This window comes from Salvelinus sp. IW2-2015, unplaced genomic scaffold (genome assembly GCF_002910315.2).
Source record: "Salvelinus sp. IW2-2015 unplaced genomic scaffold, ASM291031v2 Un_scaffold1218, whole genome shotgun sequence".
In the NCBI taxonomy this organism is placed as follows: domain Eukaryota; kingdom Metazoa; phylum Chordata; class Actinopteri; order Salmoniformes; family Salmonidae; genus Salvelinus; species Salvelinus sp. IW2-2015.
In genome coordinates, this window is record NW_019942784.1 from 134,454 (window position 1) to 195,401 (window position 60,948).

Genomic DNA, 60,948 nt, shown 5'->3' on the forward strand with positions numbered 1-60,948 from the left:
TTCTTTTTTTTTCCATCGATGAAAGGATGGGAGATTATATCAACAAGCTGCGTTTAATACAATTCTGTCTCCATCCTGTTAGGGAAATCTGAGCATGATAAGCTGTGTGGGGTCACATGACTGTTTCTGGGGGAATTGAATATGTGTAAATGGTGTTTATTTCAGGGGGACTTGCTGGTGGAGGTGATTCCCTGTAGGAAAATCCCAGAGTCTGCCAGCCTCTATTAAATGAAGCCTGACAGAGAATAGGATTAACGGTTTTAATGAAAACCATCTTGAATCGTTCCCTGCCTCTAATTATCAGCACTTTTCTTGGTCCTGGTCGCCATGGGAGGACCAGATGCATGCAATCAAGGGGGCCGAACCAGGAGGATTCTGGAGACGTCAAGCAGAAACGACCCCTCCGCCTCACCTCCACATGCTCCTCCTTTCCAGGGAAAATGTCATCTCACCCTCCGTGAATGTGGTGGATCGTGGGGCATATTAGGGTTGAGAGTAGCCATGGTCACAATGTCCTCTGTGGATTAGAGGGTTAAAGGAGCCGTCTTATGTCATACTGCCCTGAGAGCTGACCTGGTTACAGACGCTCTGGCCTGTCTGGAAGGAAACTATGACTGTTTCCAGGGACGGAGAGGAAGCTTGTTCCATCTGCATTACAATGAATAAAGGCTACCACATGCATGTGCACTCTTGCTTTCCCCTTTTGTGTTATGGAATCGATCCCATATTGTCATTCATTCAGTAACGTAAGCTAAGACTCAATTAAGTGGATCTCACCAACTGTATTGCCCATAAGGGATGGTATCATTGGATTCATTGAGACCACTGACAGAGAGGACCGTGATAAGGCTTAATAGTCCTTTTCAGCTCCTCCCCAGCCCAAATACACATCACCTGATACACTGTGTTTGACATTCCCTTCAAAAGACTGTTTTCCATTGCTCGCTCCCCATTATCTAAATCCCCCGTATTGTACAATCTGGACACGCTGTCGTTTCCCCAGAGCTGATAAGTAAAAGGACAAATATTGAGCACCTGTCTGGAGCCTGCTGGGTTACACTGTTCCCAACATCGGAAACATATAGGGGATTTATTCACTGGTATTCAGGTCCGACGCTCGCAGGGTGTTTCATCAAATCTCCCCTGTGTATTCTATTCACACCTGCTGGGGCTTTACAATGTCCCTTCCTGAGGCACAGCTTTCATGTCGCCGGGAAAACATCAGTTTGAGACATGGAGGGTTGAATGTCCCTTCTGGTTTTTGTTTTGTGTGCCTTTTCGTTGAGGAAGGCATCGTGTGGCTTTCAAAGGCTCCAAAGCCCAACTGTCACGCTGATAAATGAGAGGGTGTGAGGGAAATGCACACCAGGCCAGGCCTCCCTAAATGAGTACTCAAGGCCATCCACAGCTTAAACTGGGCAGAGAATAGACTGTGGGAAGGGCCGTAAGTGCCGTTGACAACTAGTTTGCAGCTGATTTCAGATGATTTCTGTTCCATTGCTGATATATTGGACAGGACAGCTGTCTGTTCTCAGACAAATATGAGACCACGCTCAATAGACCCATCTGGTTTATTGGACCAGAATTTCCATTCAATTTGTGTACCTTTTATTTGTCATTTTCCCCTATGGAGAAATGGAGCAGGTTCAGCCATTGAAAATAGAGTCCAGCATTTTGAATAATGAGAGAGAACTAGCATCAGTATGTAAGGTATCTGTCCAACGCCACATGGAGCAAAATGATATACTGCTAGTCTGCACTGAAAAGAGGCTGCATATTTCATCACAAACCATGCCAACCTGTAAATCATTTTAATAATGAAAACAAATTACAACACTATCTTCATTAAATGGCATGTAAAGTACACCTACAAACATATTGGCTAAATTATGGATATTTGCCAAGCCTGACCCTTCCTTTCCTTTACCGGCTAGGCAGTGGAGGCTGCTGAGGGGAGGACGGCTCATAATAATGACTGAAATGGAATGGTATCAAACGCATGGTTTTCATCTGTTTAATACTATTCCATTCACTTCATTCCAGCCATTACACTTGATTCAGACATTATTATGAGCCGTCCTCCCCTCAGCAGCCTCCACTACTGCTGGGAGTTATGTGGGAGGCAGGTTTGGGGGTCAATTCCATTTAAATTCCAGTTGTCTTCAATGCTTTTCAATGAGGAACATTTGGAATTGAAATGGAGTTGACCCCAACCCTGGTGGGAGGAGTGAGGGTCTGCGGACCTCTGGGTGGTTGCTTCTCCTGGTTAGATCAGTGGCCTGAGAGAGAGAGGCCATGGGGCCAGAGAGGAGCTTTTCCCAGAGGCATGCCTGCTATGTGCCCTCCGCTCCTCTGCCCCCAACAGGAACTGGGATTCCACACACCACTGTTATTTCAGCAGAGTCGTCTTACGCAAACGGCAGCTTTTCTCACACCAACGCAGCGCTGCGACAGGACAGGATGTCAGAGAACAGCACAGATAAGCGCAGGGAGCAGGACATGACGTATGATCCAAACACGTCGTGCAAAACAACAAAACATAAATAAATGTCATTTTTGTTTACTGTCGGGCAGCTGTTTCTTCTGGTGGCTGATTTATTGTTGCTGGTTGGTAGAAGGTTTTTAAACAAATGTAGCTTTGTGTAATGAGTTTACTCACATAGAACATGTGAATGAGATCCCTCTAGTAAGCAGGCCAACTAGCAGGGTCAGTGTGTTCTCTCACTCTAATATTTGAGCAGTACAGTACGGGTGGTGTAAGCCAGAGATGCAGTGTGTACCGTACGGGTGGTGTAAGCCAGAGATGTAGTGTGGTACCGTACGGGTGGTGTAAGCCAGAGATGGAGTGTGTACCGTACGGGTGGTGTAAGCCAGAGATGGAGTGTGTACCGTACGGGTGGTGTAAGCCAGAGATGCAGTGTGTACCGTACGGGTGGTGTAAGCCAGAGATAGAGTGTGTGTGTTTCCAGTCAGTGGATGGTGTTAAGAATTGAAATGCGCGATGCAAAAAATACAAGACTTCTATGTTTAAAGGTTTAACAGACAGACGGATAGGAAGACATTACTCTGAGGTTCGCAGCAAATCTTTCCTCTTCGAGTGGAGGGCAGACCTAAATACTCTTGCCTTATCTGTTCGCTGTTTCACCCTTTCGTGCCTTGTTTCAAAACATTCAGTCAAGGCTGAGACCTTGGGGTTGAATAGACCTATACATTTGAAACGTCTTAATCGCTTAAGGACACCCATGGCTGATTTTATGGCTCAAGGGCTCAGATAGCAGTTACTAAGACCTGCTTTAAGGTGACCTCTGGTATTTGAGATGGTACCTAAAGGCCAAATTTCAATAGGGAATAATCATCAGAAAATAACAGGCCCACAGTGCCCTCATTTAAACCACAACACCCTCTGTACCCTGGACTGTTGTGTCCGGAGGCTGGCCCTGTGTTATGGCCCTCTCCATAACAGCCATGTTTACACTGGCCATCTAAACCAGCTTTTTACGATGCGCTGGAAAAAATAAGCCGTTATGCCTGAGGTCCTCTTTTTGGAAAGCTCCCCCTTTACAAATGAGGTAAATTCAATTAAAGAAAATACTTTGTTTTAATTCAATAACAAACAACAAAAAAACACAGCACAGTATCSCTCAGAGTGCCTGGCAGGTGTCGGCTCATTTCTCAGGGATGAAACTCAGTTAGGTTCTATTTTCGACTTGTGCCTATTATTCCATCTCCCCTCAGTCTAAATCGTGTACAATAATAAATAAACCCAACAGCTGCAGGATAACCTCCAGACCAAACTGTGAAACTTGTGGCTGTTTAGCGGCCTGAGTATTAAACATAATACCCTGCTCTTTTAACGTGGACTGTTTTCCTTTCCACTCTAACCCGGGCCCAGGAACCCTGCAGCACCCCTCCATGTCAGGTGCACTACAGTCACAAGACTTGTTAAAACAATGTTCAGAGCTACTCTCGTAAATGTTCGAATTCCTCCAAATGATCCTGTTTCATGGAAAATCCAGTAATGTCACCCCAGATTTCAGGTTTTAGTTGAGGTTTTACGACGCATACAGCACCAGGGTGAGTGGGGAAGGAGGGCGCACGCTGAAACCGTTTTTTTTAAAGACGTCACCAGAGCGAATTTCTGCCTGTCGCTGAAAATACAAACTAGGGAAAAAAGGTCCTGTGGTTCACTGAGTTAGGGTTTGATCTCCCTGTAGTGAACTACACTACCCAGTGGCCTCTGCTCACCTCTGGCTTTCACCAAGAACCCTGCTGCCTCCCCACTCAGATCCAAATCTAGACCTTCTCAGATAGTGAACTATCTGATGAGAGATGATGAGGCCATGACTGCAATGGTTGTCATTGGCTGTCATGTCATGCTGTCCCTGGTGTGAAGATGGATGTGATTTTAATGTCATGTTTGGTTTGTGTTATGTCTTGATAGTACTTAGACATAGTGATGGCAGGTCTCAGATGTCGTTTCCACATTGGTGGCTGTGCTGGTCTCTCCTCAGAGAGATCTCATACGAAACCTGCTCTGGAAAGAAGACTACATACCAAGCTCTGGTTCCCTATGAGGAGCTGGCTCCCTCTGGCCTTGTATTAAGACACTGGAATGCACCTCCACATTCCATTCCTACTTTATCTCTTGGAAGAGGAAACGATCCCAAAGCTTCGATTACGGTGCAGATGACTTAGTGGTGTGCAACAACAGTGTAAATACAGGTAAGTGGGTCTAGGCGTGCATATTTTCTTTAGATGTTTTAGAGGTCATGTCACTCCTAGCTGACGGTCCTGAGTAATGTAACGTAGGAATGTAGTAGATGGATATCTCCATGATGACCCTGCTAAGAACTATGATAGGTTATGCTGATAGACCTCCAGGTCCTACAGGAGAGGGAAGGACTCAATAGCCTCCAACTATACTGTGACACAGGACACATGCTGAAGAGTAGCAAGGTAGTTACAGAATTTGGAGTTGAGTATTAAAGAGACTATCCATGTAATGACAATGACATCATGATTTTCCAGGGGCAGGGGTAGAGAGCCGGGGGATTGAAGAGAGGGAAGACGGTGCAGTGAACTTAACTTAAACACACACACACACACACACACACACATACACACACTTGGAGACAGAGGAGCTTATGTGCAAGGGTTTGGGTTGCAGCAGTTGAGTAGAGCTGTTTGTAGTAAGTCAGGGTGAACTTGTCGTCAACAGGTGGTCTAGGTCGTGTACAACGTCTTCCATTACTATTTACTCCTCTTGGACAAGGTCTCTTCTTTTCCAAAACGTACACTGAGATGTTATTAGCGTGCGTGATGTGTGTCCGCTGGTTGTTACGGTAGGCAGGCTGTGTGTCTGACATTTATCAGCCCTGTCACGTCTCTTTTTTAAAATGATTTTCCATCTCATACATGAAAAGAAAAACATGTCCAACACAGAGAGTGTCTGTGATGGATCTTGATCCTGCACAATTGGAAAGGAGGGGGGGGGGCGAACAGTCTTAACCTTTTCACAAAGTTCACATTGCGTCACTGAGGGGTGCACACGAAATCAAATGTGAATGGTTCACTGCATGAAATTATTTAAAAGGATGATGCTCAGAAAGCAGGTCCATGAATAATCCTCTCTCACTGCTCTGGTGTGCTACCTCTAGCTAGCAATGTCACGTTGAATATTATTTCATCTTCAGGTCTAGTATTAGTCATAAATGTAAATTGGTGTTCGTGGAATAAACTTAAATCTGGGATCAGGGATATGCTTGTAAATGCAATACCTAACCTCCTGAATGCTGTAATTGAGGGGGAGGTAGAGCAGCACTGAGCAGTTAAACTGCCCTTCGCCCTGCAGGCCACAGAGAGAAAAAAGCTCCATAAAACACAATCAAAGCCCCAAGCTTGTCCCTTAACACTGACTTGTTGTAGCTGCTAATTTTCTTGATCCAGTCAACGCCTGTAAAGGAAAATCCCCCATGATTCCACAGGGACCTGCAGCGTTCGTTCACTACACTGGGAGTTTGTGCCCGTGTCTTTCCTGTGGCCCGTTTCACACCACCGATGGGAGCTGACAGCTTTATGGGGAGACCAATCAAAGCTGCCTCACACAAACATGTGGCGAGGAGGAGGGGCTTCAGGGCTAGAGCGGGCAGGGGGCCATTTTATGGTCAGCAGCACAGTTCGGCACGGTCCATGCCATCCACAGGCTTGTTCCCATTTTGTTTAAAAACGGGCAATTAACTGTTACAAGCAATTCCTTCTTAGACTATAAACGTACTGCTGTGATTAGTAGTGCCTCCATGGTCTCAGTATGTGTTCTGACTGGTGGAAAATGAAGCATCATTTGAAGGTGGGATGATGTTGAGGATGTTTAGTTCAGTCAGATCAGGACAGGTCCTTGGAAAACACTTTAACCCACACCCTCTAAAATGACCCGCTGTACTGTTCATGCTCGGTTAGTACTGTGCACCCTGCTATTTCCTGAACCTATTTTACCTGAGAGATGGGAGGTACTGATTATCCTCCCTTTTCATATTCTACATTGCCCCTGTCTCTTATACACATCTAGATGTGTATAAGAGACAGCCCCCATTCCCCTCTAACTCCATCTCTCTCTTTTCTCCAGGACATACTGGACGCTTCATCAAGGCTCTGTTCTGCACCAGTCTTCTCTTCCTGCTAGCCCATGTCTCCTTCCAGATCTGCCTGTACACTCTCCCTGACCTGGACCATGCACTGGGAAACAACTGTGAGTGAATATAGACGTCTTTGACACAGGCCGTTCCATTGCCATGTTTTCAGTCCGCATATCTAAACAATGGCCTGTGCCATACATAAGGGGCTTGTTTAGGTTCAGTCAATCACTTAGACCTCGTGTCAAACTCATCCCGCCGAGTGTCTGCGGGTTTTCGCTCCTCCCTTGAACTTTTGATTGATGAATTAAGGTCACTGATTAGTAAGGAGCTTTCCTCACCTGGTTGTCTAGGTCTTAATTGAAATGTAAAACCAAAAACCAGCAGACACTAGGCCCTCCATGGAATGAGTTGGACACCCCTGACTTAGACTTAAGAAACTCCATGAAATCATTGCTTCTCCCTCCCTGATTTTATTTTGCCACGTTAAGTCCAGCTGTCTTCACGCTCAGTCTACTGCTCTGTATTCCACGCTGGTGGCTAATGACAAGCAGTGAATGCTCCATGCTTACAACCGTCCGTCTGTAGAAAATGTGGATTTTGTTTTGCGGTCTGCACTTATTTTGGCCAGGCCATATAAATATGTCCTCAAGGAGCTTTTAATAGCTCAAGTAGTGTTCTTTGATGTCATATTATTTGCTTCTCTGGACCATGTGAGTTAGTCCACCATGCTGACTCCAGCTTCAGTCTGTCCATGCCTGGGCTCCTCACAAACCCGTTCAAGTAGCGACACGGTGGCTTACTCCCAGACTTACTGGGGGCTCATGGGAACATCTATGGTAGCTGCAGCGGGACGCTATGTTGTAGTTGTTCTCTACAGTTTTTTGCCTTGTATGACATGTCCCGCCCCTAAACGACACTCCATGTCAGAGACAGAGTGTTCTGGGGAGAGCTGGTAATCCTAACACTCTCTGTCTTTACAGGTAGTTTGTGGGAGACACTATCGAGGCATGTCGGTGTATCCAGGTATGTGAGGAATGTTTGGAAACTGTGTAGCTTGTCACTGAGGATCATTTCTCCCTGAACTGTGTGTGGAGATAATATACTGTTATTTTCAGAATTCAACCAATGTTCACTCTTACATCTCTTTTCGTTCTTTCTGTTCTTTGACCTTATGACTCACTGGTAGTGGTACATGTTATCATTTATGTACCCTCTTTACTGTCTTTGTGTAAGTGTGTGAGAATGTACACGTTGTAGTTCCTCGTTAGGTCTTTGACCCCTGCATATGGCTCTGTCTTCTAGGCTGCCCCTGGATGACCCGTGGAGTGTGGTGCGTCTGCTGACCCCTGACCTGGGGGTGTTTGTGATCTCCCTGGTTACCCTGGTGGTGTGTAACCGGCTGGTCAAGAAGAGAGATGACGTCACTTTCCTGCCGGTAGCCTCCGACTCCACACAGGGGGTGAGTGGTTATCTACTCTATAGACACAAACTGGGCCTCACCGCTATGCTGCTATTAATACGTGGAACATGCACGCTCACACACATTTCTCCTGCAAGTGCTAGGTAAAATACCCCAGAAACACTTATATGCAGTGCTTAATTTGAGCCGGATCCTGCCGGAACAGGATCCGGCACCTCGACGTTTTGGACTGTTTTGTTCCGGAAACCTATTTGGCTGGATCTGGTACCTCTCGTGTCATGAAAAATAATTGTCACTTTTTCCAATGTAAAAAATTGGAATAAAAGCCATCACAGTTCATTTGAGTTGCCTATTTGTTCATTCTCCTGCGCCCACAAAAAAACGTCATGTGAAAAAGTCGATTTTAAGAGTTGATTTGGGTTGGGCCGGCCCGAGTCTATGGTTCACGCAACATTGTAACCTATGTTTGAGACCAACCCGTGGCTGTGTGAGAAGAGCGCCAGTATCTCTCACATAGCTAGAATGAGATTCACTTTCTATGATCTCTCTGCTCTGATAGACAGGAGCCTGCAACTGTTATCTCTCCAGCGTTGCCCTTCATTGTGTATTTCCTTTATAGAATCATAGCCGCGCCAAGGGTTCTGAAGGAACTGCAGCACCCCTGATGACTTGAAATACATTTGCCAAAGTTATAGAATTACTGCTGTCTGTTCAGAAATAAATTTAATAATTCAGAATAGCCTACTACACAATGAGAAGGCCTATAATTTAGCAATGAGAAAGTCTATACTTTAGCCACAGAGCTTCTTCTTTTTTAATAGCCTAGCTGTGGATTGTAGTCCAATAGCATAACAAGGAATAGCCTACAGTCAGGAATGCGCGGCTAATCTGTCAGTGATAAACCAGCACGTACATGTAGACAAAACAGGCCTTTCGCAATATTTCAAATACAATCGAGGGAAAATACAGGTTTGAAAGCAAATGGCTCCTGCTGAAAAGGAGCCATTTCCAAAAATTGTTTTACAAAAGAGAGAGAGAGAGAGGCTTTTGGCACGAGTGCATCGGCCATCACCAGCAAGTGAGCTGCGCGTCATTGGSTGAGTCAGTGAAACTGGAAAGCATGTTTAGGACTATGACTTCCTCCTCAATATGTCTCCACACACCAAGGCCTAGGGTATTGATGGATTCAAGACAATGTCGTTTTCATTGATCTCAGTTTGTCAGTGTCAAAGTAGCCTGCCATTTCGATAATTTGTGCGGTATTAAAAAAGATTCTGCCAAAGTCTTCAGTCATGTAAAATGACGTATGAAATGCGTTTATAAAAGTACCCCAAAAATTGGACCCGAAGCTACTATAAATGTTCCCCATGTGTGCATCTTCTGTAAGTGCCTCTACTCTACTGCGCTATGCCACTACACAAATGCGATGATTATGCATGCAATGCTTTATTCATGCGTTCCGGTACCTCAGAACCCCCCAGGAAACACCTCTCTCGCGCTCACTTTTTTTTCCGGCACCTCCCGATCTTACAAATTTAAGCACTGCTTATATGGTAATACTCCGAACCATATATAGTAATGGTCTTGCCCTGCGAATCAGTGAGTCACAAATAATAAGCAGTGTCTCTGGCTTCCACCACTCAGGAAATGGAAGTGGTTGAGTCATTGCTGCATGGGCTGCTATATATATATATATATTTATAGAAAAAGGAACTTTGTAATGATGCATTCTTATGGAACGTTATGGCACCCAATGTCTTGTGTCTGATTAAAGAGGAGGGTTATGGCTGAGGTGTTAGAATGAATATCTGAGCTGGGCTGGCCCTGTCCGCCTCACCCACTCGCTTGCCTCAAGCCCTTCCACACTTCATATTAACTTCATGTTTTGTACACAACCATTTCTMAAATTTAAATAATTATTTTGTAACAAACATTTGTGCATAATTACTTCGCTATAATCATATTCCAAAATTGCAGAGTATAAATAGGACATCGCATTCAGAATATTCACAGAATTTAAGCTCACAAAGACGCACAACCGAATGCTTCCGTGAAAGGCCATCTTCCTTTTGTTGCAGCCAGATACTGCTGATAGCACTGTTGTGCAATCACTGCTGATAAGAACAGATTCACCTACTGTCAGCCTATGAGCAAGAGAACATACATGTACTGGAGGGCAGCATTATTCTCTGTGGAACTGTATCTTGTGGTGAAACGGTGTTGTGGTATGCTACAGTAGTTTAGTGTTACTGCTCTCTGGTGTGTTGGTGTTTGTTGTGGTGTTACTGGGGCAGAGAGAGAGTCACTGTGAGGTAATGGGGAGGTTCCCTCAGACCTGGTGCTGGTGACAGTGGTAGCTATTGTTTCACCAGCTGAGTTGGTTTCCCGCTCTGCTCCGCAGTGTGGCAGGCTAACCCAGCCTCAGCCTGCCTGGGAGAGAGAGGGGCTGCCCAGACGTAATGCTGCCTCCTACCCATGAGCCTCTCATACATACACACAAACAGACACTGAGGTTTCACCAGACAGTCTATTAGTGGAAGATTTTTCTTCCATTTCCTTTGTCGCTGACAGTCTCGACTGCTCTTCACTCTCCAGACTAGTTGTACTTTCAATCTCATTTTTTTTCTCTCTCCCTAATTTCTTTTTTTCTGTTGCCTTGAGCAACAGCTTTCTACTTCTGTCGTAGCCAGGGCAACCACCCAAACAAACACAGCCTGCGCCGATCTGTGTCAGAAAAGGATAAAAGGACCATGACTTGATCAATGAACAAACACAACCAAACTGCTGTTGAGCCTCTTGTCCACTCTCTGACAAGAGCTTATTACATAGCTACAATTGGCAAAAAACTAAAAAATCAACAATTTCTCTAAAGTTTTGTTCTTCATTGGGAGAACAGWCTGTTCTCCTATCTGCTCTCTCTGTTAAATCTGTATATCAGTTAGAATGTTCCTGCATACTGTGTTCTTTGCTTCAGAAGTGCTGTGCTGATTGAGGAAGCACTCTGACAATTGATTGCCATGTGTTGACTGGGTGCCAGGGGTTGCCCCTCTGCTCTGCTCAGACAATACATCGTTCAGACAGACCGCCCACTAGTTCTGCCTGACTGTACAGTACACTCAACAGCAATTGAGCAGCTCTCTCCTCTCCCACACTCCCACTTTCAGACCTGCACACACATCAAAAACAACATTCTCACAACATCTCTGTGCCGCACCGCAACGTTCTGCGGCTGTTCCTGTGTTTGGGAATGAGCGGCTACCTCCAGCCAGAGAGGCTGGGACAATGGTCTTTGATGTGGCCGGGACTCAGSGGACTGGCTGTGGAGCCTGGGGATTTTCAGCTGGGGAAACGGGAGACTGTGTTTGTGAAGTAGGCAGTTTAGGCACATCCTTTAACACATACAGTATACCTCACCCCACCCTCTCATCACACTGCATTCACTTTCCCMCTGGCTCACATGGTTTCACTCAGAACTACATCTAAGGGAGGACAGGGGAGCCAGCAGTGGTTTGTCAGTAACATAAATGTTCCTGTCTTATTTTGAAGAGGAGGATTAGTCTTCTTGAAAACCCCAAGCATATTCCATGTGCAGGTCCAGAAACCGAATCACATTAGGTTGTGCACGTGGCTAACCCTTGACCCTGTCCCCCCTGTTGATCCAGGGTGTATGGGAGGGATGTTGTGTGGGTGACAGGTTGTGCATGTGTATGAGGGATGGTGTAGTTAAGGGATGATGTACTATATGTGTGAGGAATACCGCCCCTCTTAGCCCACCCTAAGTGGGATTCCTCAGTGATGAGACTCCCGTGGTCAGCGGTTGACTTCACACGCTGGGGGTGTCAACGACTCCCCTGGAACAGGTCACACTGAGAGGAGGCTGGAGTCATGAAGGCCAGGCAGTCATCAGAGCAGCACTATAGACCGCAGAGGAGCCACTGGACAGTCAGGAGAAGAGAGGGGACGTGATGGAGGGAAATAGGGAGGGAGTGTGATGGAAAGAGCGGGAATACATAACAGATGGATAGGGTGTATTAGGGAGATGGAGAGAGAGGTATGTGAGTGCCGGCGGCAGGAGAGTGATGTTGATGATGATCTCTTGGGAGGAACCCTAGATGAAGGAATGTTCTGGGTGCTTGATCTTTCTGCCTCTAGCAATACTTCTCCCAGACAATCATAAGACCTCGCTAGAAGGATAGAGAAGCGTCTGAAAGAAGGGAAAAGTTAGTGAGAGGCAAGCATCTGTCTAGAGAGATACTTCTGGTCATAGAATGAGATGGGAAAAGCGGRATTAATGAAACATGAGGGAGAGGGGGGAGAGAGAGGCCTACTTTCCTTTTATCTGTCTTTTGATAGTTCTACCACTGAGCAGTCAGCAGCACACAGACTAACCCGAACGCTCTAGGTTTAACAGAAGACGACAGGGTCTCCAGGTAATTGGACTCCCACACACACAGACACACGCACCACACACTCTGCCTCTTATGTACTGTATTCCATCATCGAGAATAATGTTGCTGATGCTTWAGATAATGCATTTTTGGTAATGGAAAGTTGCAGATAGCGCTTTTTTTTCTCCTAAGGGTGTACTATCTAGAACCTTAAACGATGTGATTAGGTGCAGGTGTTTGTCAGGGAGTTTCCCCTTTTGAACATAGTGGCCCAGTCAGAAAGTGATCTCTATGAGTGTGTGATGTACCATGTCAGTTTGACCTTTTACAGTGTTGACCTACTGTATGTACGTAACTGTAGATGACAAGAATAGTATCACGTGTGTATGTCTGATGCTTATGCTTTGTGCCAGGTTCTTGTCATGGAAGTTAAGTGCTCTTGATAACAGGGATACAGATAGCGTTGGATCTGAGATTTACCGTACTGTTGACATTACACTTTATTGAAGTATTTGTTCTCTTACGTTTTATTGTGCAGTTGCTGCTGGCCTTGTGCTACAGGGCTCCCTTGCAAAAGAGACCTTTGTCTCAATGGGACTCCCTGCTTAAGTAAATAATAAAAAATTATGAATTTCATTTATGAATATCGGTTTACATTTGCCTCATGCTTTGGTTCTTTCCAGACAGAGGATGGGTCAGKGACAAAGGAGGGTGAAGAGGAGGAGGAGGAAGAGGAGGGCGATGAGGAAGGCATTTCGTCGTCCAGTGAACCTGGGGATGACGTGGTTTCTGCAGCAACTCGTGCCAAGCAGCTGGCGGCCCGGCTAGAGCCCACCACCAGAAGGTCCTGAGGGACCTGGGCCGGATCCTGGCCATCACCCTGCTGGCTCTGGCTGGTGAGAACAAGAGGAAGGTGAGGGTAGAGTGGAGTGGAGTCAAGGGAATAACCCCTGTATTACTGCTTAATTATTAAAGGAAATTAATTAACAGAAGAAAATTAGCAGTTTCCGCTAGTTTCCTGCAATTCTACACATTTTGACATAGGGTGGAGAGAAATGTTTGCAGTTTTAAGGATATCTGAGTGAGACTAACAAAGTCAGTGCCCCCCCCCTCCAAACTCCACCTTGATGACTACAAGTTTGTAGCTGGCCACTAGACTAACTTACCAATCTAAAAACTGTTGCTGACATGGGCCAATTGAGTTACTAACGTGACTGACATACAGGAGAACATCTGTTGATGCACAACCAAATTTCTAAATGGCACCTTTTGTATTCTAGTATTCCGCTGGCAACACCCTGACTGAGTTCCCCAAAAATGTCATTTGTGGATTCCCGAGGGCCTTCAAAGGGGGGCGTCCCGTTGGCCGCCAGTTACCTCTCCTGCATTGAAGTATGGGGGAACTGCTTTAAGATACCATGTATGTTGTTGTATTTGAGACGACGTGCAGTATGTTGTATTGTTTTGATAAAGTCCCTCGCCTGTATCTCTGTTCCCCAGGCATCACGTTACCCTCGGCCTTCTCTGCAATCTACTTCGCTTTTCATCGGCGGTGTCACATGGTGGGCCTGCCACTTTCCATCAGCCACCTAGGCTTCACGTGCTGTGTGTGATGATGGGCTTTTTCACGGCGGGCCACCTGGTGTGTCTCCTACCTGTACCAGTGCCCCATTGCCCAGGGCATCTTCCCCCCTGCCAGCCTGTGGGCAGGTCAGTGCCCACCCCACCTCTACCACAATAAGTAATTCTATCGCTTTAGTCATTGTATTTCATGTCTCTAGTAGCTACCCAGCTTTACTTTCAAGGGACTGGCAGCAGCCATAGCGATGCCTGCTGTGCACACTAGCTCAAGATTGTGCAACATATTGATTCTGAAGTGATTTGTACACAATGACTCCTTGGCGACAAGGTTCTGATAAACTTCAACATATCTTTTTGGGTTTGTGATCTTTTTGAGAGGGTTCAGACTGCACTCTCAGCTAACAGCAGATGAGAGGAACTGAGACAGTTCTCAGTTTGTTCCTAGTTCTCAGTATCAATGGAGGGAAGGAGGGGGAAGAAGAGGAGTGGAGTGAATGAGGGGAGGAGTGGAGTGTGAAAGCTATGTGAGGATACTGGCAAGTTGTTTTGAATATTAACTAATCCCCCATCCATCTCCTTTCCTCTCTCTCGGATGTGAAACAGGGTGGAGGGTGGGGGTGATGAAGCCGTCCTGTAGCATTCCATCTCGGTGCCTCAGGGTTTTGGCAAGGATGCTGGAGAGAATAGAGGGAGAGATATGTACTGCTTTATCAGGCCCAGGTGGAAACACCTGGATCTTTCTATCTCTCCTTCTATCTTTGACCTCTACCTCTGGCTCTTAGCCACACTCCGCCATCACATGAGAAGTCAGTTCCAGCCACAAATCTAACCTGACATTTCCTCTGCCTTGAAACTATACTCAATAGGTCACGGCAGGGTGAACACAGGGCTAAACTTGGCGATGAAGTTGACATCATCTGATGACGTTTCACAGAGAAACCATGTTTCCACAACTTAACTCCATATACGAGCTTCTGTTACATCCCTCTCACCTCTTCCAACCCCCAGACTGTTTGGCCTCAAGGATATCATCAAACCTGGCAACTGCTCCGCCTCCTATGACCTCATCCTTAACACGGAGCATGATTGGCCGGTTTATGTCAACCCCGGGAATCCTGCTTCTCCTGTACATCACCGTGGCGACGGTCCTGAAGATCAGCAGCCACCATGGTCGCTCTACAAGGTACCGCATCAGCATTCAAAGGCATGAAACATACCTCTCTGTCTGTGCTGCTTTCTGAATCAGTACTTGCTTATATGACAGGGTGAGGAGGGGGCCCAGCTTGTCAAAGGACAGAGGCGGAGGAGGAGAGGTGAACTGAAGCCTGTGCCGCTCAGAGACGACCCAGCCAGGACGACACTGAGGTGGGCATGAGATGCCTGATAGCACCCCTGCCCTGCCCCATGCAGTCCAATGTACTACTGTGTGCCATTCTCTGACTGGTGTGGTGTTGTTGTTTATAAAGGTGTGTGTATGTGTTCCAGAACACGCTTCTGTCTATAGAGAGCACAGTAGACGGCGTCACCAATGGCCTCAGTCATCGGACTTGGGCCAGGGCTCAGTAGCGCCCCTGATGCCACAGCACGGGGACCACCCTCTGCACCTGCTGGTAGAGTGGTCATGCAGCAGAGCTACGTGTGTGTCTCATCGCCATGATGGAAACTCAGAAATTTAATTTGCATTCTAAGTATATCTCTCTATGAGCCCTAGGGGTATATTAGGCTATGTTCCAATATCCACATTAGAATACCACTAAAATGCATGGATATTGGAACCAAGCCTTAGTTCTGTGACAGCAGTTCTCAGTGAGGGTATGCCATGTCTTACCTGAACTCCATCTCCCATGATGCCCCTCTGCAGGTGTGGAGCATCACCTACCACAGCTGGCTGACGTTCGTGGCTGCTGCTGTGGGCGTGTCTGATCTGGATGCTGCGTGCGAGGCGCCACTTCGCCACGCTGTGCTCTCCCTTCATCCTGCTCTACGGCCTGGCCCTCTGCTTCCTGCAGTACGTCTGGGCATGGACCTGCAGCCGAGCTGCCCGCACCGTGGGCACCATGAGCCTGAGGCAGCTGGGCCTGGACCGAGCCAGTACCTCCTGCCTCGCCTGGGGGCCATGGTGAGGAAGAGGGGGTAGGGGTGGAGGGGACAGGGTCAGCAGTGGGACAGAGCCTCTGGGAAATGTCAATGAATGCAGTCTGTAAGTGCGTACAGAAATTGATAGTGCAGTAGTCTGTATTCTGAAGACTGAAGAGCTGTAGTAAACATGTCCACAGGTATCATTTAGTGAATATGAAAGTTCAACCACTCAATATTTTATGTGTAAAACATGCCTGCACATATGCTGAATAGGTTATTTAACTGTATATGCTCCTGCCTTTCTTAAAAGGTTTAGAACCACTTAAAAGTGCAGTCCTGCAGTCAATCTCCCAAACAGTGTCAGACTGTACTCAATGGTGGCTCATTTCACATCTCTCTCCTCCGCTCTCTCTCCTCTGTCTGTTTGTTGATCCTGTCAGCTGCTGTACACGCTGACGTTCTGGCTGCCTGCGCCAGTCAGTGAAGGACAACTTCAGCAGGAAGAAGGGCAGGTCTACCCTCTACAGGAGGTCACCACTGGAGGTGAGAGGGTACACTTCTGATTCGCACTCTCTCTACACAATAAGGTACTTCACCAAAGTTATGAAGTCCCAGGTGTGTGTGCTTTAGTATGGTCCAGTCACATTCTCTCCCGCTATCTACATTTGACGTTTTAGTCATTTAGCATATTCTCTCATCCAGAGCCACCTTTACAGTAGTGAGCGTGTCAATTTTCGCACTGACTGCGAATCATGTGCGCCGTGCAGTATGGCAGTGTCTGCAGTTTGGTTAGTAACAAGGTGCTCCTTCTCCCTTTGGGTCCACAGATGGGAGCGGGCAGAATGAGTCTGTTCTGAAAGTTGTGGGCAGACTGGTGATGAGCTGCTATGCCAAGTACTGGATCTACGTGTGTGGAGCATGTTCATCATGGTCAGCTTCGCTGGCAAGCTGGTGGGCTACAAGATATCTACATGCTGCTCTTCTTGCTTTGCCTCTGTCTCTACCAGGTAGGTAGACACCATCAGTCCAGGGGGTCACACTCTCAAGTCCTTTAAACTATGACCCCCATCGTCAACTCCTTGCGCCTTCCATATTACAATACTACTTTATTGGTCTGACTGCTACTTTGTACGTGTGTTTTATGCTTCTGCTCTCAACCCTCCACACACAAACAAACCATGAGTGATACGGGTCAGCCCACAGTGCAGCACACAACAAACTGGTTTCTTGTGGCAAATTGCCCCTGGTCGCACTGGGGGTAACTCCGTTACTTCGATTTGACCTGTGGTCAAACTGACTGGTCATTGACATGTTAGAATGTTGTTGTTGTTGTGACTGTAACTGTTACTGTAACCTATATCGTCAGGTGTACTACTCTCTGTGGAGGAGGCTGCTCAAGGTTTTCTGGTGGCTGGTGGTGGCCTACACCATGCTGGTCCTTATCACCATCTATACCTTCCAGTTTGAGGACTTCCCTGCCTACTGGAAGAACTTCACCGGCTTCACTGAAGAGCAGTATGTTCCCCCCACCTCACTGTGTGGTCAAGACTAATACACACTTTCTTATTAGGTTTGTCATAATGTTTGATGATGAAGTGGCCTATATTAACATCGATCTGGGTTCATGGATGTGGTTTTTCCTGATTTAATTGGGAATTTCGAATTATCATCCATTTCCGCTCCAGTTTTTCTAGATTTCCTATGTTGTCCTGATCACTCCAATCTGTGTTTGAGGTGCACTATGAGTATAGTAGAAACCTCTGGAAATTGAAGCGAGTCCCGCTCCTCTGTCTCCCTGCAGGTTGGCTGACATCGGCCTGGAGACCTTTAAGCTGACCGAGTTGTTCACCAGCATCCTGATCCCAGGCTTCTTCCTGCTGGCCTGCATCCTGCAGCTGCACTACTTCCACAAACCCTTTATGAGGATCACAGACCTGGACCACGTCACGCCCATACACAGGTACGCTCCTCTCGGGCTCCTCCCACACTGTATGACTCACTGCCAGACAGAGGATAATAGATAATATGCTCCTCAAAAGGCCACGTAATCAAGTCCATAGTAAATGAGAGCTCAGTCGTGTGCCGTCCATCTCATTTAATGTCACTGCCGGACAGAGCCATTGTCCACCTCTGCAGAAACAATATCCTATATGATGCCACTATTTTTATCCCACAGCAAGAGGAACAGGCACAGACCAGAGGTCCGCCGCTGTGATGATGGGGCTGTGTTTGAGGAGGAAGACCTGGTGACGGATCTGAGGGATGACGAATCGGAGGATGATGGTGAGCACTGATGTTGTTGGGCTGGATTTGAATAGTGCTTTTCTAGGACCCAAAGACTGCTTACAATTGTACAAACAAAAACAGTAGAAGGCAAGAGTTTCTGTATATGTGGCATGTCTATAATGATGTCTCGCTCTCTTTCTCTCTGTTGTACAGAGATGATGCCCAGTAAGTGGGGTTTGGTGATGAACAGGCTGATAGTTCTGTTCAGGAAGTTCTCTGACACGCTGACCCAGATCCAAGTGTTAATTTGGAGGGTCCTGGAGCTGCACATCCTCAAGATGGTGGCCTTTTTCGTGGTCTGGGTAGCTCTGGGAGAGGTCAGTAGTCCACAGCAGTCATCTGTTAAAGTCTATTATGCACCGTGTGAATTTGGAACCAAGCCCCAAGCCCACTTTTTCTAAACGGCCTCTCCCTTTGTCTGTCTCTCTTCTCTCTCTATCACTTTCTTTCTCGTTCTTTGTCTATCTCTTTCTTTCTCCTTTCTCTTCTCTCTCTCTCTCTCTCTCTCTCTGTCTCAGCCGTCTGTGATGAACCTGGTTCTGGTGGTGCTCTGGGCGTTTGCCATGCCCTACTCCCGCTTCCGTCACATGGCTTGCTGTCTGTCCACCGTCTGGGTCTGCATCATCATTGTCTGCAAGATGCTCTACCAGCTCAGCATCGTCGACCCTGTCGAGTACTCCAACAACTGCACTGTGGTGAGACACCAGTCTGGAAAGACACACACACACAGTGGAGTACAGATGGAAGTGTACAGAGCTATGCTCTCTGTTTATATTGACAGCATTCTCACACTCCTGCTGCCAGCGTTCTGCTGAGTGCACGCCATGCTAGTATTTACCCCTGGTGAGAAGCGAATACCTTGGTGCTAATTACAGGCAGTTTCATGTGTGAATTCTGTTGACGTGTTTAGTCTCCCTGCTTTATGGCCGTTTAGAGGAGAACAGCCTTTTGTTTATTTTTCTGTGATTTGCAGCGAGACGTTTTGGCTGCAGTTCCTCAGTCTCGTATACACTCGCTCCCTCCCTCCCTCTCTCCCTTTCTTTCTTTCTCTCTTGCTTTCTCTCTCTCTCTCTCTCTCTTTCTCTCTCACTCCATCTCCATTTCTCTTTCTTTCCATCATAGCCCTTGGCCAATGAAACCAATCTGAAAGATGCTGAGGTCCTGAACTCCACTCTGTACAGAGAGCCTGTAGACCCAGCCAACTGGTTTGGCTTCAGGAAGGATGCCACCGTGCTGGGCTATAGCAAGGTGAGATCAATGCTCTTCGGGACAGTTTTTTGACTGTGATTATAAGGTAATGTCATTGAGCTTTGTTCATCGTCATGATACATTTTTTTAAATATGTGTACTAGGCAGGGTTGGGGTCAATTTCAATTCCAGTCAATTCAGGAAGAACACTGAAAAAAAAATGAAAAAAAGATTAGAATTTTGTTTACCTTCTGAATTGAAATGGAATTGACCCCAACTTTGGTACTAGGTCAAATAACAAGTGGACTGGACCTAGCTCATGCTGTRGTGTTTGTGTCCTTCCAGAACCACCTGCTGGTGCTGATGTTGCTGGTGTTTGAGGCCACAGTGAACCGCCACCAGGACCACCACTACAGGCAGCAGCAGAGGTCCCCTCCCCTCATCCCAGCCATCTTCCCCCAGGCCACCAGAGACACCCTGGACCAGGGCCTGCTGGCCTGCATCAAGTACCTACTCAACTACAGCTTCTACAAGTTTGGCCTGGAGGTAGGCCTCTTGCTGCTGTTTGGAGTTACTATTCAAAAGCATGTTGGTGTATTTCTCTATGCTTTTGGGTTCCTCTCATATCTTCCATGTCTTTTTCTGTCCATGTGTCATTCCAAGATCTGCTTTCTGATGACGGTGAATGTGATTGGCCAGCGGATGAACTTCCTAGTTATAATCCATAGCTGTTGGTTGGTGGCCATCATGGTACGGCGTCGCCGGGCGGCCATCGCTCAGATCTGGCCCAAGTACTGCCTGTTCCTCAGCATCTTCATGATCTACCAGTACATACTGTGTGTGGGCATTCCCCCTGCACTCTGTATAGGTGAGTGGGGTTCATTAATCTCCACGTATCACCATTGTTGCCAGCTTCCCAGTAGCTGTACAAGAACATCACCTTCTTTACATACAGTACCTGGCAGTGTATCTCCCTCCCTCTATAGACTACCCCTGGTACCTACAGTATCTGACAGTGTATGTCCCTCCCTCTATAGACTACCCCTGGTACCTACAGTATCTGACAGTGTATGTCCCTCCCTCTATAGACTACCCCTGGCGATGGAACACCCCCGTCATAATCAACTCAGCACTCATCAAATGGATCTACCTCCCAGACTTCTACACCATTCCCAACTCCAAGAACCTCATTGGTCAGTCTCTTGCCTCATCTGACCTCAGTGATATTGTGGCCTACTAACGCTATGACCTGTGTTTGACCTCAAAATATCCTGGTCATAGATYCATAATATAAAAAATTGTTCATTAGTAATTTGATGATGTTCTACTGTAGTGTTCCTCCTGTTTGATGCTGATGGTTGTGTCTGTATCTGGTCCCTCCAGCGGACTTTGTCCTCCTGATGTGTGCCTCCCAGCAGTGGAAGGTGTTTGAGGATGAGAAGAGGGAGGAGTGGATGGTTCTGGCTGGGGAGAACACAGACGACCCTAACCCCATGGACGGGCGACCTTTCAACCCTGCCCCCAACTTCATCAACTGCAGGTACTGTATGACCAGACACCGAGAACAACTGACCTAACAGCAGCTATAACCACACTCCTCATCTTCATACCCTTCGGGCKTTATTATGAGGGGCGGGAGTTTTTCCTGACCATGTGACCTGACCAGGAAACACTCTGGGCACTAATTATTATACATCCTCAACTACACCTACCAGTATACAGTATCAACATTAACTCTCATCTCTCTCTCCCCCCTCTCCTCCAGGTGTTACCTGGACATGGCCAAGGTTCTGGTGTTCCGTCACATGTTCTGGTTTGTCTTGTCGGTGGTGTTTGTGACTGGGGCCACCAGGATCAGTGTGTTCGGCCTGGGTTACCTGCTGGCCTGCTTCTTCTTCCTGCTCTTCGGCACCAAGCTGCTCAGGAAGCCCTCCCGCACGCGCCTGGTCATGTGGGACTGCCTCATCATCTACAACGTGGCCGTAATCATCTCCAAGAACATGTTGTCTGTGAGTGGCTATGCACCTCGCTGTGACAAACCACATACTGTAACCATAAGCCTATACAGGGTGGAAATAAACCTTGTCAGGTGAACTGTTATGCTTGCGTACCTTTAAGTGAGAGTGTGTTGTGTCCCCAGATTTTGGCCTGTGTGTTTGTGGTAGAGATGCAGAAAAGTTTCTGCTGGGTGATCAACTCTTCAGTCTGGTCTGCACAGTCAAGGGTTACTATGACCGTGAGTACTCAGCACATACAGATGGATACAGTTATTTTATCTCTATGAGTGAACACACATGTCACCCTCCAAATGGCAGGAAAACAATGATGTTATAGAATAACCAAAGCGGACTTTGTATGCTTGTGTGTGTGTCCTACAGCTAAGAGTGTGAGCGATAAGGCGTGTACTCTGCCTGTAGAGGAGGCAGGGATCATCTGGGACAGTATCTGCTTCTTCTTCCTCCTGCTGCAGAGGAGAGTGTTCCTCAGCTGCTACTTCCTGCACGTGACAGCCGACCTGCAGGCCTCTGCCCGCCAAGCCTCCCGGTGAGCACTGGTCTCCACAGCACCCCCTGGAGGGCACCCTAAAAGCCACGACATTCCCCTGCAACTGCCACAGAGTTTTGTATGTACTGTATGGAAACGTTATGTTGACCTGATGTTTGATTGTGACAGGGGCTTTGAGCTGTTCAGGGCCAGCATTGTGAAGAACATGCGCTTCCACCAGGAAGTAGAGAAGAAGTCCCTCTCGCAGCTCAAGAGATCGTGAGTAACCATAGAAGTGACCACTTTCCATGTTCTCAACACATTGAGCCATTCCTCATGTATCAAGCTAAAACGGGCTAATGAGAGAGCCAGATCTCATAACTAGCCCATAGCCAAGAATGGCTAGCAAGGCCAATAATCTCCCTCTGCATATGTCTGATGAATATGACAGCAGATGGACGATCTCTGGAAAACACATGTCCAAAACCAAGACTGTAGTGTGGTCAAGTGCCATATTATGTGACTGCTTAATCATATACAACTACTGTAGAAAAACTGAGAGAGGAATGAGAGCGAGAGGGTAAAGTAGTCAGTGCTCATCATGAGTCATGATGACATCAGAATATGTCTGGCCTTCCCCTCAGGATGGAACGGATCCGCTCCAAACAGGAGAAGTGTAAAGAGGGCCGTCGGAAGTCAGACACCAAGGCGGATCCGGCATCAGGTACTCAACTTCATTACTTTGTACTGATCCGGCAGACATGAAATGAGGTTTGGACTTGTGCGCTCACTGTCATGAATCATCCTATTAACCGTTAATACATTTATTCAAAGTAATTCAACAACCCATCTCTACGGATGATTGTTTGAGGGTGGTTGTGTTTGCTGTTTGGTAAAGCCTGAGGCCCTTCATCTCACCCCACAGAGCCACAGAGGGAAAAGAGAAGCCACAAGCGTGGCAAGAAGTGGCAAGAGCCCTGGCTGGACCATTCTAAAGGTTTGCTCCATATCCCACTACTATATAGACCTCTGTCAGTGTATAGGCCAGTGCCAGACTGACTTTCTCCATCTCTACAGTATCTGACCCCACATTTATCTCACACCAAGTGCTTAAGTGGATGTGTTTGTGGATGTGTTTGTGTTGTGCATGCAGCTGCTTGTCGTGTGCCTGTATATGCATGTTCCAGATGTGTCTATGAGCATCCATGTATATAATATTGTTTATGTGACTGTGCACTCTCTATCCTCTGTAATGGAATTGTGTCTGAGAGACTTCTTCTGGGAGGTCATCCAGTCAGTTAGAATCACATCATTACCTGAGGCTGGGCTGTGTCCCAAGATGCCCTTCGCTCAAATAAAAGACCTTCCATCTGCCTCAGGAGGTCCGGAAATTAGATTTGTCTGGGCTCTTTGATATTGAAATAMGAGTATTTTTCTCCTGTGGTGAGCGGCATCTGCATCTGATGTCTTCTGTCAGTGATGGGGAATGGTTGGCTGAGCCGGCCTGCACTGTTTACATGCACTGTCAGAAATCTGGAAAAGTTTTCCTTAGGACCGAACCAATCAGAATTTGTCAAACAGTTTATTAGCAGACTTATAGTGTTTCATAATGGAAACGATTCTATACATTGGGTTAGTACCCATATTTCTCTATACTTTTTGAATTGCAGGTGCAGTCCAGTAGAGGATTGTAATCTTCCTGTCTTTTTGGCCTGTCTTTCCACACATCTGTTTTCATTATTTCCTGCCTCAGACAGAACTGCATTGCCCAATGCTGCAAGTCAGTTTCCTTAGTTTCTGTTTTGTTTGAAAATCAGACACTAAATACTCCTGGGATTGAAGTGGTCTCAGTGTATATGAGTTATGACTAGTTGTACTTAGGGCTGTTGCGGTGACCGTATTACCGCCACACCGTCGGTCACGAATCATGAAGGCAGTCAAAGGTAATTAGGCTTCTCCAAGCTCTGATGCGGCTGATGGTCATTAGTAGCCTACCAAACTTGCTAACTGCCTAGGACTCAGCATGCAGCAATCTATTGTCCCTCTAATCACTCTGACATCAATGCAAATGTTTTCGAAAATCTAATCAAACACTTCATGAGAGCCCATGAGCTCATGTTGCGCAACATTTCTATAGGCTATGCAATTGCCCGGGATGATGGCCTCTACTGAAAAGAGGAGGATCCCATCAGCTTTCTATAGGCTAGGCCTACTATACTTATTTCTCAACGTTCCTAATATTAAGCACATTGTTTATCTTTACAACAGGAGTATAGCCTACCTGGTTGGCATGAAAATGAACCACCTGAAAGCGTGGCTATTTAAGTACACAGATTACTTGTATGATAATGGTCCATTCTAAATCAACAAATTTCACGCATATATTATTTATTATATGTAAAGACAAGATAAAARCAAGAATAGTCTGATGGGTGACAATATATATTATCACTTGTGAATGATGCCCAGCATAAGAAACKMRTTTTTTTTTTTGCGACTTCTAATCGTAGTCGCACACCTCATGTAGCCTAGCCCATAGGCCTATATGTTTTGTATCACAACTAAAGTGGCCAAATAATTCTTAAAATGAAGCACATTAATCCGCTTTACAAGGAGTTTAGCGCCTAACTGGCATACATAAGCCTACTGCCATGTGCACATTGCTGCGCTTATAATGTGAAGGAATAGCCTATTAGTTTATCAACATTTTAAGCTAAATATTTCGGATCTGTTGCGTCAGCCACATTGGGTAAAAACGTTTTTTTTTTATGCTAGTGGTTGTATTAATTTGGGATCTATTGCATCCCAAAAATGTTTGGAATATGTATTTCTCGCACAGAATAGAATAGGTTGACTTTTGTWCTATGGGGATAGTARATTGACATAGGATAGTGCTTTTGCCGTTCGTTAGGCCTATTCATCTTGTTGGCTGATGAAAAGTAAATGTCGACAGATCTTCCAATATCTTCAATATGCAACTTGGAATTGGATAAGGATGCGCGCGGTTGTGTCGCCGATAAGTCTGTCTTCACTTGTAGCCTGTGAGAAAGAGCCYATCACGTGATGGAGAGCRATGTGAGTGAGAGGTGCTTCTTAACCTCTCTTGGGCARGTGAGACGGTAGCYTCCCACCTCTTCAACAGCCAGTGAAACTGCTGGGCGCCAAATTCAAATACAGAAATACTCATTATAAAAATTCAGAAAACAAAACATATTTTACATAGGTTTAAAGATTAACTTCTTGTGAATCCAACCACGTGTGCAGATAAAAAAAAAAAAATGCTTTACGGCAAAAGCATACCTTACGATTATTGAGAACATAGCCCACTAGACAAATCACTACAAACAGTAGCCAGCCAAGTAGAACAGTTACACATGTCAGAAATAGAGATCAAATTAATCCCTTACCTTTGATGATCTTCATATGTTGCACTCAGCAGACATTCATTTACTCAATAAATGTTCCTTTTGTTCGATAAAGTCTCTTTATATCCAAAAACCTCTGTTTTGTTCGCGGTTTTCTTCAGTAATCCACAGGCTCAAACGCAGTCAAAACAGGAAGACAAAAAAATCCAAATGTATCCGGAAAGTTCATAGAAACATGTGAAACGATGTTTATATTCAAACTCAGGTTGTTTTAGCCTAAATAATCGATAATATTTCAACCGGACAATAACGTGTCAATTTAAAAGGTAAACAAGAAACGCACCTCTCAGTCGCGCACATGAAAAAGCTCTGTGACACTTTAGGGTCCACTCATTCAGACTGCTCTTACTTTTCATTTTTCAGAATACAAGCCTGAAACAATTTCTAAAGACTGTTGACATCTAGTGGAAGGCATAGAAACTGCAATTTGAGTCCTAAGTCAATGGATACTGTAATGGCATTGAATAGAAAACTACAAAACAAAACAAAAAACTACTTCCTGAATGGATTTTTCTCAGGTTTTCGCCTGCCAAATCAGTTCTGTTATACTCACAGACACTATTTTAACAGTTTTGGAAACTTTAGAGTGTTTTCTATCCAAATCTACCAGTTATATGCATATCATATCTTCTGGGCCCGAGAAGCAGGCAGTTTAATTTGGGCATGCATTTCATCCAAAATTCCGAATGCTGCCCCCTACCCTAGTGAAGTTAAGGATCCGCCCATTTTTTCCCCTTTTTCATTTGCCTAAAATGACATACCCAAATCTAACTGCCTGTTAGAGCAAGGATATACATATGCTTTGAAGTTTGTGGAAATGTGAAATGAATGTAGGAGAATATAACACATTAGGTCTGGTAAAGATAATGCAAAGAAAAAAACATGCGTTTTTTGTGACCATCATCTTTGAAATGCAAGAGAAAGCCATAATGTTTTCTTCCAGCCCATGCACAATTTAGACTTTGGCCACTAGATGGCAGCAGTGTATGTGCAAAGTTTTAGACTGATCCAATAAACCATTTGCATTTCTGTTCAAAATCTTTTATCAAGACTGCCCAAATGTGCCTAATTGGTTTATTAATAGATTTTTCAAGTTCATAACTGTGAACTCTCCTCAAACAAAGCATGGTATTATTTCGCCTGTAATAGCTACTGTAAATTGGACAGTGCAGTTAGATTACAACAATTTAAGCTTTCTGCCAATATCAGATATGTCTATGTCCTGGGAAATGTTCTCGTTACTTACAACCTCATGCTAATCGCATTAGCCTATGTTAGCTCAACCGTTTCGTAGGGGACCCACCGATCTGCAGCACTCAGGGAGAAGGGCACAACGCAGCACTCCGGGCCAAGGGCCCAACAGCKYCTGGCCGCAAAAAGGCATGGATTTTTTTAGGGTGCATTACAGTCACCAAAGGAGATGCCGCCGTGATATTCGAGGCATTATCAAGTGCTTGTCAAATTGTGAATGAGAGACTAATGAAGTGTGTACACCCTGTGCAAAAAAAACAAAGCAGAACTCATGCCTTTCAAGCAACTTTTTTCAAATCATCATTAGCGTCGCATCATGCAGCCTTATATTGTATTAACAATCAAAACATATAGCCCAACATTTGTAGAACAAAAAAGTTGCATTATTAACTCTTAATTAAGCATATAGGAGTACCTATTTATTTGTTAACTGCTCAACACAGAATAGCCGCGTGTGTGCACTCCCTCAAATCATTTTGAGAAAATATCCTTTCTATTTTATTCAACCTTGTTAAATTGTATTCTTCATACTATAAAGTAATATAAAATAATGCCACAGAATTCTAAGCAAATCTTGTCTGCTAAATTAACTAGTGAAGCCCATAGCCATTTAGCATAGCCAGATCAAGACCTTAAATAAGGACAGCTCAGAGTATGCTATTCTGTTTTTCAGAATAGACTACATTTTCTTCATATCATGCTTCTTTAGACCTGTCTAAAATAAATAGTGGATTTATTTTGAAGGTGTAAGCAATATTACATGGATTTATTAGACTTTTTAAAATGTAGGTGTTCCAAAGGTCTGCATCAGTGGCTTGTGTGGAAGCCAGCAGATGCTGAGTGTGTTAATGTTAATTCATCGTCAATTACCGTGAGACAGACAGCTATTTGCTTGACAATCACCGGCTGACTAAATTTTGTGACCGCCACAGCCATAGTTGTACTACCAGTAAATGCATTCACTACCCATGGTCTGTCCTGTCCCCATGTATTGATATCATCTGGATGGTTTCTGTTTAACTTTGCAGTGTTGCATTCTGGGGATTACTACCTGTTTGAGTCGGACAGTGAGGAGGAAGAAGAACTATTTTCAGAAGAAAAAAAGCCTCAGAAACAGACTGCCTTTCAGGTGAGTTCACCTTACAGTTAATCAACACAGCCTCTGCCACCACAGCATTTTCACAGTGCTAAAAGGCACTGAAATGTGCAAAAACAACAATATTACTCAAAATACTCCAAAGCTTGCTTTTCATAATGCAGTATTGAAGCATGTGAATTCCTCCTGCCCCCCCCCGTGCCCTCAGCTTGCGTACCGGGCGTGGGTGACCAGCGCCAAGGCAACACTGAGGGAACGCCAGGAGAGACAGAAAGAACAAAGAAGGCTGGAAAGAGAGGAGAGACGGCAGAGGGAACAGGACAGCTCTCCAGCATCAGGTCAGAGATCACACACACACACACATACACACACACACACACATACACACAGTGATTAACTTGTTGTTTTTTCTGTTACAGGTCATGAAGGTAGTCTTGAATTTGAAGAAAGCATTTCACACGAAGAGATAGACGACAATGACGAACTTGATGGAGAGGGCTCAGGTATTTTGGGGTTTATTTAATGATGAAGGTTACATATTTTGGTGTATTACCCGTGGCATTTATTCATTAAGTTTCACACATTTTATTGTCTGTATGACCTGTATGACAATGTAATCTCATGCTGTGTTCTAGGGAAGGCAGACATCGTGCAGAGGATCCTGGACGTCCTCATGTTGCTGTGGATCGTGTTCCTGGCCATGGTGGATGGCCTAACAGAGTGGCTCAACCTCATCACCAAGCAGTACGTGGACACCTCCACCGTGCTGTGCAACGAACGCTACCACCTCATACACAACGTCAGCCAGGTCAGTTATAAGGTACCTCCCACAACCAGAAGTCATCTACTTCTAGTGAGGCACTGTCCCATTATGACCAGTGATGGACCCTAACCCTGTAGTGTTTTACAGGGATCTCTGAGGGAGCCCATGGAGGATCAGCTGTCCCAGGGCAGCGAGAGCCCCACTATGGAGACCTGTCTGGGAGACATAGAGGGAGACACGGACCACGTGAATAGAACCAGTGCCACCAGGTTGGTGAAGGTGATGGCCCATTTAACCTATTGGGCACATTAATATTGAATATCTCTTTCGAGGGAGGAACAGAATAGAATTTAACAAAATGTATATGAAAAAATAAATAAWTCTTACTGGTTTGTAGTCATCTCCACTGAACAAAAATATAAAGTGTTGGTCCCATGTTTCATGAGCTGAAATAAAAGATCCCAGAAATGTTACATGTGCACAAAAAGCTTATTTCCCTCAAATTTGTTTACATCCCTGTTAGTGAACATTTCTCCTTTGACAAGATAATCCATCCACATGACGGGTTTGGAATATCAAGAAAATTATTAAACAGCATGATCATTATACAGGTGAAACTTGTGCTGGGGACAATAAAATTAGCAGTTTTGTCACACAACACAATGCCACAGATTAGGGCCTAATACATTTATTTCAATTGACTGATTTCCTCATATGAACTGTAACTCAGTAAAATCTTTGAAATTGTTGCATGTTGCGTTTAAAAAAAAAAAAAAAGTTCAGTATATAATTCAGTCAGTGTTGAGTGTTATTGCTGTTATTATGTTGTAGTGGGTTGGAGCTGGTGGAGCTGAGCGAGCGTGAGTGTCACAGCGGCACCACCCTGTGTTGTTCAGAGCCCACTCTGGAGCTGCTGGGGGTGGAGCCAGAACCACAGCACAAAAGCCGCTACCGCCACTCCAGGACCGCCAGCGAGATGCTCACTGACCGGTACTGAKATATACATCACAATGTTCCCAGAAGACCTCTACAGTTGACATGCTACAGACCCCAGCTTCTAGCCTGATCGACTCAGACTGCCAACTGTTCCCACGTATCAGCTTGTGTATGTCCTGCGTGTATGAACTGTACTGACCCCGATGTCTCTATACCCCCTAACTCAGGCAGTTCTTTGTGGAGGAGCTGGTCCAGTGTAGAGAGTTCTACTCCTCTCAGAACCGCCTGCTGAAGCTGCAGTTTGCCCTGTACAACCTCCTGGCTGCCAACTCAGAGCTGGTGTGCTACTTCATCATCGTGCTCAACAACATGGTGACGGCCTCCGTCATCTCAGTGATGCTGCCCATCCTCATCTTCCTCTGGGCCATGCTGGCCGTGCCACGCCCCACCAAGAAGTTCTGGATGACCGCTATTGTCTACACTGAGGTGGGTCGTTGTTGGGTTGAAAATGCTGGTACCAAGACAGAGCTGGTTTATGGATTGTTATTGTCGCACCGATGTAGTATGGTAGTGCACACCTATACTAGCCTGTTGAGACATAGCCATTGCACAGGTGCAGATGCTTACTATCTTCTCCCTCTCCTTGCCTTCGTTGGCTAAAGTGGTGTAAACATTGCATAAGATGTGAAGTTTGTAATGTGTAAGATTTGTTTTTTTATTGCACACCTGGTGTAAACCAAAGGTAGAAACCAAATAGCATTCTAGATTTCCAGACCTAATTTAGGGCTTTATTCCACWCTGTTCCCGTTCCAGGCTGTTAGCTTTTACAAACAAAACAAATAAATAATCATATTTAACAGATGGTCATYTATTAGATACATTTCTTTATGTTAAACTATGTTTCCRTCTGCATTGTTCTGGTTTGTTCCGGTTCTACTCAGGTCATGGTGGTGGTAAAGTACCTGTTCCAGTTTGGTTTCTTCCCYTGGAACAGTGTATATGAGCTCACGCTGAACGAGGACAAGCCTTTCTTCCCACCTCGTATCCTGGGCCTGGAGAAGACTGATAACTACATCCGCTATGATCTGCTGCAGCTGCTGGCTCTCTTCTTCCATCGCTCACTGCTACAGGTATACCAGCCCACCATTGAACTCTCAGACATGACTTTATAATCATACACTACCGTTCAAAAGTTTGGGGTCACTTAGAAATGTCCTTGTTTTTGAAAGAAAATCAGATTTTTTGTCCATTAAAATAACATTAAATTGATCAGAAATACAGTGGAGACATTGTTAATGTTGTAAATGACTTGTACGTTTATACCACAAGATTTGGATTCAACACTCCTAACAGTTTTGTTTCTTCACTGTCTCTCATCAGCGGTATGGCCTGTGGGACCAGGAATGTGCTCTGGAGGAGAAGCCCTCACGGCCATCAGAGGAGGCCAACAAGGAAGAGGGAGGAGAGGGGGAGGGGGTGGAGGTCCATCCCAGCCCAGGACCCAGCCTCATGGACCTGGAGGAACTCAAACCGGACGAGGACCAGAAGGCCGAACCAGAGCCTGAACCAGAGCCTGAACCAGAGCCTGAACCAGAGCCCAGCACCAGCTTAGCCCCCACCCCAGAGCCGCCCCCCAGCCTGCTTGTGGAGGGACCCAAGAAGAAGGGCAGCATCATGCGCTTCCGCAAGAAAAAACAATTAAGCAAAGGTCAGTTAAAGAAACTAGCAGTAGAGAGGAGAATGAAGACATTCATGAATTAAGGGCTTGAGATTTCAAAATAGGAGTGTGTGTCCTTATGACTGCCCTCCTCAGAGTTACAGTGAAATGATTTGTATTCTGTTTGGATCCTAGAAGCCTTAGATATCAAGGCTGAGAAGAAGGAGCAGAAGAAGAAACAGAAGGGTAAGCGTAGAGAGGCAGCCAGTAAGAAGCTGATAGCAGTGGGAGAGAAGATCAAGCACCTCACCATCACAGCGTAAGTACACAAGAGTCACTCACTAGAGAGCTCGTCAGACAATACAGACGTCACACAATTACATAACCAGTGGATTCTCTAGTGTTATTATGGTTTGTAAATAATTCTGTGGGTTTTGATTTGCATTTAGAAGTYTAGTTGGCTGTGARGCGATTACTGTGCTGTATGAATCAGCGGTCCTCTATAATCTTGCCATATTTGGGCATGAGGCAGTGATTTGATTTCCCAAACCTCTTTGTAGTGTGCGGAATGTCTACAAGCCTTGTCACGAATTCTTCAGCGACATCTTACATGCACCGTACCGTGCTGCCACTGATGTCTACGCCCTCATGTTCCTCACTGACGTGGTGGATTTCATCATCATTGTCTTCGGTTTCTGGGCCTTTGGAGTGAGTACTGTTTACATGACTGCAATGAATGCACTTTCTGTACGAGGCCACTCTTGACACACAACCTATTCCTATACCTGCGCCAGCAAAAGCTCTCAAACCTTTCAAACGTCTCAAAAACAGTTCCCGATATTGTATTACTCATTGTTGCATCACCACCTGCATGTTATTCCCATTAAACCATCAAAACACCATGTCTAGAAGCTCTGRGCTTGTTCACAGGACACTATAATAGCATTCTGTGGACTAAACGGTTCGCCCATTGTGCCTCAGAAACACTCAGCTGCAGCAGACATTGCCTCCACGCTGTCAGAGGACCAGGTGCCCGAGGCCTTCCTGGTGATGCTGCTCATCCAGTTCAGCACCATGATCATCGACCGAGCCCTCTACCTCCGCAAGACCGTCCTGGGCAAGCTCATCTTCCAGATCATCCTGGTGTTCGGCATCCACCTCTGGATGTTCTTCATCCTGCCTGCTGTCACTGAGAGGTGAGGAAGAGGAAGGTGTGTCCGCAGAGTGACACATCTCCTTACGTCTTGTCTATTTAATCACGCTTGTGTTTGCCTATCTTCGTGGTGTTCGACKGTCCTTAAGTAGTGTGCCTATTGCATCATTTCTCTGAGGTGTGTCTCCCTCTGTCCTCTCAGGATGTTCAGTCAAAACTCTGTGGCTCAGCTCTGGTACTTCTTCAAGTGTATCTACTTTGCCCTGTCGGCCTATCAGATCCGCTGTGGCTACCCCACCCGAATCCTGGGCAACTTCCTCACGAAGAAGTTCAACCACCTCAACCTCTTCCTCTTCCAAGGGTGAGTCTGTCCATTCATAGTCTCCTACTCTGCCASACCATTTAATATGTTTGAGTCAGAGTGTCTCCCTGTTCAGGGAGGTGATGGGATGAGGTTGGGTACTGGTACAGGGTGATATTGTCTGTCTGTCTGTTCTCAGGTTCCGCTTGGTGCCTTTCCTGGTGGAGCTCCGGGCAGTGATGGACTGGGTGTGGACTGACACCACTCTGTCCCTCTCCAACTGGATGTGTGTGGAAGACATCTACGCCAACATCTTCATCATCAAGTGCAGCCGTGAGACAGAGAAGGTACTAAGACCTCTAGGTTACAAATGTAGTTGATCAAATCCCTTGCCGTCTGTTGTAGTATGTGATTAGGCCAGCAGTTCTTACAGCTGGTTCCTCTTCATCCTCAGAAATACCCTCAGCCCAAAGGCCAGAAGAAGAAGAAGATAGTGAAGTATGGGATGGGAGGACTCATCATCTTCTTTCTCATCTGCATCATCTGGTTCCCGCTGCTCTTCATCTCGTTGGTCAGATCGGTTGTGGGCGTGGTCAATCACCCTGTGGATGTCACAGTGACTGTCAAGCTGGGAGGATATGAGGTAATTACTMGGGGGGGGGGGAATTATAAGTGAGCKCAATTTACACTCTAATGGGCACCMGACCCATGCTGCCCATGGTCATCTTCAACGGCAAGTCTCGTCCAGCACTAAAAAGCAAGCACTGGAGAATCTATGGAAGATACATTTGATATGTGCTCATGTTAGATTTGCTGTACTAAAACGTTAACCGTTGTCCCTCTCCATAGCCCTTGTTCACCATGAGTGTCCAGCAGCAGTCCATTCAGTCCTTCACTGAGGAGGACTACAACAAACTCACCACCAACTTCTATGACAATGCTGTGCGTAATACCTCCAACTCTACTATAAAGAGCTCAACTAATTTCCTTCCRMTGGGCACCCTGTTTTAGAATATGATTAAACAAATTSGGTACAACTGTGAGTAAGTGATCCCTGTTGAATGATGAATACAACGAACATGGACTTGAGCTCTGCTGCTCCGTGGTAGGTAGTTGTAACTTCTGACTGTCTGTGTGTGTCCCCTGCAGAGGGCTATGCAGTTCATCACCCTCTACAGCTATGAGGACATAGTGACAGCTAAGATKGAGGGCAGCTCAGGGTCAGTGTGGAGGATCAGCCCACCAAGTCGACAGGAGGTGGTCAAGGAGCTGCTGGGCAGCCCTGTGGACATGACCCTACGCCTGGCCTGGACCTTCCAGAGGTCAGCTGGGTGTGGTGTGTGTGTGCATCTGTATGTGTATGCACCTGTTTGTGTGTGTGTGTGTGTGTTGTTTTAAGTAGTTGCAGACGTAAAAACATTTGTTTACGCAATTGCCCTGTGGTTTTCTATAGTATTTATTGTATTTGTGTCTGTCTCTTTCTTCAGGGACCTTGGCAAGGGTGGCACTGTGGAGCACACGTCTGACAAGTACTCCATCGATCTGGATCCAGGCAACCCGGTCAGAGCAGACCTGGCTTCCCTGCTAGTGGGGAACCGCACAGACCCAGTGTATGTTTTGCTCTCCGCTCAAAGTCAAATGTWYTAAACTCAGCAAAAAAAGAAACGTCCCTTTATCAGGACCCTGTCTTTCAAAGATCATTCGTAAAAATTCAAATAACTTCACAGATCTTCATTGTAAAGGGTTTAAACACTGTTTCCTATGCTTGTTCAATGAACCATAAACAATTAATGAACATGCACCTGTGGAACGGTCGTTAAGACGCTAACAGCTTAGAGACGGTGGGCAACTAAGGTCACAGTTATGAAAACRTAGGACACTAAAGAGGCCTTTCTACTGACTCTGAAAAACACCAAAAGAAAGATGCCCAGGATCCCTGCTCKTCTGCGTGAACGTGCCTTAGGCATGCTGCAAGGAGGCATGAGGACTGCAGAGTGTCCAGGGCAATAAATTGCAATGTCCATACTGTGAGACGCCTAAGACAGCGCTACAGGGAGACAGGACGGACAGCTGATCGTCCTTGCAGTGGCAGACCACGTGTAACAACACCTGCACAGGATCGGTACATCTGAACATCACACCTGCGGGACAGGTACAGGGTGGCAACAACAACTGCCCGAGTTACACCAGGAATGCACAATCCCTCCATCAGTGCTCAGACTGTCCGCAATAGGCTGAGAGAGGCTGGACTGAGGGCTTGTAGGCCTGTTGTAAGGCAGGTCCTCACCAGACATCACCGGCAACAACGTCGCCTATGGGCACATCTCACTGTCGCTGGACCAGACAGGACTGGCAAAAAGTGCTCTTCACTGACAAGTCACGGTTTTGTCTCACAAGGGGTGATGGTCGGATCCGCATTTATCGTCGAAGGAATGAGCGTTACACCGAGGCCTGTACTCTGGAGCGGGATTGATTTGGAGGTGGAGGGTCTGTCATGGTCTGGGGCGGTGTGTCACAGCATCATCAGATTGAGCTTGTTGTCATTGCAGGCAATCTCAACGCTGTGTGTTACAGAGAAGACATCCTCTTCCCTCATGTGGTACCCTTCCTGCAGGCTCATCCTGACATGACCCTCCAGCATGACAATGCCACCAGCCGTACTGCTCGTTCTGTGTACGATTTCCTGCAAGACATGAATGTCAGTGTTCTGCCATGGCCAGCGAAGAGCCCGGATCTCAATCCCATTGAGCACGTCTGGGACCTGTTGGCTCGGAGGGTGAGGGCTAGGGCCATTCCCCCCAGAAATGTCTGGGAACTTGCAGGTGCCTTGGTGGAAGAGTGGGGTAACATCTCACAGCGAGAACTGGCAAATCTGGTGCAGTCCATGAGGAGATGCACTGCAGTACTTAATGCAGCTGCTCGCCACACCATACACTGATTGTTACTTTTAATTTTGACCCCCCCTCTTTGTTCAGGGACACATTATTCCATTTCTGTTCATGTCTCCGTTGTTGAATCTTGTTATGTTCTCACAAATATTTACACATGTAAAGTTTGCTGAAAATAAATGCGGTTGACAGTGAGAAGACGTTTCTTTTTTTGCTGAGTTTATTTCCATTTCTGTGTGAAATCCTGTCCTGAATTCTGTTTGACATTATCTATACTGTTTTTTTATCAGACGTGTGCCTCACATGTTCCCCAACTATATCCGAGCACCAAACGGAGCCGAGGCCAAACCAGTCGACCAGCTGTATAAAGGTCAGAGCGGCTTTTCTGTATAAACATACTTCCTCCCATACAGTACTTGAAATATAGACGGTTAGCTGACAGCGTCACGAAAACGATGCACACAKTTCAAAGGGGCAGAAGGCAGTGTGTTATGGTTCTGGATGGCCATATACCTAGCAACAATGACAAGAAACTGCCATTTGGTGAATCCTAAGTGGCTCGTTTCAGCTCGTTGTTCTTGATACCATGTCTTGTTTTGATTGATGTCACGTCTACTAACAGGGCCAAAATTTGCTAGCTGTAATGCTTTATTTGAGAGGCAAGTGCTCATTGTTCAGCTTTCTTTCTTTCTATTTTCAATAAACATTGGCGATGATATATAGTTTACATGTTGTCAACAATCTAAGCCAACTCTGTCTGTTTTGCCCCATATTTGCGCACACATCAGTTTTGTTGCTAAACAACCAACCCGTCTATAAGGAAGCTCAAAGCTAAAACATGGGCAGTCAGTCTGTGTTACTGTCTCCCTGACACCATGTTKTGTTGCAGGTGATGAGGAGGGCTACCAGGATATAACACTGTCTCTGATGAGGGACCGCTCTCTGAACAGCACCCGTGGGGCCCAGGAGTGGTGGGACATCAGCATCGCCGACTGTCCTCCGTCCACAGGGGCCTGCGGCGTCCTGCCGATGGTCATCTTCAATGACAAAGTCAGCCCCCCCAGTCTAGGTTTCCTGGCAGGATATGGGTAAGAATCTATGCGTGCCTGTGTTCTCAATGGTAGCCCATTCCAGCAAATCGAATAGACCTGATTTGCATTCAAACTATTGTGTGGGAAATMAACTGTTTAGACGAGAGCTCTATGTTCAATTATGCTCATTCTACACTTGTTCTCCATTGCAGGATCATGGGGCTGTACGTGTCTGTGGTGCTGGTGATTGGGAAGTTTGTGAGGGGCTTCTTCAGTGAYATCTCTCACTCCATTATGTTTGAGGAGCTGCCCTGTGTTAACCGTATCCTCAAGCTGTGCACAGACATCTTCCTGGTCAGGGAGACAGGAGAGCTAGAGCTGGAAGAGGAACTCTACTCCAAACTCATCTTCCTCTACCGCTCACCAGAGACTATGATTAAGTGGACAAGAGACAAGCTATCAAGTGACAATCGCTAGCCCCCCCCCCCGGCTGTCATATCCAGATCACCCCTGGGGTGCCTCTACCTGGTCTTCCTCTAAAAGACCCAATACTAGCTCCAGTGGGTCTATTTTCACTGTGCACTAACCCCTCTTAGCCAGGGGGAAAGGCATGTTTTGTCTGTTTCTGTATTCTGACAGTACTATTTGCCTCTGCTGGTGGGCTGTACTGACAGACAGTGAGCCAGAGGCTGTGTGGTGGCCAAGGGGTCTGCTCCAGTGCCCGTCCAACTGGTTATGGAAAGTTTGGCTAGGCCTCTCCAATCAGAAGGGCAGGTTAGWTGCTTTGCACTTTGACCACAGACTAAAGCCAGGCTCCTCTCGTCTTATTGSCTGGGTTCCAACAGAAATATCGGCTTCTGAATGAGGTGTGATGGCCGGCTTGACCTACAGACACTACCCCTTAATGAAGAGACAGGCTGGATCTTCACTACACTGACCAGCAGTGTGGARAGCGCCAAAGGGGACAATTTGAGAGAAAAAGGACCTAAAGTAGGGTGTTTGTTTCCAATCAAAACACTATTAGATCAATTTCAGCCAAATCTCCAAGTCTTACTCAAACTGTTTACAAATTGAAACGCTTCAGTTGGGAGGAAAGCTAAAGCTTTTAGCTAAAGCTTGTACGTGGCAACAAGTTACAGGCTTATTGATCGCAAGACTTGAATCTGTTAAATGATAGAGTATAGCAACACTGTAAAATGTCCTAGTCATGACAATCCTTAAATGTCTCCATGTTGGAATAATGCATAAGGCAACATTGCCCCCATCTCTGGAAAATGTCATGCTGGAGTACTTTCAGAAATTGTGACACTATACAGAAAACACAGCTACCATTGTGCCTTTTTATTTGTTTCTGAATTGTTACAACAGGGTTCAGCCATTGCCAATATGCAAAAACCTTTCCTAACTTTAAACATGTTATACTTTTATTTCCATATGTTTGCTCTCATTTTCAGAGAACCTGATGGGAGTTCTAATGCAGAACCATGTAGGTTGTTGCTATGGGATCTCTGTTGTGGAAGAATAATCATTTATATTTCCAATAGAATGTGATTCAGCTTCTAAACCAATGAAAATATTGTTCATTCTCATTTCTGACATGGAAAAACTAATTGTTTCAGCATCATACATCCATATTCAATTCATTAGTTATACCTGAATCAATGTTAGATTCACCACCAAGCAGTGCCATGTACAAAGCAGCTTTATTTTGTGTGCAGTTAAAATACAGTTTCAATCAGCKTATTGTTGTCTTATAGCCAAATAATATTTATTCAGTCAGTTGATTAATTAAAAGCAATTGGTATTAGTTTATATTGAGACAAACAGCCTTGGCTGTATAGTTGCCAAGGGAACAACTTCACTGCAGTGCCGTTGGACGTTGTCCAGTCACACTGGGTATTAGTCTGTCATAAGGACCCATTGACACTCAGGATGGCTTCATCCTCTTCCAGCAGGAACTCACTGATCTCCTCCCTCATCTGAGACCTAGACAAGTCCATAAACAGAAGTAACAAGGTAAATAGAAGGATATGCTCAGTATAATTCTACTGGTAATAACTCAATATTCTACGCAGACATTATGGCTATTTCACGTTTTTGAGTTAAGAATGTTGTATAAATCTCACCTTCTCTTCCTTCTCTCAGCCTCTGACAGTATGTACTGGGGAAGGGCATCTTCTGCTGTCTGTAGAACAGAGAAAGGCCATGGTTCACATTGCACATTGTCCTGCTGTAGTCTTTCTAAAGATTATATTGGTCATGTTTAGGAGTAATGTGAAGTGATAGACGTTCTTTCACTTACCATGTCTTTGATGGTCAGTCTACAACTGTAACACAACAGGCTTTTAAGATCCACTGTCTCTGGCTTCCTGAAAGAACACACACAGTATTGTATTAATTCAATAGGATCAAATTAAACAGCCACTTGTACAAGTAACTTCAAGTTGCTTGGCACTTCACCCTAAATGTAAACACGTGAATATACACTGAGTGTACAAAAGATTAAGCCCTGCTCTTTCCATGACTGACCAGGTGAAAGCTATGACCCCTTATTGATGTCACTTGTAAAAATCAGTGGAGATGAAGGGGAGGAGACAGGTTAAAGATTTTTAAGCCTTGAGACAATTGGGAAATTGATTGTGTATGTGTGCCATTCAAAGGGTGAATGGGCAAGACAAGATTTAAGTGCCTTTGAGCGGGGTATGATGATAGGTGTCAAGAATTGCACCGCTGCTGGGTTCAAACTGAACAGTTCCCCATGTATATCAAGAATGGTCCACCACCCAAAGGACATCCAGGCAACTTGATCACTGTGTGATTAGCATTGGAGTCAACATGGGCCAGCATCCCTGTGGAACGCTTTCGACACCTTGTAGAGTCAATGCCCCGACGAAGTGAGGTTGTTCTGAGGGCAAAKGGAGGGATGCAACTCAATATTAGGAAGYTGTTCTTAATGTTTTGTACACTGTGTACATAATCCAGCTGTACAGTAATGCAAACATTGGAGACAAATGCCTACTGACTTAGCAGAGGAGCAGCAGCCCCCTTCTCCAGTCATACAGCCCTGATGCTGGCCCCCTCCAGAGGAGTAGCACTGGCCCTGGCTTGCCGAGGAGGCTGGAGGCAGCCCTGGAGCTGCTGCTGTACCAGGGGTGAACCCGGGGCCTGGGCCCCGCCTCTGAGACAGCTGRTCTGAGATCAGTGTAGCCTGGTAGGCAGAGAACTCCTCTAAAGAACATGGGGAGGCAGAGAAGGATAGGTAGAGATATTTACGTGATTAGGGTATAGAAATACTAATTTCAGTACAAAATGACATGTACTTTTATTTAGTGAGTACAGTACATWTATAATGTGATGCCGTCTTAGTACACTGGCAGTGCGACTCACCTAGTTTAGTGTCCAASGCGCACACACARAGTAGGCACTTAGCAAAGGGTTGTGTGTTGGTGTTCTGAGGGGGACATGCTGTGTGGAGCTTCTCACTGGTCCTGGAGGACAACCATCAAAACAGGTACTCAATACCAAAATCCTCAACAGCTATCTTCGCACGAGTCTAGATGCATAACAAGCTCATTTAAGATTGATATAGTATCCTAACAAAATCCACTTCCAACCACTATTTTCTTTACAAATACTGCACCATATAAACAAAAAAASAAACGTRCTCACTGTCAACTGCATTTATTTTCAGCAAACTTAACATGCGTAAATATTTGTATGAACATAAGATTCAACAACAGACAAACTGAACAAGTTCCACAGACATGTGACTAACAGAAAGGGAATAATGTGTCCCTGATCAAAGGGGGGGGGTCAAAATCAAAAGTAACTGTCAGTATATGGTGTGGCCACCAGCTGCATTAAATCTCCTCCTCATGGACTGCACCAGATTTGCCAGTTCTTGCTGTGAGGTGTTACCCCACTCTTTCACCAAGGCACCCGCAAGTTCCCAGACATTTCTGGGGGGAATGGCCCTAGCCCTCACCCTCCGAGCCAACAGGTCCCAGACGTGCTCAATGGGATTGAGATCCGGGCTCTTCTCTGGCCATGGCAGAACACTGACATTCCTGTCTTGCAGGAAATCACACACAGAACGAGCAGTACGGCTGGTGGCATTGTCATGCTGGAGGGTCATGTCAGGATGAGCATGCAGGAAGGGCACCACATGAGGGAGGAGGATYTCTTCCCTGTAACACAGCGTTGAGATTGCCTGCAATGACAACAAGCTCAATCTGATGATGCTGTGACTCACCGCCCCAGACCATGACGGATCCTCCACCTCAAAATCAATCCCGCTCCAGAGTACAGGCCTCGTGTAACGCTCATTCCTTCGACGATAAACGCGAATCCGACCATAACCCCTGGTGAGACAAAACCGCAACTCGTCAGTGAAGAGCACTTTTTGCCAGTCCTGTCTGGTCCAGCGACGGTGGGTTTGTGCCCATAGGTGACGTTGTTGCCAGTGATGTCTGGTGAGGACCTGCCGTACAACAGGCCTACAAGCCCTCAGTCCAGCCTCTCTCAGCCTATTGCGGACAGTCGGAGCGCTGATTGAGGGATTGTGCGTTCCTGGTGTAACTCGGGCAGTTGTTGTTGCCATCCTGTACCTGTCCCGCAGGTGTGATGTTCGGATGTACCGATCCTGTGCAGGTGTTGTTACACGTGGTCTGCCACTGCGAGYACGATCAGCTGTCCGTCCTGTCTCCCTGTAGCGCTGTCTTAGGCGTCTCACTGTACGGACATTGCAATTTGATGCCCTGGCCACATCTGCAGTCCTCATGCCTCCTTGCAGCATGCCTAAGGTACGTTCACACAGATGAGCAGGGTTCCTGTCTCTTATACACATCTAGATGTGTATAAGAGACAGAAATAAATGCGGTTGACAGTGAGAAGACGTTTCTTTTTTTGCTGAGTTTACTACATTTGACTTTGAGCGGAGAGCAGAACATACACTGGGTCTGTGCGGTTCCCCACTAGCAGGGAAGCCAGGTCTGCTCTGACCGGGTTGCCTGGATCCAGATCGATGGAGTTCTTACAATTGGTTCCTAGTGTGGCTCMGTGTGCTACCCATCCTCACCTGTAGATTGTGCTGACAGTAGAGGGGAAGTCAGTCTGGAGTTTGGTGACAAAGCTCTCTGTCACGTGCTGGATGCTGGCCTTGTRTTGTGCCTGGAAGAGGCGGTGAAGGAAGAATACTCTTAAAATACTCAAAACGGACTTGGCCAACAGTGCCACACTACATAACAATGATAGTAATCAGAACACAGTCGACTCTCACCTTAGTGTCCAGGCCAGGGATGAAGACTGAGGGGATGTCAAACATTCTGTTGTAATATGCTATTTCTTTAGAGGAATAGTCCCTCATGGGTCTGACAATGACCACGTCTCCGTAGCGAGGATCTGAGAAGCCCTGTGAACATAGCAACATTTCAAAATGACACAGCTGCTGCTGCCAGAGCTCAATACACAATGTAAGCCTACGTGGGGTAATGCTACGTTGATGCTTTCGAACGGTACTTTAAATATTGCAATGGAGGGGCATAAACATCATGTTCACTATTCTACAGCTGAAAGAGGGGAGGTCTTTTTCCCCTCACCGTGTCCGTTGCCAGCGATGCCCCTCGCCCCAGAGAGATGTTGCTGAGCAGTTTGATGGCCAGACGGGAGCAGCTGTCCCCCATCATCACCTTGGTGTAGSCCTGRGTCCTCGCTGTGTGGAGAATCAGGTGCWGCCTYGACAAAGSKARYCYTTACAKCTGTCATAAATGGCCTTTACACAAACTAGACCTTCAGAAGCATTTCAGACATGTTCATCCCCCATATGCTCTGATACGTAAATGGCATGTCTCGGAGATACGGTCTAATCTCTCACCTCAGTGTATGTAGCAAATCCTCTTTGGCTGTCAGCGTCCTCACAGAGGCAAACAGTCTCTGAAGGGCTTGGGTGTGTTCAGGGGTGATGGGGCTGGTTACTCCATTCTCGACCTCCTGCATGCTCAGACTGGACAGGTGACTCTGGGCATTCTCCACAGAGAGGTCTGGATGCTGGTTCTTCTTGGTCTGGATGAATTGGTCCACAGCAGCTTTATAACTCGACCCAGTCTGTGGTTTTTCTGTTGCCGAGGATCCTGCCTCTAGCACTGAGCTGGGGAGACTGAGTACCTGAAACACCATGGGAAGGGAAAGACAATAGACATGATGACGCAACCATATGTTCTAAATAATGACAAGCTATAATACAATGCCTTCGGTAAATTATTCAGCCCCCTTGACTTTTTCCACATTTTATGTTATAGCCTTATTCTAAAATTGATTAAATTGTTTTTTTCCCTCAATCTACACACAATACCCCATAATGACAAAGCAAAAATAGGTTGACATTTTTGCTACGTTTTATATATTTTTAAAAATGAAATCACATTTACAAAAGTATTCAGACCCTTTACTCAGTACTTTGTTGAAGCACGTTTGGCAGTGATTACAGCAGAGTCTTCTTGGGTATGACACTACAAGCTTGGCACACCTGTATTTGGGCATTTTCTCCTATTCTTCTCTGTCAGGTTGGATGGGGAGTGTCGCTGCACAGCTATTTTCAGGTCTCTCCAGATGTTCGATCGGGTTCAAGTCCGGGCTCTGGCTGGGCCACTCAAGGACATTCAGAGATTGTCCCGAAACCACTCCTGCGTTGTCTTGGCTGTGTGCTTAGGGTCGTTGTCCTGTTGGAAGGTGAACCTTCATCCCAGTCTGAGGTCCTGAGCAGGTTTCCATTAAGGATCTCTGTACTTTGCTCAGTTCATATTTTATTTAAACTAGGTAAGTCAGTTAAATTCTTATTTACAATGACGGCCTAAATCCTGACTAGTCTCCCAGTCCCTGCCACTGAGGAGTGGCTTCCGTCTGGCCACTCTACCATAAAGGCCTAATTGGTGGAGTGCTGCAAGGATGGTTGTCCTTCTGGAAGGTTCTCCCATCTCCACAGAGGTACTCTAGAGCTCTGTCAGAGTGACCATAAGGTTCTTGGTCACCTCCCTGAGGATGGCCAGCTCAAGGAAGAGTCTTGTTTCCAAACWTCTTCCATTTAAGAATGATGGAGGCCAGTATGTCCTTGGGGACCTTCAATGCTACAGAAATGTTTTGGTACCCTTCCCCAGATCTGTGCCTCGACATAATCCTGTCTTGGAGCACTACGGACAATTCCTTTGACCTCATGGCTTGGTTTTTGCACTGCCAACTGTGGGACTTGATATAGACAGGTGTGTGCCTTTCCAAATGAAGTCCAATCAATTGAATTTACCACAGGGACGCCAATCAAGTTACAGAAACATCTCAAGGATGATCAATGGAAAAAGGATGCACCTGAGCTCAATTTTGAGTCTCATAGCAATACTTACGTAAATACGGTATCCGTTTATTTTTTATGCATTTGCAAAAATGTCTATACCCGTTTTCGCTTTGTCATTATGGGATATTGTGTGTAGATCGCTGAGGATTTAAAAAAAAWAAWTTTTTAGAATGCGGCTGTAACGTAACAAAATGGAAAAAGTCAAGGTTTCTGAATACTTTCCAAAGGTACTGTACATATTTAATGCCAATGATCAAAGCGCAGTCTCACATCCCAGACAGAAGTACAAACAACATTTTTCTGACCCATCTCTAGGCAGCTCACCTGCTCCAGGTGGACTATGTGGTAATGGTAATTAGTGGCTCTGAAAACTGACTCCAGTTGAGCCACTGCCCTCTCCCGCTCTTCCATGCTTTGACCACTGGCACCGCCCTCTGTCAAGACATAGTAATAGACAATCATCACACGGGAGCTAGTCTAATGGGCCAGAACCCCTTGCTAAGTGACAGATGAAGAAAAAACATTGTGCCAAAGAACAGCGATGATCATCTGTACATTACCATCTATGTAGATAATTCCAGGGACAAATCTCAACTTCTTGGGTGCGTCTCGACTCAAACCCTGAGAGAAGGTTCATTTTCATTCAGAAAAACAAAAACAGTTTGAAACCCTTAATAATTTGAAGAAACTGTTTATGAGTTGCATCTAAAATGTCAGCCCTGTGATATTTCAGTAATTGCAACATACAGTGTGACTACACATCTAGTAAGACATTGACCCAACTACCTCTTGAACCTGTGACAACATGGAGCTAGAGGTTGGCCCTCCAGACACTGCAAGAAGAACCTACAACAGAGAAACAATGCCAACTCAGTTGTTTTGATTTATGTAAGATGTTACACAAATGTTAGAGATGGATATTCAATACCTTCTCTCCAGGGAATATTACCCGGTTCTTTCCCAGCATTGCCCGGAACTTGTGTATGAAGTACTCCTTGAAGCAGCCCCTGGCCAGAAAACATACCCAAATAAATACATTACTTTTCATTATTAGCTACAAAGAGCATATATGCCGACAATGAGAGCAAAAGATGCACAACGAAGTAAAAATTACCACTTTTTAATTTTTGCTGTAAGTTCTGTGGGGCCAGTTCTTGAGACAAATACATGTAGTTTGTGACTCTCAAAAAGCAGTTCAATTAACGTTACCTGCAAAATGCATCTCCAGCTCGGATGATCAATACCGCTGTATTTTCTTTGCATTTGACACACTTCTTGGAGACACTGCGATTTAAAAAAAATGAATTGTGAGTGGATGGAAGCAGTTTCTAAAGCAGACAACACTTTAAGTAGCTAAGCTAACGTTAGCTAGCGAGCTTAACTTAGTTACACGTGGACATTAGCTTGACTGCAGTTTAGGCAACTGGGTAATCTAGCTGTTAAATGGGTAAATAGTTTACCGTGGAGTCACTCTGTGTTCTAGCTGTCCATTGTATTCCTCATCGACCTGACACATGGTCGGGTTGAGTTAGCTAGCTATGTGACGAAGAGCTCTAATTTATTGTAGCTTGCTAGCCAACAATTGCAGAACGTAGCTGTAACAGTTTTCGGTTCAAGCTTGCCAGTTAAAACTATGTGAGCAGATACCAGCGTTCTTCGAAACTCTATTTAGCTAGATAAATTAATTAGATTAGTGTAGCTATTTCGAGATGTATTTAATTCAGCCTATTTCTTATAGCTGTCAAAAGGCTCYTGCTGGAATAACAACATCACGCATTTTGATGACGTGCTAGATTCTTTACACAGTCATGTGAAGAGCGTTTTGTAGTTGGATCACTGTTCTTTTTTGTGGATGTATCACATTAATCAATCTTGCAACACATATTTTAAAAGAGAAAATTTGAACTATAATAACTTAAACATTTTACAACACAATGAAACAATGTATTGTGGGAATGTAGTTTGAAGCATCTGTAAACTGAGTTGGTGATATCGCGAACGAGACTTCAATGACCAGAAACGTCCTCTTTTTGCTGAAGCTGTACGGCTTGTTCGTGAGAGTCGCCCTGAACTAGCAATTGCGAAAATTCCCTGATCTTTTAATGATCTGGATATATTTTGGTCAGTTGTTTGTAATCAAAATGATTTGAAGATCGAATAATCTGCTCAGCGCCCTGCTTTTGTCCTCTCGTCAACCAGCACTGTCTTGTAATGTTTACTTCTTTCGTGCTTCGGCGCGTTCTCTTGAGCGCTTGTGTAGCGGACTGATCTAGTGTCTAATGTTAGCTAAATAATTTTACACAAACAATACATAGGTTGGATAGCTTTATTCATACGCGTTATTCACACGAAGGATGTCCATCGTGTACAATCGATGTAAATACTCGATGTGAATACTCCCAGGTAGTTACAGTTATAGTCGAGAACGAAGTGCGAGCAAGATCCTCGTTCATGATGGCGATGTTTCGCAGTTTTGTGTCGGCTACTCATCAGCTCAGGCAGCACCAACAAAACGGGGCAGCTGCAGCTGCCACTGGCGAGAGCCTCGAGAGCCAGTTCTCCTGCCCAATTTGCCTGGAGGTGTATCATAAACCTGTCACCATTGGAAGCTGTGCCCACACGTAAGTTGACGGATTTGTGATCTCTTGCTTCTCAGACAAATGTATATCACTTACAAAACAACAACGTGCTATTGTATATAGCATATATTCTCTCATAATATTTGTATTGGTTGTTGTCACTTATCAGTCCGCAGATAGAGCTGTCAAGCTCATTTTTGCTTGTCACTTAAAGTAACGGTTTTGTTATAAAATGCTTATGATTCACAGCAAAAATGCCACATCTATGATAGAAAAAACTGCATTGATACTGGGATAGGGATAATGTTTTCGTTTTTCCATGGATGCCAACTTGCCAAAGGGAATGCAAGGGAGCTCAGACAGTAGAACAAAGCGGGCTAGGTGGTAGTTCAGTGCTTCCCGAAACGCAGTATCGACGTGAAATACTAACTAGGCTATTTGCCGATTTGATGAGAAATGTTGGACAATAGCTTTTTAAGAATAAACACATAATAACTACAGACAGAGGAAATGCGTGTCTAACGGCTAACTCAACAGAAATTAGATTAGCCTAGGCAGCCGATAGTAGGCGCTAGATGGTGCCCACGATCGGCTGCCTAGGCTAAAATGAGACGTGTTGTCGAAAAGAGGAAGACCGTTTTGTATACTTTTAGCCAGCACTAGGATATGTGGAAACAGCCATATTAAAATGTTGAATGGGATGTTTTGGATTCCCATGATGCTCATTGCATTGTTTGATCTTTCATTAGTATGTAGAGTTTTAGCACTCAGTCAGAGAAGAAGCTAAGTTATTTATGTTTTTTCCCCCCCATGTTTGTTTTCCCACCAATGTTTGTTTTCCCACCACTGCGTTCGACCATAAGCTTCCCACAATGTCCTTGACTAGGCCTCGGGCACGTGGGTAATGTAACCTCAGTGTGGCACATGAGAGTTGCCTTTTGATCTGTGAGGTGCTGCCTCTGGTACATTGAGCAGAGCTTCTGCCTGCACCATTTTCTCYCTGGGATCAATTCACATTTCAAATGTACATGAAAAGTCTGCAGCTGTGAAGGGAAGCTCGCTGAATAGTGGTTGTAAAAGTTAGGTTGAGAACATGGCATTAATATGCCTCAATAAGACTAATTGTTATAATCGTTTGTCCACACATGTTGTTTTTTTTWAAGTAAGAACACACACCACAAGGTTGATTATTGGAAACCAAGGGGTCTGAAAGCTCTCCAGTTGTATAAGCCGTTTGGAAAAAAGCTATTTTGAGGAGCCACCACCAGCTATTGACCAATTATTGCCTAGTTTCCCTAAACTGAACATTAGTGAACATCTTTGTAGGGCTGTAGCCTAAGTAACGCTGCCTGTGTTTTTGTTGCCTCCTGTGAATTGCATTACTAGCAGTTACACTGAAAAAGTCTAGATGTAGTCCATTCTAAAATCTTCTTTTGGAGGGCAACTTGATGTCCATTCTTCTGCTGTCATCACTGAAGATTACTGGCGTTTTGAAAACGGCTCCCTTCTATTCTTCCCTTTTGACACCTTCTGTGGGTCGACGGGAATGAATGTGTATGGTTGACTTGAAGCTGACGCATTGTCACTCGCCTAACAAACCGTTCCTCCTGCCCTTTTTTAGGATTTTATTTGTGTGACAATGGGAGCTTTAATATGGCTGCTCATTTAAAGACTGGGCTCTGATGTCTGTCTGACTTACATCTTTTTTGTCTGTAACACACCTGCTCAAAGCATTTACCTAAGCTTCATCCCTCGTCTACTCTTCTCTTTCTGTATCTCTCTCCCTCCATCCCTCTCTTCCTCACGTGGCATTGTTAGTGGGCTGAACCCAAGGCAGACTTGGCAGCCTGACTCCTACCCATCCCCCACCTCCCTCGTCTTGGGTGATTTGAGGAAGTTTGCTCATTGAGTGAGGGAGTGAGACAGAGGGAGGAAAGGAGCAAAACGGGAGCTTTTATTCCCTCAAGGTTGTTCTGCATTCTTATCTTCTCACGCTCAGCTATGCAGCGTGCCGGCGTACCTTTCTGTGTCTCTCGTTCCATTCTCTCTCCCCTGCTCTAGCCGAGCTGCTGCTGGGGAGATTGAACAAAGGTCTCACATGAGAGCCTCTTACTGCTCTCTCAGGCCATGGAGGAGACCACTCACTCTAGTGACTCACCACATTCTACCTCCAACACTACTGTATGCACGCATTGCTTAAGCATGCAGTCTCTCTCGCACACAGCCACATACACACAGACTCATGCACCTGCTTTGCCTCCTGTGGCGTTGGCATGGAGCCCACTGTCACACAGTGGGTTTGAAGTCTGTTTCCTCTGGAAAGCCATATTGGCCAATCAGCTCCCCACTCTGCTAAATGGGTCTGTGGGAAAGGGCAAGATAATGTGTAACTATTGTAGCTACAACAACAAAACAACAGTAGACTACTAAAGACTGTTGCCAAGCACGATTGGCATTGCAACCTGGCAGAAAACTGATCATGCACTTTGTGTTGTTACATCAGTATACCTTTAGCGGAACCTTCCTGTGTGGGTGGGTCGTAGCCTGAAAGGCTGACTTAAATGTCTTTTACTTATTTTTTTATTTTTAAAATTTTATCCCATTTTCTCCCCAATTTTCGTGGTATCCAATCGCTAGTAATTACTATCTTGTCTCATCGCTACAACTCCCGTACGGGCTCGGGAGAAACGAAGGTCGAAAGCCATGCGTCCTCCGAAGCACAACCCAACCAAGCCGCACTGCTTCTTAACACAGCGCGCCTCCAACCCGGAAGCCAGCCGCACCAATGTGTCGGAGGAAACACCGTGTACCTGGCTGGCCCCCTTGGTTAGCGCGCACTGCGCCCGGCCCGCCACAGGAGTCGCTGGAGCGCGATGAGACAAGGATATCCCTACCGGCCAAACCCTCCCTAACCCGGACGACGCTATGCCAATTGTGCGTCGCCCCACGGACCTCCCGGTCGCGGCCGGCTGCGACAGAGCCTGGGCGCGAACCCAGAGACTCTGGTGGCGCAGCGCCCGGCCACCCGGGAGGCCCGACTTAAATGTCTTTCATTTAGTTCTCTCAGTACAGTGTCAGAATTGAGGGGTTTGCTTTGCCTCTCATGCAGACAGTAATTTGCAGAAACAGTCCTTTAATGTCCTCAGATCAATCTTGGTTCTTTTACAAAGAGCGTGTGGCTATTTTMAAGCCATTACTGAGAACTGGGACTGTTGTTCTTGGCTTCCTCTCTGTGAAAAATGTGTTTGTTTCACAACCTAGCCTACTGCTGGATTTTCATTCCTAGTGCTCACACTATGATGTACATTGCACTACAGTCTACTAGGCTATATTGTAAGATCCATGGGAGCGATTCTCTTGCACATTGAAGGGGACGACCCCAAGCCTGTTGTCGTGAAACAAAATAACTCGCAGAGGCAGTTAAAAGCACATGTGAGGCGCTCAGCTTTTTCCTCTGCGTTGAGAGACAGAGACTTTGGTGTGACGGTGCATTCAGAGGATGTCCAGCTGAGAGAACCTTGAGGTGTGTCATGTCAAAACAAACTGTCCTCGCCCCCACCCCCTCTAACAGTGGTGTGTCACGTAAGCCATGTGTAACGCTGGGAGTCGGGAAGCAAGTTCAGGGAGTGAATCATTGAATAAATAAATGAAACATTACAAAACACGAACAACGCACAGACCGGAAACCGAAACAGAAACGCCTGGGGATGGAACCAAAGCGAGTGACGGTAATCACTCGTAATGTAGGGAAGGTAATCAGGGAGGTGATGGAGTCCAGGTGAGTCTGATGACGCGCTAGTGCACGTAACGATGGTGACAGGTGTGCGCCATAACAAGCAAGCAGCCCGGTGACTTAGAGGCCAGAGAGGGAGTATACGTGACAGTACCCCCCCCGCAGGACGCCGACCCCGGGGACGATCCTGGTGATCAGGAGCGGATCAGACGAACCGGCTGAGGCGTGAGAGCCTGAAGAGCCGGCTGAAGCGTGAGAGCCTGAAGAGCCGGCTGAGGCGTGAGAGCCTGAAGAGCCGGCTAAGGCGTGAGAGCCTGAAGAGCCTGGCTGATGCGTAGGAGGCCGACGAGCCAGCTTGTACGTGAGAGTCTGACAAACCGGCTAAGGCTTGAGAGCCCGACGAGCCGGCTGAAGCGTGAGAGCCCGACGAGCCGGCTGAAGCGTGAGAGCCCGACGAGCCGGCTGAAGCGTGAGAGCCCGACGAGCCGGCTGAAGCGTGAGAGCCCGACGAGCCGGCTGAAGCGTGAGAGCCCGACGAGCCGGCTGAAGCGTGAGAGCCCGACGAGCCGGCTGAAGCGTGAGAGCCCGACGAGCCGGCTGAAGCGTGAGAGCCCGACGAGCCGGCTGAAGCGTGAGAGCCCGACGAGCCGGCTGAAGCGTGAGAGCCCGACGAGCCAGCTGAGGACTGCCCGGTAGCTCTGGTACTGCCACCTGGACCCAACTTCACCTCCAACACACACAAAAAACACTCCCTGATGCTTCCCTTAGGCGAGACGTTATTCCATAACGTGTGTGCTGGGAGTCGGGAAGCAAGTTCAGGGAGTGAATCATTTAATAAATAAATGAAATGTATTACAAAACATGAACAACTCACAGACAGGAAACTGAAACAATAATGCCTGGGGAAGGAACCAAAGGGAGTGACATATATAGGGAAGGTAATCAGGGAGGTGATGGAGTCCAGGTGAGTCTGATGACGCGCTAGTGTGTTGTAACGATGGTGACAGGTGTGCGCCATAACAAGCAGCCTGGTGACCTAGAGGCCCGGAGAGGGAGTATATGTGTTTCAATGTACAGGCAGGGGATGTATAAGCAAGGGGTTGACTGGGATGGGCAGTAGTCTCCTTTGATACTGCAAGAGATTATACAGGCTAGCGCTATAGATTCACTAATTTCTGCTGATGGTTTTCGGTGCTGTCAAGCCTTTAATTCTGTCCTGTGACGTTACAGTGACAAGCCCATCTGACGGCGTGTGAGAAGAGCCTCATTTCAACTGAGAACAAAGCTTCTGAAAGTCACATGTAAAGATGTTCTGGCATGTCAAACTTGCTGAATGTGTGAAATACCCTCGCAAACTCATACCCTCTCTGCTCTGTTAAATCCGCTTATTTGAGGAAGCCTGTGTCCTATTCCTATACTGTGTGTCTGTTCAGGGGGGAAACAACCACGAGTTCCTACTGCTCCTCTATGCTCTGCGGTGTCTACTTTACTGTAGTTCTGAGAAGTAGATTGAACTGAGCTGAGGTGCAGATGGTGAGGAGCCAACCCTGAGGCGTCTGTGTTCTAGTAGCACCTGGCTTCATTTGCTCTCATTAGCCTACCTCTGCAGCTCCTGAATTGGCAGCAAATATCTCCACGGAAGCTTCTTCTCCCTTCTCTGCACAGGAAATATGGTCAGCTTGCCTCATTTCTTCAGGGAGGGAGGTGGAGAGGGTAGTGGAGAGGGTAGATCAAATATACACAGTTATGGAGCTTCTCTCCTTATAACACCATACATCATTATATAAACCATATGCATCAGCAAGTAGTCCCGGTATCCTTGTGCCAGGTGTGTGCTGCGTTGTGATGGCAGACGATGCCATTGTCTCTCTCTAGCTATAATGGGGAGATGGGCCTATCTATGTGTAAAAATAGTGCTCTTTGGTGACTCTCTTTTACTTCTGGAGGAATAGGCCGTTCCTCGCCTGCTCCTTTAACACCTTCCTTAGGTAGCCTAATAATCACATTCCTGTGTAATATTCTAACTATTAGCCAACTGCTTATCTTTATTCTATTGGTGAGAATGTAATGTAAATACTCAGGAAGCATATTGGTCATGGCCAAAATGTTCACAACTAGGCAGTACAGGACAGTATTTCAACAACCCCATTTTCACCCTTGAGTGTTTGTCACTCCCATGTCACCACACACTTGACCACAACTCTTTCTTTATTCCCTGCTCAATTCGACGCAAGACGTGCAAACGTGAGTGAGCCTGCAGGTGGTGGCGTCCTGCTGTCTGAATGTCAAGTACAGCGGAAGTGATTCAAGTATCTAATAGGAGGGTGCTAAATCCGGGCATCTTTAAGTGATGACAGACGATGCTCGAAGATCACCTTTGAGTCGTCTTTCGCACCAGAGTTGGGCTACAGTAGGTCTGGATGCTTATTTTGAAAGACTGCTGCTGCTGGAGTGCTTGGGACACATCTGTATTTCACTGATATGGAGATACGTTTCCCCTCAGACTGTTATGTAGAGGCAGATGAGCATTTGTAAGGGGCTCGTGTTGCTCGCTGAATGCTCTGCAGGCCGTTGTAGTTCGACATTGTCGTAGCTCTGTCTGTCCTGTACTCTCTCTTTACTTCTGTGTGTCTGTCGGTGTGACAGACCGAAAGGATGGTGTTTCAGCACTGTTGGCTTTTAGTATTCATCAGTGCTGTTTGAATATGTGTGCTTTGTTCAATGCTACTCCTCTCATGTTGGCTTCTCTATTCTCTGAGACGGTATCAACCCTAGACAGTCCTTCATCACTGTCCAGACAGAGAGCTTTACTACATCTCAGCTGATCAAACGGGTCCCCAAACGATCTCTTTTTGTGCTGCAAAAAAGTTTGATTCCCTTCCTCCCACCTATCTGTTTTATTGATCTATTAATAGGTGTTTGGGAAAGTTTTCTGAAGTGTCTGGAAACGTGAATAGGTATGAGGACAGACTGTGAACCTGATAGGCACCACACTTTGCAAAATAGACACAGGCTCGCACTTCGAACAACACCACGGAGCGACTGACTCCGACATGAGGGTCAGAAAGCAGTAATGCTCCAGTGACATTTATGCTAGCCGAGCCTCACACACACACACACACACACACACACACTCACACTCACACTCACACACAGTAACATGTTATGTTGTTGGATCCGAGTGTCAGCATTGTAGCAATAATTTGGCCAACATCTTTCATGATGCTATTGGTTCATTAAGGTAGTAGAAAAGGACGGCAAATGACTTGTACTGCTCTGATATTGAGATGTGCTGCAATTCTATAGCCTAGGCTAGCTGAGTATACCTTTTGAATACGAGGCAATGATAGCCCCAGAGAATATTATTACCAGCCTCTACACTCATGTATAATTTCCCAAAGAAATGTCTTTCCAAGTATTGCGGGCTCTCTTGAGAATAGGTCTAGGCGTACTCACTAGGCCTAATTATTAGTATATTTGAATGTTAACGTAGGCACACAGGCTGGGCTTCATCCAGATCTCAGCTCTACAGCGTTGTTTGGTTGATGGAAACAAACCGAGCTTGTGGATATTTGAACGTGTTTTGACTAGATGACATTTTGACTAAAAGATTGGCTGTGTTTTGGGGTTTCCTATGTGACTGGGAAGTAGGAACTGACTCCAGAGGAGGTCACATGGGTCATGTAGCTGGTTGAATATGGATGGAGTGAAGTGAGAGATGTTTAGCTATTGAAACTAAGCCCATGCTAATGTGATAACTAAGGTGCTGAAACACAGTGCCATTACTTTAYTAGACATCCCTTGACGCTATTTAGCGCTCCACTGTGTTGTTAAGAGTTTATTAGCCACTTGATTAGCCTGCCTGTGGGCAGATTGCATGGCTTCTTCCACAAGCGGGGAGTTCTGGTCACCAGCTGAAAGAGAAGAACAGTGGTAGACCCACAAAGTTAGAACCAAGACTGGTTGTGGCTATGCAGGGAGATTTGACTCCTGGCTCCTTATATATCTGACCCCTCAGCTCTTTGCTCTTCACGCCCCTCAGGGGTGCGTGCTCAGTCCCCTCCTGTACTCCCTGTTTACTCATGACTACACAGCCAGGCACGACGCCAACACCATCATTACATTTGCTGATGACACAACAGTGGTAGGCCTGATCAACGATGAGACAGCCTATAGGGAGGAGGTCGGAGACCTGGCCGTGTGGTGCCAGGACAACCACCTCTCCCTCAACGTGATCAAGACAAAGGAGATGATTGTGGACTACAGGAAAAAGAGGACAGAGTACGCCAACATTCTCATCGACGGGGCTGCAGTGGAGCAGGTTGAGAGCTTCAAGTTCCTTGGTGTCCACATCACCAACAAACTAACATGGTCCAAGCACACCAAGACAGTCGTGAAGAGGGCACGACAAAACCTATTCCCAATCACGAGACTGAAAAGATTTAGCATGGGTCCTCAGATCCTCAAAAGGTTCTACAGCTGCACCATCAAGAGCATCCTGACTGGTTGCATCACTGCCTGGTATGGCAACTGCTCGGTCTCCGAACGCAAGGCACTACAGAGGGTAGTGCGTAGGGCCCAGTACATCACTGGGGCCAAGTTTCCTGCCATCCAGGACCTCTATACCAGGCGGTGTCAGTGAAAGGCCCTAAAAATTGTCAAAGACTCCAGCCACCCTAGTCATAGACTGGTCTCTCTGCTACCGCACGACAAGCGGTACCAGAGCGCCAAGTCTAGGTCCAAGAGGCTTCTTAACAGCTTCTACCCCTCCAAGCCATAAGACTCCTGAACATCAAATGGCTACCCAGACTATTTGCAGTGCCCCCCTCTCAKCCCCTCTTTACACCACTGCTACTCTCTGTTGTCATCTATGCATAGTCACTTTAATAACTCTACCTACATGTACACACTACCTCAACTAACCGGTGCCCCAGCACATTGACTKTTTATCGGTACCCCCCTGTATGTAGGCTCACTATTGTTATTTCACTGCTGCTCTTTAATTATTTGTTACTTTTATCTCTTATTCTTATCTGTATTTTTTTTTTAACTACATTGTTGGTTAGGGGCTCGTAAAGTAAGCATTTCACTGTAAGGTCTACTACACCTGTTGTATTCGGCACGTGACAAATAATATTTGATTTGCTTTTAATAATATTCTTCTCCTCTCTCTCTGAATGATGAGACGTTTCATGCTCAATTAGAGCTCTGTGTGGGCAGTATTGTATCAGTATCTGTGGCGGTGCAGGCCAGGCCTCTGTGGACATAATGGAAACATTTACCCTCCCTCTCACTGCGTGGAGACCCACCCCCAGGACTCCAGGTAAAGATTGGGCTGTGCTGTGGATGCTGTTAGGATGAGCTGATGGAGTCCGTCCCTCCCCAATAGCCTCCTCTCCTCCGCTCACCATCACGCCTCGGTCTCTGCTTGGCTGGCTGCTCTCCTGCTCTCTACTATATAGCTGGTTTAATGGGGTTATTTTCGGGCTTCGAGGAAACAGTTATTGTTATGTTCTCTCTTTCCACACCTGGCTTTTCTCTGTAGTCTGACTTTTTTGAAGTAAAAAATTTGATCAACAAGATTTGTTGTTTTTAATGGGGCAAAGAGTTGCTGAAAGTGCTTTCAAAGCAACAAATGAAGTAGCAGGTGTGCGGCTCTGGGGTTCTAGTAGCCACTCTTAAACTGCTAGCTACAGTGAGAGGAAGTACAGACTGGGTCAGGTTCAGAGTACACGTTGAAATCAGTCAAGTTCAAAGGGCACCATTTTTGTCCTCTGGAAACGAAGTCTTTCCCTACCCTACCCGCTTGCCTTCAGGCCGACAGGGCCATAAAGAATCCGGCTGCGCTGTAAAAATCTGCAATGATTCAGTACTCTGGCAGTATAAACTCCTGGCTCATTTGTCAGGGGAGGTTTCACGGCCAGCCCAAGACCAGCTCTCTGGGCCCTCTGTTTGCTGACGGTGCCCTACCTGGCAGTGCTGACTCATGTCATCATGGGAGGTGACTGCCCATCACTCAGCACGTTTGCAATCCACCACAGGAGCATTTCTCGGACCCACCGTGGCCCAGTGCTGCCAGCGGTGCCCACATTGCTCAGAGTCGCCAGAGGAGATGATGATGGGTTGAATGCTGGGTCTGTCTGACTGTGAGTGATGCTGCCCCAGCAAATGGATACACCACTGCTCTAATGGCACTGAATGAGACTGACTGACTGGAGTTCACCGTGCGGGCAAACCTTGAGAAGAGGTTCATAGAATGTTATTAAAGCTCACAAACACATCTCATTGAGATGACACACATTTTTCCTGGACACTCACTTTGAATAAACGCTCTGATTCACTTTGTGTTTAGACTTTACGTATCATTCGACTCATGTCCCGATTGTCAGTCTCTTTCTCTGAGTATAGATTTGATTATTTGGTTCCAGTGCAACGACTGACTATCTCGTGTGTGTGTTTGTGTGTGTAGGTTCTGTGGGGAGTGTCTGCAGCCCTGTCTCCAGGTCACCTCTCCCCTCTGCCCTCTGTGCCGCATGCCTTTTGACCCAAAGAAGGTGGACAAGTCCTCCAGTGTGGAGAAACAGCTGTCCAACTACAAGGCCCCCTGTCGGGGCTGCAGTAAGAAGGTGTACTACACTACTATGGCCTGCCACTCTGTCCAACACACATACTATACAGACGCACACTTGATGATACACAATACCACTCACATATACACTCTCAAAATGTCTCCCTGCCCATTAATTCACTTAATAGCATGTCTTGCGCTCTCTCTCCTGCTCCTCTACCTCTGTCTTGCTCTCCTGTTCCTTATCTCCCTCCTGTCCTCCCCCTCCCTCTCTCTCTCCTCCTCTCTCCACTGGCGGGCTCCAGGTGTCTCTGGTCAAAATGAGGTCACACATCTCCTCTTGCGCAAAGGTCCAGGAGCAGATGGCCAACTGCCCAAAGTTTGTGCCTGTGGTCCCCACTTCACAGCCCATTCCCAGGTAATCTCTCTGAGGGGCTCTCAGTTGCTCCTGGAAGCCACGTCAGACACTGTGTGACATGGGACGTCAGGGTCCATTTGGACAGACTGAACAGATTTGAGTCAATATTTCTGTCCTAGCATTGATCTGCAGAACCACACTCCCAGTACATTTTAGCCCAGCAGTATGAATGTGTGTCTTTTATGAGTCATGCTCTCCTGTGGTGTTCCTGGCTCTCTGGGTTGTTGTGAATACCTTTGATGTTCAGGGACTCAGGAGATGTGTTTTTCTGCTGACACATGAACACTTCTCCCTTAAGAACACACAGACACAAACACCCCCAGACACAAATGCCTACTTACAAATACCAGTACCGGTATAGGCATCCTTTGATTTTCACAGAGCAGCAGGGCATCAATGCCCATCTACACTCTTCTAAGTGTGCGTGTCTGTGCGTTTGTTTGTGTGTGTTTGTAAGCAGATGTACTCTGCCTTTGATGACGTACAGAGAGAGAGGGTGGGGTGGGTAAAAGGCAGTTACTTAGCTCTACAAAGAGAAATCTGTTAATTCCCTCCCTTTCAGTGTTTTCTGTTTTTACGTCACATCACACGCCTCACTCTGTCTGTCTGTCCTTCTGTCTAGACTAGAGGGTATGTCTGTCAGGAGGGTCTTTGTGTCTGGAGGGTCTGTGAACAACTCAGCCAGAGGTCCCACTCCCAACATGTACTAGAAGCACTGAGTTACTAGGAAGAGTCTGAGGAAGAGTACTGTGATCAGGATCTGTGACGTCCATAGTGACCATCTGGAACTCACGGGTGAACACAGAACAGCATATCTTGTGTCTTTTCTCGGTTTTCAAGGTTGTTGTTTTTACCACATTCCAAAACACAATTTAATTGGGCGATGTTGCCAGCACCACAAAGGCAGAGTCTCATCTAGTCGAAGGCCCAGAGAACACAGTGGACCATCTGCTGGTGTTGTCTACTTGTCACAAAGTCATTATTCTGACTAAACTGTCACTTTTTTTCTTTTTTTTGCCCAAGGCTGAAATTATGTTTGGTTGGTATATTTTATGGAGTTTTTCTGAGGACTGCTGTTCTACAGAGTGCACCTTTATCGGCAATTCAAACAGGCATTTCCCTTTAGCCAGTAGACTGTGTCCCACCTGAGAGACCTGTTAACACTATGTCTGATGGCACTCTGATGGGCTGCTCCTGGTCAGCTGTGGAGGGTAGTGTGTGAATTGGCCTTGTTGTCTTGCTGTGGTGCTGATGGAGCAGTGAGTTAATGAACACATTGTTAAGGACCCTGTTCTACGGGTGTGTGGGTCGGCTAGCGTAACTGTCACTGCAGCACATTGTTAAGGACCCTGTTCTACGGGTGTGTGGGTCGGCTAGCGTAACTGTCACTGCAGCACATTGCTTTCTGACCCTCATGTTCACACTGACCAGCTGTCCTTCCAGGTGTGCTGCTGGACATGATTGGCGTCCTGCTAGTGTCTGGAAACTGGGCCTCAGACTTTGGGGTTATATTCACACACACAACAACACACCATCAGTGTGTGTCTGGCAACATTTGTGTGTGCATACCCATGTTGTTTCCATTATGGCTCCTACTAAACGTGTGTTTTCTCCCTGCCTGCAGCAATATTCCAAACCGCTCCACCTTTTCATGCCCATTCTGTGGAGCCCGCAATCTGGATCAACAGGAGCTGGTCAAACACTGTATGGAGAACCACCGCAACGATCCCAACAAAGTGGTCAGTCTGCTATGTTATACCCTGAACTAAGTACACTGTCCTAGTCTGAACTAAGTACACTGTCCTAGTCTGAACTAAGTACACTGTCCTAGTCTGAACTAAGTACACTGTCCTAGTACTGAACTAAGTACACTGTCCTAGTCTGAACTAAGTACACTGTCCTAGTTCTAAATTTACTCAAGCATTTATGTGCTGATATGAAGTGTTATGCAACGTTGACGTCACTGCATGAGAGTGCATCCTTAACCAACAGAGATTCTACTGCATTCTGATTTGGTGTACTGGTGAGGTAATGGCAGAGTTGTTGATTGGTTGGTGTGCCTCCAGGTGTGTCCTGTATGTTCAGCCATGCCTTGGGGGACCCCAGCTACAAGAGCTCCAACTTCCTCCAGCACCTGCTCCACCGGCACAAGTTCTCCTACGACACGTTTGTGGTGAGGATAAGGGTTGGGGTCTGGGCTCTGTGTCGTCTGTTCTTTAGATAGGACTAGAGCTGTTCTGTTGCCAATAATGTGACTGTAATATCCTAGTACTGTAACTGTAATATCCTAGTAATGTCACTGTAATATCCTAGTACTGTCGCTGTAATATCCTATGTACTGTCACTGTAATATCCTAGTAATGTCACTGTAATATCCTAGTACTGTCGCTGTAATTATCCTAGTACTGTCACTGTTAATATCCTAGTACTGTCGCTGTAATATTCCTAGTACTGTCGCTGTAATATCCTAGTACTGTCGCTGTAATACCTATACTGTCGCTGTAATATCCTAGTACTGTCGCTGTAATATCCTAGTACTGTCACTGTAATATCCTAGTACTGTCGCTGTAATATCCTAGTACTGTAACATGAATGCACTGCATATCTCAAAGAAGCTTTATTTATTTGGTGTCAGGCATTATTTACTCAGTGGTTGACTGTGTGACTTTGTGTTTGCAGGACTACAGCATTGACGAGGAGTCATCACTGCAGGCAGCCATGGCCCTGTCCTGTCAAATCAAATGTTAAAGTGAGTGACCGTCTGACTCTGTCTTTGCAGGATTACAGTATCGATGAAGAGGCGGCACTACAGGCAGCCCTGGCTCTCTCTGTGACAGAGAACTGAGATTCCTCTGAGTCCCCCATTCTGCTGTCTGGGGACGGACTTCCATCCTGACACCCCACTAGCTCTCTTTCTTTCTCTGGATCCACCCCATATCCAGCCCCCTCCACAGCCACCTCACTGGGAGAGTTTGGAAGGACTTGGCCTAGACTCCCACTCTGGGAGAGCTACAGAGGGCTTATCTCCTAACCCTGTCCCTGATCCTCTACCTGGCCCTTCATCCACTCTGCTCACCTGCTTAACTCGTCAATGCCCATTACCATTACATCATATCCTCTCAGCCAGCAGCAGCCTCTTCACTTCCTGTATACTGGGGAGGAGGGGAGCTTGGCCTCCAATAAATGTTGCAATTCAAAACCACTGCAATGCAAAACAATGAGGGCAGCATGGACATTTTTGTTATTCTACAGAAAGAATGAAGGTTCCAAAAAAGAATGATTTATGGTATTTTCTTTTACTCTTTATTTTTCACTGTTCAACTGAAATGTTTTCAAACTCCAGGATGAGTCACATGACACACGTTCTGGTAAAAGTACCACAGATTAGTTCTGTTAAAGTTTATTCTCAAGTGCATCATTTGATGGCTTTTTGATTAAGAGGGACTACAGTTGAATGGCTGGACCTCATTCTCAGTGTGATAATCTTACAGCTGGGTGACAGTCTAGACATGACCAGTTAAACACAGAGAGTGAGGTCCTTCTTACATCCCCATCACGACAACAACACACTAACATTTGCAACGCGAATCAAAACAAACTATCCCCTTTTGTATTCAGAGTTCTTGTGAATACTTGCACTTGTCACATTTTTCTACGTAATTGAACTATAGATTGTTCTTATTTCATAGTTAAGAAACATAATTATAGTACTGCATTTATTCTTCACACTGCTGTTACTCTGCTGATAT

General features: G+C 46.0%; 4 protein-coding genes across 5 annotated transcripts in view; 3 read left to right on the forward strand and 1 right to left on the reverse strand.

The window, feature by feature from the left end:
- Positions 1 to 13,597, forward strand: part of LOC112070101 (piezo-type mechanosensitive ion channel component 1-like) — a 56,094-nt gene extending 42,497 nt beyond the window's left edge. The window contains exons 3-6 of one of the 2 annotated variants that reach the window (XM_024137514.2): positions 6,623 to 6,745; positions 7,613 to 7,655; positions 7,935 to 8,091; positions 13,124 to 13,597. In XM_024137514.2, the coding sequence (XP_023993282.1) occupies positions 6,623 to 6,745; positions 7,613 to 7,655; positions 7,935 to 8,091; positions 13,124 to 13,291 (491 nt within the window). In that variant the 3' untranslated portion in view covers positions 13,292 to 13,597. Of the gene's footprint in view, positions 1 to 6,622; positions 6,746 to 7,612; positions 7,656 to 7,934; positions 8,092 to 13,123 lie in introns of those variants that run through there. The other variant, XR_011475519.1, reaches the window with a different exon arrangement.
- A 2,243-nt stretch (positions 13,598 to 15,840) lies between these two features.
- On the forward strand, positions 15,841 to 38,698 carry LOC112070105 (piezo-type mechanosensitive ion channel component 1-like). The gene is given in 44 exon segments (XM_070438835.1): positions 15,841 to 16,140; positions 16,578 to 16,608; positions 16,611 to 16,643; positions 16,928 to 17,014; positions 17,017 to 17,064; positions 17,067 to 17,107; positions 17,467 to 17,615; positions 17,902 to 18,060; positions 18,277 to 18,383; positions 18,540 to 18,703; positions 18,905 to 19,081; positions 19,509 to 19,634; positions 19,920 to 20,120; positions 20,238 to 20,442; positions 20,663 to 20,767; positions 20,958 to 21,114; positions 21,340 to 21,583; positions 21,715 to 21,763; positions 21,766 to 21,810; positions 21,953 to 22,118; positions 22,248 to 22,337; positions 22,703 to 22,782; positions 22,984 to 23,055; positions 27,763 to 27,863; positions 28,039 to 28,168; positions 28,250 to 28,333; positions 28,466 to 28,638; positions 28,741 to 28,862; positions 29,425 to 29,583; positions 29,757 to 30,015; positions 30,471 to 30,659; positions 30,910 to 31,237; positions 31,382 to 31,505; positions 31,747 to 31,894; positions 32,168 to 32,382; positions 32,542 to 32,700; positions 32,840 to 32,987; positions 33,095 to 33,283; positions 33,490 to 33,582; positions 33,790 to 33,962; positions 34,128 to 34,250; positions 35,819 to 35,898; positions 36,418 to 36,616; positions 36,772 to 38,698. Coding segments are annotated over 44 exon segments (6,297 nt in total). The 3' UTR covers positions 37,037 to 38,698.
- Positions 37,886 to 45,762, reverse strand: LOC112070102 (cytoplasmic tRNA 2-thiolation protein 2). Its single transcript, XM_024137516.2, has 15 exons — positions 45,362 to 45,762; positions 45,111 to 45,185; positions 44,830 to 44,908; positions 44,688 to 44,747; positions 44,462 to 44,522; positions 44,226 to 44,335; positions 42,432 to 42,721; positions 42,157 to 42,292; positions 41,838 to 41,969; positions 41,637 to 41,728; positions 39,947 to 40,047; positions 39,583 to 39,787; positions 38,862 to 38,928; positions 38,686 to 38,744; positions 37,886 to 38,545 (listed from the first exon to the last, which is right to left on the reverse strand). The coding sequence occupies exons 1-15, from the start codon at positions 45,415 to 45,417 to the stop codon at positions 38,467 to 38,469; spliced, it is 1,602 nt and encodes a 533-aa protein (XP_023993284.1). The 5' UTR covers positions 45,418 to 45,762; the 3' UTR covers positions 37,886 to 38,466.
- A 179-nt stretch (positions 45,763 to 45,941) lies between these two features.
- LOC112070100 (E3 ubiquitin-protein ligase RNF166-like) lies at positions 45,942 to 60,668 on the forward strand. Its single transcript, XM_024137513.2, is given in 7 exon segments — positions 45,942 to 46,522; positions 56,683 to 56,839; positions 57,087 to 57,199; positions 58,824 to 58,938; positions 59,266 to 59,293; positions 59,296 to 59,372; positions 59,979 to 60,668. Coding segments are annotated over 7 exon segments (726 nt in total). The 5' UTR covers positions 45,942 to 46,352; the 3' UTR covers positions 60,045 to 60,668.
- The last annotated feature ends 280 nt before the right edge of the window (positions 60,669 to 60,948 follow it).